The sequence below is a fragment of the Podarcis cretensis genome, assembly GCF_951804945.1.
Source record: "Podarcis cretensis genome assembly, chromosome: 6".
NCBI classification, from domain to species: Eukaryota; Metazoa; Chordata; class Lepidosauria; order Squamata; family Lacertidae; genus Podarcis; species Podarcis cretensis.
The window spans coordinates 12,807,708-12,879,796 of record NC_137175.1 but is presented as its reverse complement, the minus strand read 5'-3'; the positions used below and the strand labels follow the sequence as shown (position 1 = coordinate 12,879,796).

The window sequence follows — 72,089 nt, the reverse complement described above, 5'->3', positions numbered from 1 at the left end:
AACCATATGTCAGGAGTGCTCTGATGGTGTTTCCTGCTTGGCAGGGGGTTGGACTCGATGGTCCTTGTGGTCTCTTCCAACTCTATGATTCTATGATTCTATTCTATGGTTCTATGATTCAAGTGTGTCCTTGTTCAGTTGGAATTTCCTTCCTTGTAGCTTGGCTTGGGTTCTACCCTCCAGAGCAGGAAAAAAGCAGGCTTGCTCCATCCTCTGTGTCATAGCCCTTTAGATATTTGAAAGCAGCTATCTAAAGGAGCCAGGTGGTGCTGTGAAGGTCAGCAGTTCGAATCCCCATGACGGGATGAGCTCCCATTGCTTGGTCCCTGCTCCTGCCAACCTAGCAGTTCAAAAGCACGTCAAAGTGCAAGTATTTAAATGGGTACCGCTCTGGTGGGAGGGTAAATGGCATTTCCGTGCACTGCTCTGGTTTGCCAGAAGCGGCTAAGTCATGCTGGCCACATGACCTGGAAGCTGTATGCCGGCTCCCTCAGCCAATAATAATAATAATAATAATAATAATAATAATAATTTATTATTTATACCCCGCCCATCTGGCTGGGCCTCCCCAGCCACTCTGGGCGGCTTCCATAGAAACCAAAAATACACTAAAATATCAAACGTTAAAAATTTCCCTGGGAAAAAAAAGCGAGATGAGCGCCGCAACCCCAGAGTCAGCCACGACTGGACCTAATAGTCAGGGGTCCCTTTACCCTTTACCTTTTTATCTAAAGGGGGAAAGCCATGACTATTCAAAGTGGTATCATAGTGCTTTAAGAGTAAATGTGTACTATCTCTTAGCTTCAACTCCTCATCTCATCTATAACATGGGGATCAGAGAGTTGATTCCAGCCCCTACCAGTGGGGTTTCTTTAAACAGTTAGAAGAGAATAGTGGACTGAGAGGAACCACAAAAATTTGTATCAGCAGCAATTGGGCATTGTGGGCATTCCCTTATCCCCTGCAAGCTCTTTTTGACTGATGGCACGGACCACTCAGGTAGTATTTAGATGATGAGGAAGGGGACATGATGGTGGTTGATTCAGAATGGGCTCAAGGGAAAACTATTTCCAACAGTTCATGGAGCATTCTTAAAAAATAATTTCCTTTGTTTGAGTCCATTTTTATTCAGACTTGGATGAGGATGCCTGTAGTTAAAATAAAATGTTTTGCACCGGCAGCTGAATGTGAGAGTTTGTGTCGTCAGCAGAGATCCTAGCATGGGAACAAGCTCCTTTCAGGAGTACATAATGACAATTATGTATTTCATTTTGTTCCTCCGCTCGCTACATGGTCTTCAAAGGGTAACATTGATCCAGGGTATCATTTCCTTCTTCTTCCTGGATTTGTTTGCTTGTTTTCTGCTTTGATCTGCCTTTTTGGGGAGGGGGGGGGGGACCCAGTGGCATCAGCCAAACCTTTGTTAGGCCCAGCAGTGTGGCAAATTATGTCTTCCAGTTTGAACAAACCATGACCCAGAAGTTATAGATGGGTAAGATTTTTTAATAGTTCCCAGGATCATTATGTTGGATTGTCTTCCCTCTTCTAAGGGTAAACTGCAGCTGTAGGTACCGTGGTACATCCCATGAGAAGCAAACAAGGGAATTAAAAGGCTGAGAACAAAACAAAAACATAAAGCATGTTTTCTATTGTGGAAACATTTATTCTGCATGAAAAAATAGGGAGGGAAAAACATTCTATGAAGAAATTCATGTTTAGTTCTTCAGATACTTTTTCCTCCCTTATTCTTCTAAAGATAAATATCACAGTTCCTTCTATCTTTCCCCCCTTTATTTCTTTTTTCCTAATGGAAAAAATGAGACCTCTAGAAACAGCTCTACCCACAGAAAGGATTTCGGACTGTGCTCACAACGGCAATTTCCCCCCCTCTCCAAAGAATCCTGGGAACTTTAGTTTGCTAAGGGTGTTGGAACACGTAGCTCTGTGAGGGGTAAGCTACAGTTTCCAGGATTTTTTATTGGGGTGGGGTGGGGGGTGCTGTAATTGTGCTGTATATATATGGCATGTTGCAACCTCAGACTCATGCATCCTTCATGACCATCACATGAAGCTTGAAGGATAATCAGCTGTCCCTCCCTTGTGACAAGTAGATTGCACATACAGAAGTATGAACCTACATCCTGGCCCTGATCCAAGAGTTCTTGCATGCAGGAAATGGAGCTGAGTACACAAAAATCCTGTAAACTTTGCAGAGCAACTGTTTGGAGCAAAGCAGGGGGTGGGAATTAAGCCATCCCCACACTCTCCCACCAAGATAAAAAATAAAACAAAAAAAACGAAGGACCCCTGGACAGTTAAATCCAGTCAAAGGCAACTATGGAGTTATGGCACTCATCTCACTTTCAGGTTGAGGGAGCTGGGTTTTTGTCCACAGACAGCTTTCTGGGTCATGTGGCCAGCATGACTAGACCTCTTCTCGCACAACAGGACACCATGACGGAAACCAGAGTGCATGGAAACGCCATTTACCTTCCCACTGTAGCGGTACCTATTTATCTACTCACACGGGTATGCTTTTGAATTGCTAGGTTGGCAGGGGCTGGGACAGAGCAACGGGAGCTCACTCCGTTGCAGGGATTCGAACCTTCTGATTGGCAAGCCCAAGAGGCTCAGTGGTTTAGACCATAGCACCACTCAACATGGGTAGTGTTCATTTTACAGGTCTATGCACACTCCAAACCACCTACCACAACCTCTCCAAGTATCCCTATTTTCCAGTGACAGTCCTGAATTTACAGAAGCCATTCTGGTTTCTGATTTGATCCCAGAATGTCTCAGTTTACCTTGTTGTTGTTGTTTAGTCGTGTCCGACTCTTTGTGACCCCATGGACCAGAGCACGCCAGGCACTCCTGTCTTCCACTGCCTCCTGCAGTTTGGTCAAACTCATGCTGGTAGCTTCGAGAACACTGTCCAACCATCTCGTCCTCTGTCGTCCCCTTCTCCTTGTGCCCTCCATCTTTCCCAACATCAGGGTCTTTCCCAGGGAGTCTTCTCTTCTCATGAGATGGTCAAAGTATTGGAGCCTCAGCTTCAGGATGTCTCCTTCCAGTGAGCACTCAGGGCTGATTTCCTTCAGAATGGATAGGTTTGATCTTCTTGCAGTCCATGGGACTCTCAAGAGTCTCCTCCAGCACAGTAATTCAAAAGCATCAATTCTTCGGCAATCAGCCTTCTTTATCGTCCAGCTCTCACTTCCACACATGACTACTGGGAAAACCATAGCTTTTACTATACGGACCTTTGTTGGCAAGCAGTTTACCTTAGGACATCCCTATTTTCAGCGGATAAATGTTGGAGGGTATGGAGTTATGTGGCCCCCCCCCCAAGCCAAGGAGATAAGTAACTATACAACCTTTAGAAGACATCTGAGGGCAGCCCTGTATAGGAAAGTTTTGAAATGTTTAATTTTTTTTATGTTTTTATATATGTTGGAAGCCAACCAGAATTACTGGGAGAACCCAGCCAGATGGGTGGGGTATAAATAATAAAAATATTTTTACTATGGAATAGGACAACCCTATTTTCATCAAATAAATGTTGGAGGGTATGCTACCAGATTCCACTGGGGGAATCTTGCACACAGCAGCAGTTGGCACACAGTCTCCAATCCTACCCCAACCCCAGAAATATCCCCATTGCTGATGACTCCCACCATTGCCTGATATGTATTGCGATGTAGAGCAGGAACATCCAACATGATGACCTTCAGATTTTTTGGGGGACTAAAACTCCCATCATCCCTGACCATTGAACATGCTAGGTGGGGCTGACGTGAGTTGGAGTCCCACCTCCTGGTGAGTGTCAGATTGGTAGCCCCTGCTGCACAGAGTCATCAAGGCATCCTCTGTTGGATTTTTCAGTTCCTTGTTTGGGGGCTTTCTGGTTGCTCTAAATTTAAGCCTTCATTAGGGTGTGCACGAGTGGTTTTTCTTGCCATTGAATATGAGATTGGCTGACAGATTGCTTGTTATCTGCCATCTATTTAAGAAAGGCAAATGCATTTTAGGCTTTTAAAAAGCTGAGTTAGAGAAAGCAGTTTATGCAAAACTGAGCTATTCATAATTTATATCCTCAGTTAAGAGAACAAAACAGTGACAAGGAAGCTGCTCAGTTGCCATCCCCAAAGTCTTCATTTGCCACAGGCCTGGATCTTCTAGGCTGACTTCTTTTTCCATTCCCTTCCTCCCCACTTTCCAAAAATAAAACTTAAAAAAAAGTGTATAATTCTTGGGCTAGATATACTTATAATTGAGCATGGAGAGTTTTTGCATTTAGATTTCAGGAGGGGAAAAGAAAAACCCAGCTTCTTTTTTTACAACCCAATCCTAAAGCATTTTTAATCACAAGTAAGTCCCAACGAGTAAAATGGAACTTCCAAGGAATTGTGCCTCAATGTGACCTTGTTGGTTGCTTGATGGAAGCCAGTGGTCAAAGATGAAGGGAGCTGGGGTCCAGTGGGACTAAGTGGGACAAGAGGCAAGAAGACCAACAGTAGGTGGAGACAGAACCAATGACAGGTAAAAGGTAAAGGTAAAGGGACCCCTGACCATTAGGTCCAGTCATGACTGACTCTGGGGTTGTGGCACTCATCTCACTTTATTGGCCGAGGGAGCCGGCGTACAGGTCATGTGGCCAGCATGACTAAACGACTTCTGGTGAAACCAGAGCAGCGCACGGAAATGCCATTTACCTTCCCGCCGGAGTGGTACCTATTTATCTACTTGCACTTCGTGCTTTCAAACTGCTAGGTTGGCAGGAGCAGGGACCAAGCAATGGGAGCTCACCCTGTCTCGGGGATTCGAACCGCCGACCTTCTGATCGGCAAGTCCTAGGCTCTGTGGTTTAACCCACAGCGCCAGCCTGGTAATTCTATTTTTGTCATCATTCTCCTCCCTGCCAAGTGCTACAAAGGCAAAACAGACTAAGGAGGAGAAAGTTGACAGCCAGAGCCCTCCCCACCCCCCAAAAAAACCTGGTTGTAAGATGCCAGTGGGGGTTGGCTGAAGTCAGGCCAAGTTTGGTGGGGCAGCACCCCATTTACCCATACGGATCAGCTTTCACTTCCTGCTCGCCTAGAGTATCAGAATTCTTCCAAGTATACTTTGGTTTCTTAACATCCAAAGAAGCTTTGTAATTTTCTTACATTTTTTTCTGTGAGATAAAATCCCCCCCCCCCACCGCTTGGGCTCTCTGGAGTCCCATAAAAGAACAGGTTTTTTTTTTTCTTTTTCTTTTCAGACTGGTCTCCATTATAATGATAGATTCTTAGCTTTTTCCATGTCCTCTGGCATGATTGTTCTCACCTTTTGTTAATAAAATCCTACACTCTGATATCTAAGAGTTGAACTCAATTGTAATAGAGAAAAGGCCATGTTCTTTATGCTCATTCTCCCTTCCCCTTTGAAATCCTTACGTATTAGGGCTAAGAAGAAGAAAACTTTCTTTGGTAAATCAACTTCTGCTTTTGTCCATTGTTAGCGATGCCCAATTTCAAATGGCGGGGAGAAATTGTAATCAGTGCAATGGTGAGTTCAGGGCTCAGTCTTGATACTTCTTTAGGTTTTCAAAAATTCTGCTTTGCAGAGATATTCTACCTTAGAGTGACGCAAAAACTGCTTAGCACATTTTGTGCTAATTTTCAAGAGAGTAAAATATTAACAGCGGTTGCAGTGGTTAGAGCCAGCCTAATGTCCTGCAGATGTTTTGGACTATGGCTGCATTCGCACAGCATCTTGTTCCATTTTACTGACACTTCCCTGCTAATTTCAACATTATTTTGATATTTCACTGGAAAGAGGGCCAGATTTGATGAAGTGAAGGGCTGTGAGGGCCAACCAAAGGGCCAACCAAAGTGTTGAGCTTTTTTTTAGGATTGAGGTTGTTAGGTTTTTAGGATTTTACCCCAGGAAATAAACTGCCACAGGGGCTAGATTAAACTGACCAGATTAAACAAGGCACTCTTGTGAGCTTCCTGTAGACATCCCATTGGCCATCTTGAGAAACACATGTTGGATAATATGAGTCTTTCATCTGATCCAACAGACCTCTCCTTGTGTTCTCAATGCTAGGTTCTTAAACTGGGATATAGCTATATTATTTTTTTTTTTATGTAACCACAATAAATGCTGTTAAAAAGACATTTTTGTGTGTGAGAGAAAGTGTGCAATCATTAATATATCAAAGAGTGGGCCTTTAAGCTGTGCTGTGAACTTTGACATTTCTCTTCCCTCCCTCCAGCACTGAAATGTCATCCCTGGGACTTGGTTTTTGCCTGAAACTATACTGTGGTGAATATTTCCCTCCCTCTAAAATAGTAGAGGAAATGAAGTGAGACTCCTCCTCCACCCTATAGTCAATTTTCCTTACCCCAGTGCAGCACAATTGAAGATGCTAACATGGGAATAAAAGGCATCTTCCTATTTTTGTAACGTCCTTCGGAGGCAAGCTAGACCTGCGTACCAGCCTAGTATATCACTGCTCCCCATTCCCTAGCTTGCAACAATATACTCCTGTTATAAAAATAAAACCTTGAATTGGCCTAAATCAATCCAGCCTTATAGATTAGTTAAACAAGTCATATTCACAGTGAATGCAATTATTAACTTACTTCTTGTATGCTCAGATGTGAGTCAAACATATTTTTGAATCATTTAGACTTTGTAATTTGTCTGAGTAACTTCTTTCCAGATTCACTTTTTTAAAAAGAAATAGGAATTGTTTGTATTTCATGTAGTTCCATTAGACGATGCTAAAATCAATTGTTTTGATGATGTTAAACTTTGTTTAATCAACATTCTTGCAGAAGTTGCAATGTATGTATTTTGGGCACCTGATTTATCAAATCCTTCCTTGAAGTTTGAAATCTTGTGAAATGCAGTATTCTTTCCCTGGAGAATTGGGATAAGTTAGGGAAGATAATTATTCTTGCTTGTTTGTGCATTGCTGGTTGGCAACAACCATTTTGGGTCAGAAAGCATGGAGGGAGGGAGATGGAACAAATCAAAAAGCAGGAGATCTCAACAAATCATTTCTTCCCCTTTGTCTCTCCCTTGTTGGTTGGCGGCAGCCATTTCAGGAAGAAACCATTGAAAAACAGGGGAGATAGACAAGAAAAATCCCAGATCAGAAATGTTCCCATCAATGTAAATCATGGACTCATTATGTGAACACTTGTGTAAGGAACAATTTCCAGGAAATGGATTGTGTTTATTAAGCAGGATCTAAATCTGTGGAGTCTGTCATGAAGTTTGGGCACAATTCTTTATGTTCAGATAAGTGAATTTTTGTACTGTTAGCAGGCAGATAGTGGAACCTGTGTGTACATCATTTGGCAGCCTGGTTTCCATATTTCGAAAAGTGAAAATCTAGACACAAAAGTTGTTGAGCTTCTTTTGGCAAAAGTTGTTTTTTGGGGAGGGAAAAGTTAAAGGAAAATTGGCAAAAACTACATACACCCAGATTTCCCTGGACATTTTGCTGATTTCCGCCTGGACATTGCTTCCGACTGCAGTATTCCAGATATGTTTGGGGAATTCCAGATGTATGGCAACCCTAACATAACAGCAATTGTGGGTTGACTGCTCAGGCTACCAATTAATTCCTAGGCTCAATCCAAAGTGCTGATTTTGACTTATAAAGCCTTATACAGCTAAGGATATGAACTCCCCATGTGACCTGACCCAGACCCTGCTATCGTCACCTGAAGCCCTTCTCAATGCACAAGAGGTACAGAAGGTGCCAACAAAAGAACAGGCCTTTCTAGTGGTGGCTCCCTAGAAAGGGCCTCGGCTAGACCTGCCTTCTATTTTTATAGATGCATCTCTGTGTTAGGTTTTTTTTTTATCGTAGTTTGATTTTAGTGTTTCTAGACTTGGCTTGACTCGTAAATAAAAAGCGATTTATATGTGTTGTAATACGATAGAAAAGGGATGCAGGTGGCGCTGTGGGTTAAACCACAGAGCCTAGGACTTGCTGATAAGAAGGTCAGCGGTTCAAATCCCGGCGACGGGGTGAGCTCCCGTTGCTCGGTCCCTGCTCCTGCCAACCTAGCAGTTCGAAAGCACGTCAAAGTGCAAGTAGATAAATAGGTACCACTCTGGCAGGAAGGTAAACGCATTTCCGTCTTCTGTTCTGGTTCGCCAGAAGCAGCTTAGTCATGCTGGCCACATGACCCGGAAATTGTACGCCAGCTCCCTCGGCCAGTAAAGCGAGATGAGCGCCACAAACCCAGAGTCGGCCACGACTGGACCTAATGGTCAGGGGTCCCTTTACCTTTTAATGCAATAGAACATTGTGCCACCAGATGGTAACATGGAGCCCCCTTTTTCTCTACCTGTTTTTCCTATTTAAATTTACACTTTTAACTAAAATGCTTATTTGATGTTTCTAGATCACCGAAGAATTGATGCTTTTGAATCATAGTGCTGGAGGAGACTTGAGAGTCCCATGGATTCCAAGAAGATCAAACCGATCCATTCTGACGGAAACTAGCCCTGTGTGCTTACTGGAAGGACAGATCCTGAAGCTGAGGCTCCAATACTTTGGCCACCTCATGAGAAGAGAAGACTCCCTGGGAAAGACCCTGATGTCGGGAAAGATGGAGGGCACAAGGAGAAGGGGACGACAGAGGACGAGATGGTTGGACAGTGTTCTCAAAATGAGTTTGACCAAACTGTGGGAGGCAGTAGAAGACAGGAGGGCCTGGCGTGCTCTGGTCCACGGGGTCACGAAGAGTGGACACAACTAAATGACTAAACAACAAGAAGAACAAAATCCAGCCTCTGTTTGCATTTGTAAGTTGTTTTGAGTAATTTTCATGAGTAAAACATCATCATCATCATCATCATCATCAACTACCTCCAGAGCTTTCTAGGATTTCAGGCACCAAACATGTCCCATACATGTAAGCTCTTGGGGTGACTTCTTTTGCCGTCTCCTGTTAAAATAGCTTCCAAGTAAGCATTCAGTTTTGACTCGGGAAAGCTGTGCTAGTGCCCCGAGTCAAACCAAACCTCCTGAGCCATTTTGGCATCATCTCTGCCAGACAGACAGATGTTGCTTCTTATTAAATTTTGAAGCAAAAAAGAACATGTGTAATTTCATTATCTTCCCTGAGTAGATACCGATAATCTCATTCCCTCAAATGGAGAGTTGAAGCTGGAGGTATAAAGGGGGGGGGGGGAAATGTATGACTGAGGGCACTGCTGAAGTGAGAGATATTAATTATCCTTCCTAGGTGGATGTTTGTCAGTTTCTTTGACTCACTTAATGAGGTGATAAGGATTTGTACAGGAGCCTTTGCTGAGACATATGCAATATTTCATACGGTAGAGATGTCTGCTAAAAACAGATCAATTCTGATTAGCAAAACGGAAGGAGCTGGGAGAGGAAAGAAACCAATTTGATCCTTCTGTTCCATTCCCTCTCCCTGCATGTTCTTACTTTTCTCCCTCACCTTAACAAATATTGGTGATGGGGGAGAGAATGAGAATCTGATTTGGGGTAATGCCAAAAGGAACGGTTGCTGTTGGAATAGTGAAAAATCAAGTCTTCAGCTCAGGAAACTTGAAGTTTGACCTGTGTAGAATGAGCAGAAAGTCTCTTCAGGAGGTTGTGCTTACTGCACAGTATGAGGTGACCATAGAAAGGCAGAGGCAACGTGTTAATATTCCACACATATAAAGCATCAGAATTATAGTTCTGATGGGAAAAAATATCTAAAAGAGAGAGGACATTTCCTCAACTTACGGTGAAAATTATTGATTGGAAATGTATGTCATGGAAGAAGATAAAAGCTAGAATGGGGAAAAAAATGTTTTGATCCAGTTTCAGTATTTATTTTATTATTAATTAATAATAACTAGCCATTTTGGCAGAGTAGGTTTCGACACCCCCACGTCTTTTTCACACATAGCCTCATGCTGCTGCGGTGGTACTTTTGCTTCTTTCCATGAACAAATATGGCTGCTCCCCCTGATTCAGGGATCACATGGTAAATGGGAATACATCACCACACTAGTTAGCCAATCAGATTTGGGTATGTCACGAGTCAGCTGGAAGTAACTGAGGGAAATGAAAGGCAATTGATATGAATAAGTGACTATATTTTTTCCAAACAATGCCCGAAAAGGAAGTTCATTGTGGGCCACCCTCGCTATATTTTTAAAGTGGGATTGTTTCATTTTAAACAGTTTTGGCTTCCCCCAAAGAATCCCAGGAGCTGCAGTTTGTAGATGGTGCTGGCAGTTGTTGAGAGATCCCTATGCCCCCAAAGAGATACAATTCCCAGAGTTCCCTGGAGAGAAGATTGGGTGGTTAAGAGCCAGTGTGGTGTAGTGGTTAAGAGTGGTAGTCTCATAATCTGGGGAACCGGGTTTGCGTCTCCGCTCCTCCACATGCAGCTGCTGGGTGACATTGGGCCAGTCACACTTCTCTGAAGTCTCTCAGCCCCACTCACCTCACAGAGTGTTTGTTGTAAGGGAGGAAGGGAAAGGAGAATGTTAGCCGCTTTGAGACTCCTTCAAGGGAGTGAAAGGCAGAATATCAAATCCAAACTCTTCTTCTTCTTCTTCTTAAGCCACTGTGAGAATTGTAGCTCTGCAAGGTGAACCCTCCTGTGGTTTTCAGCAACTGATATTCAAAAGCACACTGTTTCCAGCAGTGAAGGTAGAACATTGCTATCATGACTGGTGGCTGTTGACAGTCCTATGTTCCATGCATTTATCTAATACACTTTTAATACCATCCAAGTTGGTGACCATCACTGCCTATCCCGGAAAAGAATTCCAAAGTTTAGTGAAGAAGTACGTCAAAGTGCAAGTAGATAAATAGGTACTGCTCCAGCGGGAAGGTAAATGGTGTTTCCATGTGCTGCTCTGGTTCTCTAGAAGTGGCTTAGTCATGCTGGCCACATGACCCGGAAGCTGTACACTGGCTCCTTCGGCCAATAAAGTGAGATGAGCGCCGTAACCCCAGAGTTGATCACGACTGGACCTAATGGTCCCTTTACCTTTACTTACTTTCTTTTGTCTCTCCTAGATCTTCCACTCTTCAGTAGATGTTCTAAAGCTCTAGTGTTATGAGGGAGGGAGAAACACATTTTTCTCCATAGTCTGATCATTTGGAGGGGGGAGTTTGCTACGCTCTCACTGCCCCAAATAAATTATTTCACAGTATACTCTTACTCATTCCCCTTTTCTCATTAGCCCCCATTTTTCCTGGCCATGTCTGTCCTAAGAGTTTTCTATGCATTAAACCGAACTTGCATAATTTCTGTTGCCTGTCCTAAGAATCAGACAGGAATGGAAAGCTGTGAATAGTCTCAACTTTCTTGGACTTTGGTGAAAATATCTCCACAAAATCTCCATTAGCAGGAAAGTACAGAAAAAGAATAATTCTACAGGTAGAGTTACCAGCATAAATAACTGAGTGAGATGGACCATGCATAATTCAGAGTAATTGAGTTACAGAATTAAAATATCATTTCCCCCCTGCTGTATAATGATATCATTCTCAGGAGATGTCACCTTAGCGAAAGGTGGCAAATCCCTTGGCAATTCTAGGTGAGAACAGATACATTCATTTAACAGAATGAAGGAAGAGGAGAAAAGAGGCAGGGTCAGGTGACATTTATGAAGTTGGGGGTTAAGCAAATGATGAGAGGTGGCCCTGAACAGTATGTTAACATTCAGGATATAATTTTTACTTGAGAACAAGTGAAGGTTAAACTTTGTTTAATAATGACGAATTCCAATCTGCAAAAAATGTCATTTCTACAAGTAAGCCTACATAAGAGAAAGGGATCAGACAGTTTAAAAGATTTGCAATTAGATGCTGAGTATTTTGAAACTATTTCCCCACTCAAAAGCATATCTACAGTATTTGGAAGTCTTCTTCTTCTTCTTCTTCTTTGGCAATCACTCATAGCCGAGTAAGATTGTCTTCCATAAACACAGTTTTAACAGAAAGTCTGTAAGTGACTGTGGAGGCCAATTCTGGATCCACATGCCCTTCCACAGTGAAGACATAGGTTTCCAGGCAGGAGTTGATCATGGTGAGGGTTTGCCAAACGTGCCTTCCTCTTAGTGTGTTTCTCCCTTTCGTCCTGAGTTTGAGCATCTTCAAAGTCCACAACATCTTTGGTAAAGGCTGTTCTCCAATTGGAGTGCAGGCCAGTGTTCCCCAGTTCATAGAATCATAGAATCATAGAATCATAGAGTTGGAAGAGACCACAAGGGCCATCGAGTCCAACCCCCTGCCAAGCAGGAAACACCATCAGACCACTCCTGACATATGGTTGTCAAGCCTCTGCTTAAAGACCTCCAAAGAAGGAGACTCCACCACACTCCTTGGCAGCAAATTCCACTGTCAAACAGCTCTTACTGTCAGGAAGTTCTTCCTAATGTTTAGGTGGAATCTTTTTTCTTGTAGTTTGGAACCATTGCTCCGTGTCCGCTTCTCTGGAGCAGCAGAAAACAACCTTTCTCCCTCCTCTATGTGACATCCTTTTATATATTTGAACATGGCTATCATATCACCCCTTAACCTCCTCTTCTCCAGGCTAGTTGTCGGTGTTTATACCACATTTTTTAAAAGATTTGCCTTGAGAGAGTTTTGAAACCTCTTTTGTTGACCACCAGCATTACACTTTCCATTTTTAAGTTCGGAATAGAGTAGTTGCTTTGGAAGACGATAATCAGGCAACTGAACAACATGTCCAGTCCAATGAAGTTGATGTTGAAGAATCATTGCTTCAACACTGGTGAGCTTTGCTTCTTCCAGTACACTGGCATTAGTTCGCCTGTCTTCCCAAGTGATGTGTGAAATTTTTGGAGACACCTTTAATGGAATCTTTCAGGGAGTTGAAGATGGCATTTATAAGTGGTCCACGTTTCACAAGCATACAGTAAGGTTGGTAGTACAACAGCTTTGTAAACAAGCATATCTACAGTATTTGGACTCTCTTCTTCGTCTTCTTTAATGAACTTGCCCCTGTTAAGGCTCCAGGGGCACCAGGAATGACCTCGTGTTGTGCTTCTTGCTGCTGTTTTGTGAACTGCTTTGGGACACGTTATGTGGAAAAGCAACCTACAAACTGAAATGATAAATAAGGACAGGAAGATGGGCATTATGAATGTATACCATTCACAGATGTATGATGATGCTCAGGGACCAAAAAAGGTTACATTGATACAGAGGTTTGTAGAATACCTCCAGATCAAGTCAAGTGGGATGCCACAGGGTTCCTCATCATCCTGATGGGTGGGTATTGAACCTAGATGGCACCCCAGAGGAACACAGGCCAACCTACAGAGTCTTTGCCACAAGTATGACTCTGGTGACATGGAAGGCAAAGTGTTGGAGCTTGGTGTCAGGAGCCAGGATGCCGTCTTGATAACACAGCACGCAAGTCATAATTAGCTAGAAGATTTACTGCAATACAAACATTCAGCCTCGGATGCCTATCCACATGTCTATGACTTATGAATCAGTTGACCCTTCTGGGGAGTGATTCCGGGTAGGGCAGAATATCCAGAACCTATGCCATTTCTGTTTCTGGCTTTGTTTTCTATCTAAGACCTTTCCTATATGTCTGCTCCTTGGATGAATTAACTCCTCTTCCAGTGTCAAACTGCTTTCCCTCCCACCTTCTGACATTGCTTGTGTCATCTGAGAGAGTTGGTTGCTCTCTAGCGCACTCTCTGCATTCCTGTCATTCTCACAGCGAGGGTGAGTTAATAAACTACCATTCGCAGCTGTCTGGGAAGAATGCAAGCCTCTCTCTTGTTGGCTGCTTCCCAACTCCTCTGGAGCTCTTATACCTTGGGCAGAAGTGTTCATGACACTTGGCCAATGGAAACACAGAGAGAGACTAGGTTGGTCAGGACATATCTTCTATGTGATATATTTCTGCTAGGTGACTGGCAGCTGACTGAGTGAAGAATAGGGATGGGGGAGAGACTTGATTCAGTTTGCATTTAAATGTGAACACCTAACTTACTTAAATACTATGTGAACTGAAACACAGCCATCCCTAAAAATTCACACTTCCCTGAATTTTGCAATGCAGTTCTCCAACAAAATAATTTGTACAAAAATGCAAAAACTAAGGTAAAGTCCTCATTACAAAAAATAAAAAAAAATAAAAATGCACATATCGTTGAGATTAACATACACAAATTTATTTTGTTAGGGGAAATATAAACATTGGAGAAAATATGATTTGAAAAAATATTCATTTTATTTTATTTCATAAAATTTATACAGCACTCGGTTGTAAAAGAAACTGGTTTACAAAAAGATAAAACTGGAAAAGCAAGGGAAAAGTGCAATACTTTACAACATGTGAATGACCTTGCCATGGACCAAATCGGCTGCTGCATTCTGGGCCAGGCAGAAATTTTTCCACTTGGCAAATTGGCACTGGCCATCTGGTTTTTGCCTACCTCATGTCATAGTCACAACATTGTAAGCCGGTTAGGCATTGGGTAAAGCTAGGTCTTGAATGGAACCCAACTTTTAGTGTCATTGGCCCAGTCCTGTGGAACACCCTGCCAACAGATTCAGCAGGCGACTTCCATGCCAACTTTTAGATGTCTGTTGAAAACTCTTCTATTCTGCCAGGCCTATGCAGGCAATTCAGAATACATCTTTTCACAACGATTAATGAATGTCTGTTTTTAACCCTTTTAACTTTTTATGCTTTGTTGGTTTTTTTATGACACACCAGTATACAAATAGTTTTTAATAAATAAATAAATATTTGTATTGATTTTCAAATTTTAATTGCGTGGTTTTTTTATTTTTGCTTTTTTATTCTTTATATTTTACTTCATGGCATTACAATTTGAATCCATGGAATGAATGAAATTCAAATTGCAATACAATAAAGTACAATGTATATAGAAAACGAAGCAATAAAACCACAACTGGAAACCAAACAGCATGTAGCATTGCGTATTACAATTGCTGCTGTAGGCAAAAAAATGTCATTAAGTTGTCCAGCAATTTTCAAGCAGTTCGTAGGGCGAAAAGTTTGGGTACCATTAACTTCACCATCTTAATGGTCAAACCATTAAATCCTGAATCTAAAATCACCCAAATCTGCTTCTGTCAATAGGGAGTCTCTGCCAATCTTTGCTCCTTGTTGAGCAGGAGTAATATATAGACAGTTGTTATAGTCACACAACATTTTAAGATGTACCCTTTAAAAATAAATATAATGTGTGAAACGGCTCTGTTAGGGGAAACTGAAGAGGGACCTGTTGCAATGTAATGTAAAAGTGCTGTCTAAAATGTCTAAAATATTATTTGAATGGGAGACAAAGGATGAGCAAGTAAAATCCTCAATGATACATCATAGATATTGGTCATAATATAGACATGGAAGCATGGGAATGATTGTGGAATATGGATATAAAATTTACAGCATGCTTTCTGGGAGATGATCTATAATGAATTGAAAAAGGTATTTAAGTATTTCAGAAGAAACCAGAGGCCTTTCTCCTGGGCATGGTCGGCCAATTGGTGCCAAAGAAGGACAGAACTTTTTTTATGTATGCAACAACAGCAGCAAGAATACTCATCACAAAGTATTGGAAGACACAAGATCTACCCACCCTGGAAGAATGGCAGATGAAAGTAATCGACTATATGGAATTGGCGGAAATGACTGGCAGAATCTGAGACCAGGGAGAAGAGTTGGTGGAAGAAGATTGGAAGAAATTTAAAGACTATTTACAGAAACACTGTAAAATTAATGAATGTTAAAATGATGTTGGAATGAAACGAAGCGGTTTTAGTAATAAGGTTAAATAGGAACATGTAAAAATGGATTGATATTAGATGAAAATATAATGTTATAATATGTGAAGATAAAGAACTAAGATAAAACAAAGAGGGTAAGGATTTGCTGAACCAACTATTTGAACTGGAATACAAAAAAGGGAGGTGTGAGGAAGTCATGAAAATAAGTAAATGAATTGTAAGATATAGAAAGAGGGACTTATTTTTAACTGTTTTTATTTTTTCTGTAATTTGTATTTTTTGTTTTTTGTTTTTATCATTTTTGTAACCTTTTTTATTGAAATTTTAATAAATATTATTTTTAAAAAATAAAATTTACAGCATGTTATGGTCTAAGAGAAAATTATATGAAAATGATATATCGATGGTATCCAACATCGAATAAATTGGCAAAAATGTATAAATCTAAATTAAATAAGTGTTGGAGGTGTAAAGAGAAAGAAGGTTCTTTTTATAGTATGTGGTGGTCTTGTGGTAAGTTTAAAGCTTACTAGGAAATGATATATAACGAAATGAAAAGGATGTTTAAAATAAGTCCCAGCAAAGGAAGAATGGATGCAAAAACTTATGGAATATGCAGAAATGGAGAAACTTACTGGAAGAATAAGAAATCAAGATAACAATTTTAAAAGAATGGAATTGGTTTATTGAATATTTACAGATAAATTGTAAACAGATAAAAACATTGGCAGGATTACTGTAATAACCTGCAGTTTCTTAAGAGTATATATTTAAAGAAGATAAATGGGCAACTTAAGTTAATTTGGATATGCAGAAGATATTAAAAACAAATTTAAGGAACCACAGAAAGAGGGGGAAGGAAGTCAAGTTTTGAAATGTCAAAATGATTGTAAAATTAGTGAAATGTATAAACTTGAAAAGTACAAAATAAAAATACATTTTTTAAAAAAGAAAAGAAATGGCTCTGTTAGAACAGACCCAAGGTGGTATTTGTTTGTTTGTTGTTTAAAAGACACAAACATTTCTGTATGCATTATTGGGGGGTGGGTGGGTGCTGTTTATTCAAAGAAGAAATGCCATCCACCTCATGCCACAAACCAAAACTCCCTTTGCAAATGCAAATATTTGTTGATATTAAACAATTCACAGAAACAACCTGCCACCTTTCGTCTCCATTGAAGGCTGAGGCAAATGAGATTTTCAGCTGGTTGGCGGCATTAATGGAAATGTTAGCTCCTTGTTACGTGTTGCCTAATAGCGGTGGATGTTTTCGTTTCTTTCACAGCCCTGGTACCAAATTCGAGAAATGATGATTTATGGAGCACAAAAGGAACCACGGTGTAAGCTTTTCTGATCAGAGAATTCCCTGAGCTTGCCTCGTAACTGCTATTCCACACCACCAAAGGATATTGATGGATGGTTTTATGACTCATTTGGCAAGATCTATGAAGGCAATTACTTCATAAGGTGGCATTTTATCACAGTTGCTTTCGACCTGCTGTAGCTGACTCATTGATCGGAGTTAGTCAGGGAGAGCAAACGTTATAGACTTAAAGGTGTAAAACTGCTGATATTTGTATCTAAATTTTGAGCCTCAACGTTTTTGACAATTTGCATCTGATCTTCTCCTCTATGCTTAATTACTCTTTCATTAGGTGAGGATTCGTAACATTTCCTGGCTGTTGAGTCTAATATTAATAGAGGCTTCCAAATCTCGTTTACACTTTCAACCTTTTTTAAAGCGCCTGTTTGTCCATGCGTTTGGTTTTGCACATACATAAAATGAGTGGAACTGAATTTTAAATTGATATAGCTTGATGCTCCATTTCAACAGTGTATTCAATCAGAACTCACTGAACGTGTGCATATGTGTGTGTGTGTGTGAGTGTGGTGTCCACAGCTGCAAATAAAACATTTTAAATGTGTTGTAAAGTGCAATGTACAATTGTGGCACTAGATGGCAACAGTGAGCTATGAAAAATTCAGTGTATTTTTCAAAACATTTTTTTTAAAAAAAGCATTTCGACAGCTTTTTTAAAATATGTGTGTAAATTCCATCTACACACATCATACCTTCCCACCATAAACAGTAAGGCTTATATATTTGCCATCTCTCTGTGTGTATTTGGAACATTCCTCTTGGAGGTTGCAGGGCAGGAGTTGTTTAAAAGGGGTGAACAGCTCCCTCTTCCTGCATTAGCAAGGGTAAGCACCATGCTAAAAAAAACTTCTCCTCTCTTGTAGCTGCATGACCCCAGCTTTGAACAGTGGTCAGAATTTTCTTCCAATTGTAAAATTCAGTGATTCTTCCGTCCCCATAGCATATCACAATTCCCCATACTATAGTAGACTCCTTACAACAGTGGTCATGTAAGGAAGCTACTCTCTCTTGGTAGAAAACTAAGAAGAACAATATCTGTTGGGTATATTAAACAAAATATATCACAGCACTGCACAGGGGAGGAAGGCGAGATAGGAAATTTGCATAGAAGCAGAGAATATATTTATGTTGTCAGGGTTCATAATTGCCTGGTTTGGAAAACAAATTTGTTTTCAAGCTTACAATGCTTGGGTGCATCCTATATTTTGATAAATTTTATGCCTACTGGTTTTTAAACTTTGATTTTATCGGTATTTTCATTATGAATCTTTTATGTCGTTTTACCGAAGCTGCTTAGAGGGGTTTCTTTCATTAATTAAGTGGTATATAAATCTTGGGAAAGAAATGCATAAATAAATCCTGAGTAGAACATTTTCCCAAAAGGTTTTTATCAGGGTCTGACCCTGCACCACAACTGGATAATTCTGTTCCCTATGGATATTTATTTATAGTAAATAGTAAAGGACCCCTGGATGGTTAAGTGGAGTCAAAGGCGACTATGGGGTTGTGGCGCTCATCTTGCTTTCAGGCCAAGGGAGCCAGTGTTTGTCCATAGACAGCTTTCCAGGTCATGTGGCCAGCATGACTAAACCGCTTCTGCCGCAATGGAAACCAGAGCACACGCAAATGCTGTTTACCTTCCTGCCACAGTGGTATCTATTTGTCTACTTGCACTGGCCTGCTTTCGAACTGCTAGGATGGCAGAAGCTGGGACAGAGCAATGGGAGCTCATCCCACTGTGTGGATTTGAGTGTCGACATTATTATTATTAGTCATAGTCATAGAATCATAGAATTGGAAGGGACCCTGAGGATCATCTAGTCCAACCCCCTGCAATGCAGGAATATGCAGATGTCCCATACAGGGATCGAACCTGCAACCTTGGCATTATCAGCACCACACTCTAACCAACTGAGCCATCCTGTTGTTGTTGTTGTTGTTATTATTATTATTATTATTATTATTATTATTATTATTATTATTATTATTCAGCCTAAGCTGACAGGAAGCCAAACTACAGCAAACTGCTACGGGTGTTTCCTCCAAGGTCACTGCTCAATGGCAGCCTCTTCCAATATTGCCCCATCCCTCATGGACCACCATGGCTTGTCAGTCCCCTGGCCATTCATTGACTTACAACATAGCTCATGCAGCAGGTATATAAATAAAGCAAGTGTGTGATATCCCTGTTCATCATGAAGGGATACTGCAAGTATTTGATAAAAGAACCAATTTGTCCTTTTCCCCAGTGGGTTTAGATTTGAGTTAACAAAAAGCCACAACAGAAGTAGTTGGTCATACATCAAAGAGTTTAGATCTAACGGGCCTTTGAATAGATAGTGTAAACATGTGGGAATAGAGGTTTAAAGCAGCTATGCTCTTTTGGAACAAGAGTTGCCTTTCATGAGTCTAGGCAGTGTTTAAATTTTAAATTGTTTATAAATCAATACTTTGAATGCAAGCTTCTCTGTTTGTTGATCCTCATTAGCCAGCAGATATACCCAGTGAATTTATATCTGCATGAGGACGGGTGGTTTAGATCAATGAAAATTCAGCACATTGCAAAAGAAAGTTGGGACTTAAAATACCATCTTCATGAAAATGCCTGCCGCAAATCTTCTGTGAACTCCTTTCAACTTTATCCAAGGTAGCTAACTAAAAGTTTTCTGTGGTTAGAACAAGCGAGAAGTAAGAATGGATTTCTAAAGGTTCATTTTTCTATCCAGTGAAATAAAATGTCTGAAAGCAGCTTACAATATAATCTGCCATTTTTGAAGTACATTGCAAGTATGAAGATACTACAGAGGGTGTTGTCTGACTTAGGCCCCATCTACAATATACGTTTAAAGCAGCAACAGACCACTTTGAAAACTCATGACTTCCCTGAGGAATGCTGGGTACTGTAGTTTGCTAAGCGTGTGGAAACCTGTTAGGAGACCCCTCTTCTTGTCACAGAACTACATTTCCCTGAGTGCTTTAACAGTCAATCCGTCTTCCCAGGAAACTCTAGGAATTGCAGCTCTGTGGGGAAAATAGGGGTTGCCTAACAACTTTGGGATGCAGGTGGCACTGTGGGTTAAACCACTGAGCCTAGGACTTGCCGATCAGAAGGTCAGCGGTTCGACTCCCCGTGATGGGGTGAGCCCCTGTTGCTCAATCCCTGCTCCTGCCAACCTAGCAGTTCAAAAGCAAGTCAAAGTACAAGTAGATAAATAGGTACCGCTCCAGCGGGAAAGTAAACGGTGTTTCTGTGTGCTGCTCTGGTTCACCAGAAGCAGCTTAGTCATGCTGGCCACATGACCCAGAAGCTGTGCGCCGGCTCTCTCAGCCAATAAAGCGATATGAGCGCCGCAACCCCAGAGTCGGTCACGACTGGACCTAACGGTCAGGGGTCCCTTTACCTTACCTAACAACTTTCAGTGCCTTTTTCATGCTACAGTTCCCAGGCTTCTTTTGGTTGTGGAGGAGGAGCCATGACTGTTTAAAGCAGTAGGATATTGCTTGAAGGATATAGTTCAGACAGGGCCAAAGTCATATTCATAAGGCTGGCCGTAGACATTTGGCAGCCTGAGGTGAAGGGAAACATGGTGCCCTGTTTCAGTTCTTGTACAAAAGCCAACTGGACCAGCAGCTGAATCTTATTGAATCTCTGTGTTTAGAGATCTCATCTTCCACTGCACCTGACATCAAGTTAGCAAATCACACAAAGGACTCTCTTCCAAGAGACAGGCTGTGGTGGCATAGTTATGGGGCTGCTGCTGCTGCTAACACAAATAATCTGGTACCTTAGGTGGTTGCCTAATTTTGCCTAATAGTGGAACAAACTCTCCTTTTAGGCCAACTGAAGTCAGAGGACTTTTGCTAGCCCAATACCACCTAGAGCATCGTGGCATCTTAAAGTCAAGCAGATTTATTGTGGCACAAGTGTCTTTAGATTAGAGCTGACTGTATCAGATCCATGAAGTGATATCTGCCTTTGGCATGTAGATGTACCTTACACACAGGTATAGAGAGGAGAAATGTAAATCATGGGGCCAAACTGCCATAGAGTGCAAGTCCTGTCTATTCTGGCCTTGCCAACCTGGTGCTCTCCAGATATTTTGGACCACAACACCCATCAGCTCCAACAAGCACAGCCAAAACATCTGGAGGGTACCAGACTATTGAGGAATGGCCTAGCTACACCTCTATGTAAATGCTGTAACAGGAAAAGCAAAGTGACCTGTGCTGGTCCCAGGGGTAAGCTGTGAAACACGGTCCAGGACTGGTCCATAATCCAAAGGTTCCATTGGGAGTCAGTCTGACAGCGCCAAGGCAGGAAACCAGGCAAGGACAGGTACAGGATCTAGCATACAGCAATGTTGCTCCCACAACCCGGGGTAGGGTCCGACAGCCTTTTATCTTTGTCAGGGTAGTGGCTGGTCCTGATCCCCCTGTTTTGCCCAAAGGCGAGCACTCCTCCTGCGAGTACTCAGGTCTCTCCTCCTGTCAGACCTTAGTTTCTGGTTACTAGACTCAGTGGCCGCCTCAGCCTCCCCTGACCAAACTGGTAGTGGGGCAGCTGTAAGTGATGGCCCAGCTGAAGGCAACGAGGTAATCCCCGCATCTGGAGCCAGGGCAGGCTCAGGCCCCTGACTCGGCCCAGCTGGTGTTTGTTGCAGGGGAACCTGTGCAGACTGGGAGTCTTCAGGATCAGGCACCAGACTTGGTTCAGATGATGCCTGAGGCAAAGGATCCGGTGCAGACTGAGTTTCCTCTGGTTCCGAGTCCGAGCCTGAGTCCCAGGCCATCACATGACCCTTCTTGATAGCACTGTTTGATGATAACATATTTGTTGATTTGGCTATGTTAATAAACACCTGTCGTGGAACAGGACAATGGTTTCCTTCCAGTCTCACTCCAGCCCTCTTTGGTTAGAATCATAGAAAGGTGGTGTGGGAAGGGACCCCGATGGTCATCTAGTCCAACCCCCAGCAATGCAGGAATCTCAGCTGAAGCATCCATGACAGATGGCCATCCAACCTCTGCTTTAAAACCTTCAAGGAAGGAGAGCCCAACACCTCCCAAGGGAGTTCATTCCACTGTTGAACGGACAGTAGCACTGAATTCAAAAGGACATAAGGAGAACCCTGTTGGAGTAAATGGACCATCATCCTGTTCTCACCATAGTCCCCAACCATGTGCCCATGGGAAGCCCTCAAGCAGAACCAGCAACTGGTATTCAGAGGAATACTACCTCAACAGTGGTAGTTGCTATCAATAACCTGTAGTGATCAGAGTGCTGGATTGGGACCTGGGAAACCCCACTCAACTATGTAACTCACTAGGTGACCTTGGAAGAGTCCATGCTTCTCAGTCAAACCTATTTCACAGGGTTGTTGTGGGGGTTAAATGAGGAGGGGGGAGATCAATGTGTGATGCCTTGAGCTATACCTGAAGGAACGTCTCCACCCCCATCATTCAACCCAGACACTAAGGTCCATTGCCGAGGGCCTTCTGGTGGTTCCCTCACTACGAGAAGCAAAGTTACAGGGAACCAGGCAGAGGACCTTCTTGGTAGTGGCACCCAACCTGTGTAATGCCCTCCCATCGGATGTCAAAGAAATAAGCAACTATCTGACGTTTAGAAGACATCTGAAGGCAGCCATGTTTAGGGAAGTTTTTAATGACTGATGTTCTAATGTGTTTTTAATCTTTTGTTGGAAGCCACCCAGAGTGGGTGGGGTATATTATTATTATTATTATTATTATTATTATTATTATTAAATAAAAGCATCTCTCTGGAATGTGCTGGATTCACCAATGCATGTACCATTCAACATTACACCAGTAGCTTATGGAAACAGAACCCTGGGATATATGGAACTAGCTTCTGGTCAAGCAGGGCTCTTTTGAGTGTCAACTAGGAGAAAATACCTTTTATGTTCTTAAGCAGCAGAGCAGAGGGATGTTTTGTGCCCATTGTCCCGAGAGAACAAGCCCTTTAATTTCCCCATTTATTCGCTTTTATTTCTTTTTGTGCCACCTTTAACAATACTCTCTCCTTTCTGTTTAATGCACTCTGTGGAGGGCTATTTGAATATTGCTTGATTTTCTTGAAATGCATCATACCTGCCTAGCTCTAGAGACGATTAGTCACAGAGAAGGGAAGGAGAAACAGATTACATGCCTGAGTGTAGGGTGGGGAACTTGCTATGCAGAGAGGAAGAAGGGGTGGGGAACATCATATCTGAGCCCTTTTAAATTACAAACTTTAATTTCAGGGAGCAAATTCAGTGTGAGATATTTTTAAAGTGAAATGCATAATTACACACAATGCCTGAACTGACGGGGGGGGGGGGGTTGAGAATTTGGCTAATGTCATCACAAATTGTTCTTTCCCTTTATATTGCCAATGAGGAGAGTTTTCTGTGCTGGAGTCTTGTGAGCTAAGGGCAGAGTCAGCGAGAAATAGCTATCTCTATAACCCTGTTCATGTACTCAGAAGACTGCAAGCAGGCATAAAGGTGAATATGGGGAGTGAGCACACTGCTCCTGCCCACAGGGTCTCCATTCCTGACCCATAGAAGGGGGATCTCTAATGGGTCTGGCTGAATGCACTTCAAAGTCTCTTTGAGGTCAATAACTCCACCTTACTGGGTCCTGGAGGAGGCTGCTGAGTGCATTCATAGAATAATAGAAGCATAGATTTGTAAAGTTGGAAGGGACCCCACTGGGCATCGAGTCCAACCCCCGGCAATCTAGGAATCTCAGCTAAAGCATCCATGACAGATGGCCAGCCAATCTCTCCTTAAAAACCTCCAAGGAAGGAGAGTCCACCACCTCCCAAGGAAGACCGTTCCACTGTTGAACAGCTCTTACTGTCAGAAAGAACTAGAAACCAAGATTTGTGCTGGGATGTCAGAGCTAAGGGGTTAAGTCAGGAACCAGAACAGAGGAGCAAAGTTTACAGGAAAACCAAGAACAAAAAGCCAGGATGTTCATCCTTGCTTAGGCAAAGGCCTAGTCAAAACTGCAAAATTCTTCAAAACTGCAGTTCTGATAGGTTTACCAAATGGGGCAAAAGGTCCCTAGATCCATTGGTGGTGTCTTCTGATAGTTATTCCCCCCTCTTCTCCAAACAAAAATCTATATCCGTCCCCCTTCTGTGCCCAATGAAGCTATGGGACATTAGTGTGCACACTGGTAACAAATAAGGCAAATGAGTTACACCATATATATATATATATATATATATATATATATATATATATATGGCTGTGTATGAGTTACACTTTGTGTTTAAGCGATCACAGGAGAATGAATACTTCACAGGCATCAAATCCTGGGTTAACAGTGGGGAACACCAGTGTACAAACAGACCAGATGTGGAACTGTCCAAAAGCTGAAAAATATAATCTTTTTTTAAAAAGAAAATCCTAGTGCAGGAGTAGACTGTGATCTACTCCCGGTATAAAAAAAAATCTGGCAGTGATCTACCCATTATCATTGGAGGGAGGAGGAGTGTGCATGGGGGGAATGGATTTTCCAGAGTTGTTGAGCTTTCTAGGGGGAGGATTGCCCAGAGTTTTTTTAGCTTTGCCTCCGTAACTTTTTGTACATGATAAGGATCCCGCAATCTACCAGGATCAGCTGGCGATCTACTGTTAGATCACGATCTACTGGTTGGACATCCCTGGGGGATCTGCACACAGGAAAAAACCAAACAGGCTTTAAATAAGTCAGAAATTAAATTGATATAACAAAAGGGGGGGGGAACCACTATGGAAAATCACAAAGACATGTTTTTTTTGCTCTCCAGCACCATCTGGTGTTGCATGTTTATAACACAATGCACTGTTTTTTGACTGAGTCCCTAGAATGGCATGTAGGCTTGTGAGCTTATTTTCACAGCTGCAAGATAGAGTATACGGTTTGTGTGCATAAAATTCTGCACGTGCCAGTCTAGGTGCATCATTGCACCGGCTGTCTAGCAGGAACAAGAACTGCATTTTCTTTAATTGCTGTTCAGTGATGATGCCTTCAAAAAGTCCCTGTTGATTGGTGACAGGCACAAAGCACAGACTGCACCTTCTGCAGATGGTGCCGGTAATAGAAGATATCCTCCAAAGGCTTTTCAGTTTACCTCTTTAGGTACCAATGTGACAACGAAACGACCATTTTCCTACTACTTGTCCTAAGTTATTGTTGGGCTGATTCATGAATTTATCTCGCAGGCATCATTTATATTACCAGTTCTTTTTGCAGTAGGCTTTGGAAGTGCTGAAGCAGTCCTGCGAACATTTTTAGTTAGTACTTCATATTACAGCTGCAAAGCATGTCATTGCAAACCCTGGGTGGGGTGAGGGGAATCAGAACGAGGATGTAGTAAATAATGACCTGCCTCTGTAGTGAAACATTAACAAAATGGACTCAGCACATGAAAATCCACTGAGTAAATCAGCACCCATTGACTTTTAAATTTCACCAAATGTTTATATAAATCATCCCGGTCACTTTTCAGTAAATCTGTTTATTTCACCGAAGCCCGGCAAATTACTCGACTTTTATTCAAATTATTCACACCACTTTGCTCGGTGAGGCTCCGTGGCCCTCCAGACTTGATCATGTTTGAAATAAAAACCTTTGCAATTTGTAAACTGTCAGGCTTAATATGGGATCTTGGCATTAATAGGTTTTTATTGACTTCTAGCATCAGCAGAAGAAAAGGCTGATAGAGTGCCGTGAAGGAAATGAAGATACAATACTCATTTTGCTTATGTCTCCAGAGTCATATAAATTTGGTTGTTGAATCTGAAATACTCCAGCTTTATTGGCTTGCTATTTCCTCCATGTACAGTGAAAAGAAGAAAAGATGGTGAGTGATTTTTACTGAAGCTATTAAACCAGCAGGTTCTGGGCAATTTTTGAGTGTGTAGATGGATTAAAGGTTTGGCGTCCAATTATATGTCTATATAGATATATAGCGATTGATATATATACAGATATAAATTAAATCTGCAAGAATACACAATACACACCCCACCCTCCATCACTGTACTTCTGCCAGTTTAGACTTCCTCTGTTTCTACCTACAGCTCCACTTGCCCAGGTGTTTTCTCCCCCTCCCCCTCTAGACAAGTGTTTCCCAAACCTGGGTCTCCAGCTGTTTTTGGACCACAACTCCCATCATCCCTAGCTAGCAGGACCAGTGGTCAGGGATGATGGGAATTGTAGTCCAAAAAACAGCTGGCAACCCAAGTTTGGGAAATGCTGTTCTAAATGATGGTTGACTGAGAAGAATGAACCAACAGAGTATTCAAGGAACATATTGGGAGCCTGGGAAAAGGAGTCTTCTGTTGAGGTCCACTGAGAGCCAGTGTGGTGCAGTGGTCAAGAGCGGTAGACTCGTAATCTGGTGAACTGGGCTCGCGTCTCCGCCCCTCCACATGCAGCTGCTGGACGACCTTGGGCCAGTCATACTTCTTTGAAGTCTCTCAGCCCCACTCACCTCACAGTTTGTTGTGGAGGAGGAAGGGAAAGGAGAATGTTAGCTGCTTTGAGACTCCTTCAGGTAGCAATAAAGTGTGATATCAAATCCAAACTCTTCTTCTTCTACCTTTGCAAACCATTTTTGAAAAACCTTTGCTAAGTAAACAAAAAGAAAACACACACACACACACTTAAGAGCAGGTGGCTCATAAAGGAAAAGGGGGTTGAGGCCCACCAATAGCCTCACAACACCCAATCCCTGGCTTAACCATAGCTGTCCCTGTTCCATGCCTGTCTGCCTGCTTGGAGTCTACACTGCTGCTACCTGGCCCCATACCATAGAGTGAGTGAGGGGGCTGGGAATCAGCTTTCCCCAAGCAATTTCCAATAGAAAAACAATGCCCAGGCAGGGTGACGAGTCCCACTTGACTTCCAAATAGCCTTTCCCCCTTGAGATTGGAAACACCTAGCCCAGCCTTTCTCAAACTTGGGTCCCCAGATGTTGTTGAACTACAACTCCCATCACCCCTAGCTAGCAAGGCCAGAGCTCAGGGATGATGGGAGTTGTAGTCCAACAACATCTGGGGACCCACAGGTTGAGAACCGCTGACCTAGCCAATCAGAGCATGCTGATGTGCTGTGATTTCCATAGGGTGGTTTGTTCCAGACCACACACACAGAAACACAGCCTTCTCTGTTCTCCATCCAGACTACCAAGAAGCACGATCAGAGCTCAAGGACATATTCAGCTAGGCAAAAACACCCAAGGAGGCAGCAAAACAGGCCCAGTAAGGAGTGTGGTCTTGGGGCCATGTGCCGCCTCTGAAGCCAATGTTCCCCAGCCCTATCATAAAAGGTTGGCAAGAAATAGTAACAATAACTGATCTAGCCCCAGAGAGAAGATTCCATATAAAAGGCTGCTTGGTTGGATGGTGTAGTCATGTTGTTTACAGCGATCAATGATATTTTTCAGCGAGAGTAAGGGCTTCCCATTAAAGAAATTTTCCACCTGCACCTACAAAGGAGCTGTTTTGTAGTTCACATCATTTTGCAGCAATCAATGAGTGTTTCAGCAAGAGTCAGGGGTTTAAACATTAAAGCACTCTGCTGCATGGGTCTATAAGGCAGCTGACTTAGGGCACTCTGGGCTGTAAATTGCTGACCAGGCATGGCCAGAACCAGTGCTTTGTTTCTAGAAAAAGAGGTGTAGGAACTCCCAGCTTTTTGGGACGGGCAAACCTAAGTTGAGCTTTTTTTAGGGAGTGCCACATCCACAGGTGCACCATCGCCCTTCAACGCCACGGCAATCACAGCACTGTGCAGATCGCAAAGTTATGAGTGCTGTTCCGGCAGCAATGCTACAAAGGTGATGGAATGCATCAAAGAAGTGCCAGAACTCAGTTCCGTCGAGTTGCGGCTGAAAACCCCCCAACCCTGGACAGAACCTAGTTTTACACTCTCAGTAAGAGAAGTACTTTGTTCAGGTCACAATATAGCTGAGCATCGTGAGCTGGTGAAAATCACATGCCAAACTAGGTAATTATGAGCTTTAGTGACATGACTATATTTGATCTTTCCAAATGGCTTTTGAAAATGTGGCAGAATCATGGCACTTATCCACAGTTTTAGGGTTGATTCCCTGACTTCTTCTTCATCTTCTTCTTTGGCAATCACTCATAGCCAAGTAAGAATGTCACTCAGAGGGTGACCTCCAAACCATCCTAAATATCTTCACACAAGCTTACAGAAAGGCTCCCTGACACTGTAACAGCTGCAAATTCAATGTTGTTGTTGTTGTTGTTGTTGTTGTTGTTGTTGTTGTTGTTGTGTTGTTGTTTTGTTTTGTTTTGTTTTGTTTTGTTTTTGCTTGTGTGGATTATGGATTGCAAATATTTGGTTTGGCTCACTTTGTGCAGTGTACTGACCTGCTCTGATGTCCCCAAACTTGCTTTTGGATCCGAATGCAGTCAGATTGTATCTTTTTCCATTCCAAAATGTATACACAAAAAATGCATATTTTACATTAACAATACATGCAAAATGCATATTTTAGTGGGGTAGGGGATACATTGAGAAGCAATGCAAGGCAGTGGAATATGTATTCGGCAGAAAGTGCATGTACAAAATGCATACAAAATGTGTTCAACTTACATGTGAATGTTTTGGATGTTCATCTTAGACATCCACCAGCACAAAATGCTTGTGATTGAACGCTAGTTTAACTGGCATGGAACAGACTTAGGCTGGTATGCCCACCCCCTAGTGTGAATGAACCAGCACATATTAATCACAACGGACAGCAGAGCATTCAAATGCAATGTTTCACTTGCCCATAATTATGTCCATTTCATTTATGCTTCTCAGCCTTCAGCAACAAATTGTCAAGGGTACAGTGATAATGTGTGTGCGTGCATGAGTGCGCTTCTGAGCTAGCATCAGATATGACCCAACACACAACTTCTTCAAATGGCAACTTGGAACTACTAAGAAAAATCTATTAGGGTGCAATCCTATACACATAAAGCTGGGTGAGAGACACTGATTGAACTCAATGGGCCTTACTTCTGACTAGACATGTGCAGCTTTCCACTGCCAGAAAATTTAAATGTTCATTGATTTAATCAAACAAGAAACTTTCCTACAATTAGCCACATTGAATTGTAAAAGTAAAAGGTAATGGAACCATGGATGGTTATGTCCAGTCAAAGGCGACTATGGGGTGTAGCGCTCATCTCGCTTTCAGGCTGAGGGAGCTGGCGTTCATCCACAGACAGCTTTCCAGTCATGTGGCCAGCATGACTAAACTGCTTATGGCACGACGGAACACAATGATGGAAACCAGAGCACATGGAAACACCGTTTACCTTCCTGCCGCAGCAATATCTATTCATTTACTTGCACTGGTGTGCTTTCAAATTGCTAGGTAGGCAGGAGCTGGGACAGAGCGACGGGAGCTCACTCCATTGTGTGGATTCGAACTGCCAACCTTCTGATTGGCAAGACCAAGAGGCTCAGTGGTTTAGACCACAGCGCCACCCACATCCACTGATGGTAAGCATTGAAGAGCACCATAGTGCTCTCATATATACCTAATCATTTCAATTGAGTCATGCAGGATATATTCTCACTGGACTGCACCATTTCAGTACAAGAAAGTTGCTGAAACAAACACGCACGCACACATCAGTGTCATATTTCAAAATCACATGTTAAACAAGCTGCTGCAACTCTGAAGAACTTCAGAAAATGCACATACACACACTTCGCTGACAAGCTGGTTTTCCTCAAGTTCTAACAATAATCGTAATAATAATTTCCCATATTTATGAGACTTCCACTCCTGATCTCCAGTCCTGGTGAAAAGGAAACATATGTTACATAATTCATTAAACCCCAAAGGCTTTTTACATATATTACCATGCAAAAAAAAAAAAAAGTGTTAACACTCAGGGCAAACGATTTTCAAGATAATTAAGAAAATGAATTGTGGCAACGTTACTGCAAGACTTGAATTACAAAAATACTTTCTAGTGATATTTCCTCATGTTGGTGTAGGGTGTTTTTCTCTTTCCTGTTTGACTCAGAATTTGTAATAAAGAGCAATGCGATAAAGGAAGCGCTATCAGAACATTAAAACTTTTCCATTTCAATCAAAGCTGTTCCTGGTTACCAAATTATTTAGAGGATACGCTTATTTTATAGCCCATCATAAAACCTTTGCAAATAAATACCATATATGTCTAGATAAAAGAGGTGCAAGAAAATTGTGAATGATAAGTGTGGAACCCCCAGCCCATATCTCATTAACTTTTTTGGCTTGTAATCGTTTCATGTATGTTAAGGTATGAAGTCCATCAGCCAGGTAATATATGAAAATGGGTGCATATTTCATCTTAAAAGTGACTAATTCAATGTATGGGGGGACAGGATCCAGAAAGTGCTACAATGAAGATTTGGAAAGAACCAGGGATGGAATATCTGTAGCTGATAAACAGCTTCCATGATCAGCCAGTTTTATATAGCTATTGTGGACTTTTCTGGCAGGACTGCAATGCCTCAAAAATTTAAAGCTTATGCCCTTGGAAACACACCTGGCTTCCTAGCAGTACATGCGAAAAGGATCTAGGGGTCTTGGTCGACCACAAGCATAACCGGAGTGAACAGTGTGATGCAGCCACTAATAATCAATTTTCATGAGGAATTTTTTTTAAGGGAAACTGATGTGGACATGTGGAGAGCTGAATTTAAGACTGAAAATAATGTGAAACCAAGAGAACATGAAATGGACAGATTCACTCATCCCTATACCCTGTGTATTAATACATGCACAGTAGCTGACACTTTTCAAAGAAATCTTTTCTGGCAAAGAAACATGGTTTGTCTTAGTCAAGCTAGAACAGCTAGCTCAGGATAGTTTCTCCAGGGAGTGGTGACATAATAAATCAATCCCCTTAGGGTTTGGGGTTTTTGTCATCATCATTATTATTTAATCAGTGCTCATTAAGCAAATCTCATTTGGTCTTGCTGACCTTGGCAGCATTACAGAGTCTTGTTTTCACATGGCTGAAATGGTGCTCTTAAAAAAACAGAATTAAATCTCCTCTGTATTAGTAACCAAGAAAATGATTCCATCCAAATTGTGTGCATTCTTCCCACTCTTCATTCCTTACCTGCTTTTATATCTCTTTTTGATATATTCTCCTTTTGATAGAGTTAAAACTTGGTAGATTAGGCTGCTGTGGACATAGTGTATCTTGATTTCAGTAAGGCATTTGACAAAGTCCCCCATAATATTCTTGCAGAGAAGCTGTAAAATGTGGATTGAATGAGATAACTTTTATGTGGATTTGTAGCTGGTTGACTGACCGAACCCAAAAAGTACTCATTAATGGTTCCTCCTCATCCTGGAAAAAAGTGACAAGTGGGGTGCCACAGGGTTCTGTCCTGGGCCTGTTGTTGTTCAACGTCTTTATAAATGACTTGGACAAAAGAATTGTAGGGATGCTCATCAGATTTGTAGATGTCACCAAACTGGGAGAGGTAGCTAATGCCACATAAAAAAGAATCAGGATTCAAAATGACCTTAACAGGTTAGAGATCTGGGCTCCAACTAAAAAATGAATTGCAATAGGGAAAATGTAAGATTCTGCATTTAGGCAGGAAGAGCCAGCTGCACAAATATAAGATGGTGGACACCTAGCTTGCCAGAAGAGAATATTGCAGGGTTTATTGAAACTCTCTTAGTTCTCTTCTTAGTTCCTTGGGAATTTATCCTGTGATTTCCTCTTGCCAGCTGAAGGCATAACACCTCCAATTCATGGGACAAATTAGGCCTCCCCATTTGACCTGTGAGGTCATTTCAGTCTAGTCCGATCCACCTTCCCTACACCTAACATCATAAAATAATGATATCCTAACAACAGCAACAGCAACAACCAAGATAATAATAATAATAATAATAATAATAATAATAATAATAATAATAATAATATTTATTTATATCCCGCCCTCCCCAGCCGAAGCCGGGCTCAGGGTGGCTAACAACAATCAAATAATCCAACATTCTAAAAACATGTCATTATAAAAATTAATTAAAATCAAATTGATGGCAACCGTTAAGCAAAATTCTGTGCAGATTGCCAGAGGAGGGAGTCAGGCTGCGCCCTGGCCAAAAGCCTAGTGGAACAGCTCTGTCTTGCAGGCCCTGCAGAAAGATGTCAGGTTCCGCAGGGCCCTAGTCTCTTGTGACAGAGCGTTCCACCAGATCGGGGCCACAGCTGAGAAAGCCCTGGCTCTGGTTGAGGCTAGCCTAACCTCCCTGTGGCCTGGGACTGCTCCCTGTATTGAGTATGGGTGTATTTGGTTTCGCATACAGCTACTGGAACTTTGTGTCAACTGTCCTGAAACTCTGGTAAATTTCCTCAAAGTTCCCATGGTAAAACTGTACATTTATAAAGTTTGGTAAAACCAGTCTTACCTGATAAGTCTTCATCTTAAGCGGGTGTAGTTTATTTGCTGAGTTCTGCTTATTGTATTTTCTTCACAGGGTTATGTTCATATTTTATTTTGTAGCTGTTTCATTTGTTTTACTTCATGTGCTGCATATCTGATGCTGTTGGAAGAGACAGCGAACAAATGATTTTGATAAATAAGTAGCAACTGTGGGTTTCTTGCTCTCTAAATATTTGTGCACCAACATGGTCACAACAACCTGTACTGATTTATTAAGGAGGAATGGTCTGGACTCTTGAGTTCTAAAGAAGTAAGGACCTCTGGCATGGTAGACTAATTCTTTCCATATGCTTTGAACTGTTTCAGCAAATGTGCCTGCCCCCCCCAGACGTTGTCGCATTGCGAGTAAGATCTGAGAGATGCCAGAGTGTGATCTTTTTTGTCAGCCACTTAGCTTTGGGGCCTTCATTTTATTCCAGTGTAACTTTGCTGATGTTACCTGCGTGTCTGAACTCGAGAACGGGCTTTTGCCACTTTAAACGGAAAGAAAGAATGCAAGAGACTATCAGAAAACTTACCGAATGTTTTATTCTCTCTGTAGTAGTCCCAACAGAATCAAAACAAGATCAGACAAATATATCCTTGTACTTTTAAGTGTTTCAAGGTTTGAGTTAGTCAGAGTCTGACGATCGCTGATGGTTGCAAAACTGGAAAGCTATGTTTTCCATGGACCCTCACTCCATTCCAGGCACTGTGACATTATCTGTCAGGGGCCAAAGTTATGGAGGGAAGCAAAAGAAGGAATCATGACCACCAGCTCGAATGGCAGTTGCTGGGAATTTCAGGTGAGGAGAGTGATGTTATTAGACCCTCCAAGTGTCCCTATTTTCCAGGGACCATCGCGGTTCCTGATTTGATCCCAGAATGTCCCGCTTTCCCTTAGGATGTCACTATTTTCATCAGAGAAATGTTGGCGGGTACAGTAGGACGTCCCTATTTTCATCAGAGGATATGGAGTTATGCGGAGCCAAGGAGATAAGTAACTACAGGGGTACCTCGGGTTACATACACTTCAGGTTACATACGCTTCAGGTTACAGACTCTGCTAACCCAGAAATATTACCTCGGGTTAAGAACTTTGCTTCAGGATGAGAACAGAAATCGTGCAGTGGTGGCACAGTGGCAGCGGGAGGCCCCATTAGCTAAAGTGATGCTTCAGGTTAAGAACAGTTTCAGGTTAAGAACGGACCTCCAGAATGAATTAAGTTCTTAACCCAAGGTACCACTGTATACAACTTTTAGAAGACATCTGAAGGCATCTCTGCATAGGGAAGGTTGTCTTTTTAACAAAAAAATGTTTAGTGGCTTATTATGTTTTTATATGTGTTGGAAGCCACCTATAGTCAGATGTAAAGGTAAAGGGACCCCTGACCATTAGGTCCAGTCATGGATGACTCTGGGGTTGCGGCACTCATCTCGCTTTATTGACCAAGGGAACTGGCATACAGCTTCCGGGACATGTGGCCAGCATGACTAAGCCACTTCTGGTGAACCAGAGCAGCACACAGAAGCGCCATTTATCTTCCCGCTGAAGCGGTCCCTATTTATCTACTTGCACTGTGACGTGCGTTTGAACTGCTAGGTTGGCAGGAGCAGGGACCGAGCAACGGGAGCTCACCCTGTCGCCGGGATTCGAACCGCCGACCTTCTGATCGGCAAGCTCTAGGCTCTGTGGTTTAACCCACAGTGCCACCCGCGTCCTGTATAGTCAAATGGGTGTAGTATAAATAATAAAATTATTATTATCGACTAGGACGTCCCTATTTTCATTGGAGAAACGTTGAAGAGTATGTAGTTGTGCTCAGGTTCTGCTTGCAAACACCCCATAGGCATGTATGAGGACAGAGTGTTGGAATAGATGGACCTCTGGTCTGATCTAACCGGCTTCTTTTTATGCTCTTAGGTTTTTAGCTGCTGGGATCCCTCTCATTTACCACACTTAGATGGAAGAGCTGTATTTTCCTTTGCACTTGGACATTCTTAGGTAAGGATACTTAGAGAATTGTGGTACCTGCTAGGGATGGATATTTCCATTACTTGGGAGCTTCACTGCATTCCATTATAAGTCCATTCCCTCCCATTTTCTGCAGATCACTTTTTAAAGCCACCCAGACACCCACCCACATAATATTTAAATTGTATGCATGTTTATACACTGTTCCCTTTTTTAAAAAAAGTCTTTTGTATTTCCAAGGTCTGGGAGCTGTGAATTAGGTCAGTTAGCTTCAAAATATGTTCTGAATGAAATCCTCCTCCATCCCATTCCCGGCTTCTTATGGCTATAAACTACACCATTTCAGATGCAAGGCAATCACATTCACCTTTGCAGCTATTTCTTCTTTCATTTTAGCCATGAGACGATAGTGCTCAAATAGAACAAATAGAACCCCTGGATTGTGGTTGTGGTTTTTTTTCCATGCAACACAATTGTTTCAATGGTAATTTCCTGCTGCCCCCTCTAATTAGCTTTCGGTGGTAATTCATTCCACACAATGTGAATTTCTCCTTTTGCAAACTTTTCCTCCTAGCCAATGATGGCAGCAATTCTGAGCAGGTGGGTGTTTTGTGCATCCTGTACATTTGAACTCATGCCTAAGTCTATGTGAATTGTACCAAACATTTGAAGAGTTATTCATCGGGAACAATGTTCAGCACGTGCACAACTCTTTTATTCCTTCCCCTCACCACCCCCGTGCAAATTCTTCACAGAATCATCCTGAGTTTTGCTGATATATCTGTCATTTTTAAGTAGTGGCTATGTACTCTGGCTTAACAGCATTTACAAACATGCTTTGTGTTGCTCAAAGGATATGCTTACTGTATACCTAACTGGTATTTATACCATTTAAAATAGCAGCCCATTTCACAATGCAAGTCTCATCATTCCAGCATCTCAGTTTTAAAGATGTGTAGGAAATCAGCCCTGAGTGCTCACTGGAAGGACAGATCGTGAAGCTGAGGCTCCAATACTTTGGCCACCTCATGAGAAGAGAAGACTCCCTGGAAAAGACCCTGATGTTGGGAAAGATGGAGGGCACAAGGAGAAGGGGCCGACAGAGGACAAGATGGTTGGACAGTGTTCTCGAAGCTACCAGCATGAGTTTGACCAAACTGTGGGAGGCAGTGGAAGACAGGAGGGGCTGGCGTGCTCTGGTCCACAGGGTCACGAAGAGTCGGGCATGACTAAACGACTAAACAACAAACCATAATATGGAATGTCGGAAAGGCTTAAAAGTGCCAGGGCCCTATTACAGGAATAATTCTCCTCCTGCGAACTTCAGTGTTTCATCTACTCCAAAAGGGTTTCCTTCTCCCTGTTCTTTTGAGTTTATGAACTGAAATGTCTCCCTCCATGATTAGGAACATTGGAAGCTGCTTTGTATCGAAACAGATCTGTGTTGTTCGCAGCAAGTCTCCGGAATTTCAGGTAAGAATTTCGCCCAGCTCTACCTGGAAGTCATGAGAATTGCAGCTAGGACCTTCAGCCATGAAGGGCACAATTAGGGCAGTGCAAGCGGTGTGGTCACACTGGGCATGCAGCCAAGAAAGGTGCCTTCTCAAAGCCTGACAAGTGCTTGCCCAGTTTCAGGAAGGAGGCGTGAAGGCTCTGGCAGGCTCCTAGAGTCCTCCTACTTCCCAAAGCAAAGCAAACACTTACTGGGATTTGGGAAGGAGGAAGGAGGGTTCTAGGACCCTGCCAGAGCCTCAAGCCTTGAGGGCTGCAAATATGGCATCAAAATAACCTTGCAGAGTGGCATATTAGCAAGGTCTGCCCCTGGTACCACAGCTATGACCCTTCCCCTTATAATTTGAGTCCCTGCTATTAGTTTTAAGGAACAGAGTTATAAATTGTACCATGGTTGTTCTTTCACAATACAGTGGTACATTGGTTTATGAACTTAATCCATTCCGGATGTCCGTTCTTAAACCAAAGCATTCTTAAACCAAGGCGTGCTTTCCCATAGCAGCAGGGGGTTTAATTTACAAATGGAACACACTCAACAGGAAGCAGAACATGTTCTGCTTCCAAGGCAAAGTTCACAAACCAAAACACCTACTTCCAGGTTTGCAGCGTTCTTAATCCAAGTTGTTCATAAACTAAGCTGTTCTTAAACCAAAGTACCACTGTATTGTTTTTTTGATCGTGTCTGTGAACGACTCTGAGTAAAAAAATATTTATAGAAAGTGGTGTGTATGGTTTTAATCAGCAGATCACAGACCTCCTTGTCACCTTTGACTAGAGATTGGATTTGGGGATTTAGGCATACTAAGCATGTGAGCTCTTTCTCAATCTCTGACATCAGCACCGCAAAACCAAGAAAACAACTCATCCTGCTATCTTGTGCCAGTTCTAAATTTCCCTTCCCAAACCCCTTTCAATAGAAAGCTGGCTGGAAGGTTAACAGTTTGATTTCATGAATCAATTGGATTCTTCAAGTACTGAAGATTGCCTCATTCACATATCATGCATGCTAGATTGCACCAATTAAAATGGGATGAAATTGCATTCATCCGTAGGATCGTTGCATGCTTTGGGATACCTGTACATTCCAGTAGCACACTTCACCCTAAGGCAAAGTGCTCTGACGAGGGAAAGTCTGTTCATGTGCCCTTTGGCATATGGAGAAGTGTGTTGGGTTTGCTTTGCATGTTTTGAAATGTGCTGCATGATATAAACAACTTCCAGAACCTGGAGTGTGCACATGGTGCTGATTCTTTCTAGACTGTGACTGTGCATACATCTCCAAATGGATGGTCAGCCTGATGTGGTTTGACAGCACCAGTCACCTGTCTGGACCAGGAGGGGATGGAATCTAGGTCATCTGTTCTCCCTTTCTGCCTCAACATGCATTTTCAAAGCTGGCAGTCATCTGTTGGGCACATGAAGGAACAGAGATGCTCTAGATGGTTAGTTGCGTTGTTTTATCTTAAGTTTTTATTTAGGGCATCACTTTATTGATTCTGTTTACATCAATTATATGCTACATTTCCAAAGCAGTTAGTGAAGCAACACACACACACACAAACAAATACAAATCCAACCCTTTGAAGTGGATGTTGTTGGACCTAAATTCCACCATCCACAGTCAGCATAGCTGGTGTTCAGGGATGAAGAGAGTAAATTTTGGAAGAATGTTGTTGTTGTTGTTTAGTCGTTTAGTCATGTGCGACTCTTCGTGACCCCATGGACCAGAGCACGCCAGGCACTCCTGTCTTCCACTGCCTTCCGCAGTTTGGTCAGACTCATGTTTGTAGCTTCAAGAACACTGTCCAACCATCTCGTCCTCTGTCGTCCCCTTCTCCTTGTGCCCTCCATCTTTCCCAACATCAGGGTCTTCTCCAGGGAGTCTTCTCTTCTCATGAGGTGGCCAAAGTATTGGAGCCTCAGCTTCACGATCTGTCCTTCCAGTGAGCACTCAGGGCTGATTTCCTTCAGAATGGATAGGTTTGATCTTCTTGCAGTCCATGGGATTCTCAAGAGTCTCCTCCAGCACCATAATTCAAAAGCATCAATTCTTCAGCGATCAGCCTTCTTTATGGTCCAGCTCTCACTTCCATACATCACTACTGGGAAAACCATAGCTTTAACTAGATGGACCTTTGTTGGCAAGGTGATGTCTCTGCTTTTTAAGATGCTGTCTAGGTTTGTCATTGCTTTTCTCCCAAGAAGCAGGCGTCTTTTAATTTCATGACTGCTGTCACCATCTGCAGTGATCATGGAGCCCACGAAAGTAAAATCTCTCACTACCTCCATTTCTTCCCCTTCTATTTGCCAAGAGGTGATGGGCCCAATGGCCATGATCTTCGGTTTTTTGATGTTGAGCTTTAAACCATATTTTGCGCTCTCTTCTTTCACCCTCATTAAAAGGTTCTTTAATTCCTCATAAACTCCCTATTTAGACATTCAGAGATATTAGATGTTAAATGGAATCGCTTGCAGAATTAAAATATGAACAGTGGATGGAAAATAAAATATAATAGTAATAGAAGAATTATAGAATAGATAAAAGTAAAATGCTGCATAGAAGACCATGGAAGAAGGATGGGAAGTCAACTTTTAAATTATGCATTAAATTATGTATTTAATTTGATGTTAATTTGCTTAAAAAGAAAGGAAATTCAATAAAAATTAATTGGCAAAAAAAGGGGTCTAGCAACAACTGACAGGCTTAAAATTCTCCAACCCTGCTTTAATGCCACTTAAATCATAAAACTAAAGCAACTATCAATAGCATAAATAAGATCATTCAACTCTTAAAAGCTTGATGGAAGAGCAATTTTCTTTCTACTTTGCTGCTGGCAATCTTCCAAGTGATAGCATCCCTACTGAAAAGACCCACCTCCTTGAAGCTTCCAATGGAATATCCACGCATGATGGGATCTGGATTGGGGCTTCAGTAAATCTCAAGAACTGAGGGAGGAGGTGGATACAAGGTGACTACTTATTCACCACCCAGAATGGAGGGGGTGGCAAACACAGCACAAATTTGCATACAAAAGTTGCATGTGCTTATATGTGTGAGCGTAGAAATGCAAATTTAGAAATAATTAGTATAATTTAAATAGAAATGTGATGCCTCTCACTGTAATGAGGGAGAATGTGTGCCAGCAGAGCCACACCAGGCTATTTTTGCACCCTCGGCAAGGCTAAATACTTGCACTCCCCTCCTCAAAATAAAAAAAAATGCTAACTTCAATTTTCAAAAACAGGTATCTGGTAGAAAACATGAACAGCCCCACACCTGGAACTGCTAGATTTGTTTTAAATTGCAAGAATAAGTAATACAATATTTGATTATCTTTCTCAGATTCAGAAGGAAAGCTGCAAGCACCCAAACCATTTTGAATAATCTCACAAATTGCCATTTTAAAATTTAAGTCCCTTAAAAGTTTCACAGCAAAACCTCACTTTGCGTGTCTTTTCCTTTGCAAGTTTTGTCCACAATTCCCTCAGGCTGAGGGCTGACGCTAGGGCATGTTCCGCGGCTATAGTTGCCAAACCAACTATGTCTTTCGTGACATTGCAAGTTTTTATATGTTTGAGCTTTCAGAAACTGTGTTTATTTTATGAAATAAAAGTAAAATATTATCAGGAATGTATAAGTTATAACTAATACCAATCTGTTGAAAACTGTGCCCTTCCGAGGTCTGTGGCCTAGGTGGCTGACAAGTTGGTGTAACAGCAATTTTGTGGGTGCCTGGGCACTCACGGTCTTGCATAGATGCTGTGCCTGCCTACCCCTGGTCTCTATCATAACACAAAATCATAACACCAGCCCTGTGTGCCAGCTCAATCTACTGCCCAGGTGCTAACTGTTGCTGGACAATCTTAAGGTCCCCAATCTCTCTGGTTATTGTTTATTTTTATTTATTGAATTTATATACCACCCTATACCTGGGGGTCTCAGGGCAGTTCACAGAATAAAATCAAGATATAAAACCACAGAATACATAAAAACAACAACAACCCAATAGTCCCGCCCCCATAGCTGTTAACTTACAGATTTGAAAATAAGGGACCAGCAGCCAAAATAAGGGATCAGCAGCCAAAATAAGGGACCAACAATTACTTTGATAAAATACATATTTTGTTGCGTGCAAATGGCTTTAGATACCTATTAGGTCCTATAAATTACCATATAGCATATATTCAACACACAAAAACAGCAACAATTTGTTGTTGACACAGCACAGCTGGACATAGAAAGGGCCCCATTACCTTCAGTAGCTTATTTAAGGGACATCATCAATAAAGGACAGCAGTGGGACATGGCCCTGGGATAAGGGACTGTCCCGCCAAATAAGGGACGCTTGACAGCTATGTCCCCCAAAAAAAAGCATTTTACAAGGGCATAGGATGTAAATAAGAACAACCAAAGGCCTAGTTAAAAAAAGGAACGTTTTTGCCTGGTGCCTAAAGGTGTATAATGAAGGCACCAGGCGAACTTCTCTGGGGAGAGCATTCCACAGATGGGGCAGAGAAGTCCCCGTTTTCGTGTTACCACCCTCCAGACCTCACGATGAGGTGGCACATGAAGGAGGGCCTCAGATGATGATCTCAGGGTCTGGGTAGGTTCATATGGAAAGAGGTGGTCCTTGCGGTATTGCGGTCCTGAGCCATTTATTTTTCTTTAGCCTTCAAACAGACCTAGAGTGAGTTGCCATTCAAACGGAGGAATCCTTCAAACAGAGGGCTGTCCTCTGGAAAGTAAGGCACATGTCTATCCTAGGAAGAGAGGAGGTGATCTCTATAGAAGGTCTGGGGAACCTGTGGATCTCCAGACGTTGTTGGACTTCAACTCCTATCATCCTTGACCATTAGCCATGTTGGTTGGGTCTCAATGAAGCTGGCAAGCAACAACGTCTGGATGGCCACAGGTTCCCCACCCCTGGTCTATGCCATAATGCTAAATCTCTTTCTCTTTCCTTCCTCTTCCTGGCCAGCCCTTAGCTGTGAATATATAGTGCCAGCAGAACACCAATTGGCCTCAACCATAATATCCAATACAGCATGCAATATGTAAATACAATTGCCATACTGCTCTTTGAGGCTGCGATCACCGTTCTCTCACGCTCAAGGATGGATTAATATTACTCGTTCTTTATTTTATTTAGTGTTTGTTACAGCTGGAAATGGAGCACAACAAGGTTTTTCATAGTAAGTGCAGTCACAGTGTTAATGAAAGCTTTTATGGCAATGTAACAATGAATTCCAACATTACCAACAAGTTTAAAAGGGTCAAGTGTCCAACTTCAGATCTTTCCATCATTCACAAAGTTGCAAGATGTATACCCCATTCAGATACCTTATTTCCATTTCAACTGAATAACATATTGTTGACAGGAATGAGACGACTCAAGCATCTAAATAATCATAATGGAAAACAATTCTACTCAGCCTTGACTCTGATCCATTTTGCAATTGATTGGCTTCAGTTACTCATGATCTCTTTAAAACAAAATAAAAAAATTCCTTCCAGTAGCACCTTGTTGTTGTTGTTGTTTAGTCGTTTAGTCGTGTCCGACTCTTCGTGACCCCATGGGCCAGAGAACGCCAGGCACTCCTGTCCTCCACTGCCCCCCGCAGCTTGGTCAGACTCATGCTGGTAACCTCGAAAACACTATCCAACCATCTCGTCCTCTGTCGCCCCCTTCTCCTTGTGCTCTCCATCTTTCCCAACATCAGGGTCTTCTCCAGGGAGTCTTCTCTTCTCATGAGGTGGCCAAAGTACTGGAGCCTCAGCTTCACAATCTGTCTTTCCAGTGAGCACTCAGGGCTGATTTCCTTCAGAATGGAGAGGTTTGATCTTCTTGCAGTCCATGGGACTCTCAAGAGTCTCCTCCAGCACCATAATTCAAAAGCATCAATTCTTCGGCGATCAGCCTTCTTTATGGTCCAGCTCTCACTTCCATACATCACTACTGGGAAAACCATAGCTTTAACTATATGGACCTTTGTTGGCAAGGTGATGTCTCTACTTCTCAAGATGCTGTCTAGGCCTGTCATTGCCCTTCTCCCAAGAAGCAGGCGTCTTTTAATTTCGTGGCTGCTGTCACCATCTGCAGTGATCATGGAGCCCAAGAAAGTAAAATCTCTCACTGCCTCCATTTCTTCCCCTTCTATTTGCCAGGAGGTGATGGGACCAGTAGCCATGATCTTCGTTTTTTTGATGTTGAGCTTCAGACCATATTTTGCACTCTCCTCTTTCACCCTCAATAAAAGGTTCTTTAATTCCTCCTCACTTTCTGCCATCAAGGTTGTGTCATCTGCATATCTGAGGTTGTTGATATTTCTTCCGGCAATCTTAATTCCGGCTAGGGATTCATCCAGCCCAGCCTTTCGCATGATGAATTCTGCATATAAGTTAAATAAGCAGGGAGACAAAATGCAGCCTTGTCGTACTCCTTTCCCAATTTTGAACCAATCAGTTGTTCCATATCCAGTTCTAACTGTAGCTTCTTGTTCCACATAGAGATTTCTCAGGAGACAGATGAGGTGATCAGGCACTCCCATTTCTTTAAGAACTTGCCATAGTTTGCCATGGTCGACACAGTCAAAGGCTTTTGCATAGTCAATGAAGCAGAAGTAAATGTCTTTCTGGAACTCTCTAGCTTTCTCCATAATCCAGCGCATGTTTGCAATTTGGTCTCTGGTTCCTCTGCCTCTTCTAAATCCAGCTTGCACTTCTGGGAGTTCTCGGTCCACATACTGCTTGAGCCTTCCTTGTAGAATTTTAAGCATAACCTTGCTAGCGTGAGAAATTAGTGCAATTGTGCGATAGTTGGAGCATTCTTTGGCACTGCCCTTCTTTGGGATTGGGATGTAGACTGATCTTCTCCAATCTTCTGGCCACTGCTGAGTTTTCCAAACTTGCTGGCATATTGAGTGTAGCACCTTAACAGCATCATCTTTTAAAATTTTAAATAGTTCAGCTGGAATACCATCACTTCCACTGGCCTTGTTATTTGCAGTGCTTTCTAAGGCCCATTTGACTTCACTCTCCAGGATGTCTGGCTCAAGGTCAGCAACCACACTACCTGGGGTATATGAGACATCCGTTTCTTTCTGGTATAATTCCTCTGTGTATTCTTGCCACCTCTTCTTGATGTCTTCTGCTTCTTTTGCTTGCCTTCTCTCCCCCGCTATTTGTAAGGCCTCATTGGACAGCCACTTTGCTTTCTTGCATTTCCTTTTCATTGGGATGGTTTTCGTTGCTGCCTCCTGTATAATGTTACGAGCCTCCATCCATAGTTCTTCAGGCACTCTGTCCACCAAATCTAAATCCTTAAACCTGTTCCTCACTTCCACTGTGTATTCATAAGGGATTTGACTTAGATTGTATCTTACCGGCCCAGTGGTTTTTCCTACTTTCTTCAGTTTAAGCTTGAATTTTGCTATAAGAAGCTGATGATCTGAGCCACAGTCAGCTCCAGGTCTTGTTTTTGCTGACTGTATAGAGCTTCTCCATCTTTGGCTGCAGAGAATATAATCAATCTGATTTCGATGCTGCCCATCTGGTGATGTTCATGTGTAGAGTCGTCTCTTGTGTTGTTGGAAAAGCGTGTTTGTTTTGACTCTCCACTATGACCTGTTCATCTTGGGTGCCCTGCTCGGCATAGTTCATAGCTTCTCTGAGTTCTTCAAGCCCCTTCGCCACGGCAAGGCAGTGATCCATGAAGGGGAGTAGCACCTTAAAGACCAACTAAGTCAGTTCTTGGTATGAGCTTTTGTGTGCATGCACACTTCTTCAGATACACTGAAACAGAAGTCACCAGACCCTTCTATGTAGTGAGAAGGTGGGGAGGGGTATTACTCAGAAGGGTGGTGGGATTGGGTGATTGGCAGATAGCTGTGATGAGCCTGTTGACGACTCTTAACGACTGCAATAGGTCTTACAGGAAAAAGCAAGGGGTCGTTAAGCACTCTCCTGCTTGTGATGTCCTGCGACTGGTATTCAGTTGCATGGCACCTCCCTGAATCCTGGGAGCTGTAGTTTGTTGTGGGTGCTGGGAATTGTAGCTTTGTGAGGGGGCTCCTGACAGCTGTCAGCACCCTTAACAAATTACAGTTCTCAGGATTCTTGGCAGGGGGAGGCGGGAATGTGCTTTAATTCTACAGGGTGTAATTTAACAAAGCACTAAAGAGATAGTTCCCTCGGTGCAAGCATTTCTGCTTGTCAGAAGAAACCACCTCCCCTCTCTTTCCCTTGCACAGATTTGGGGAAGGAGGGGAAAGTTCCATTGTGCCAGCGAGCATCCATGTGCTAGCTTCCCCTAGTGGAATGGGGTAGTTGAATCTGACCAATCATGTGTAGGCCACCTTAGTTAAGTCACCAGAACTCAGTTCCGGCACCTTTCAGGTGGGCAACACTGCCATTATAATAGAACAAAGGGGCGTTCATCTGGTGAGTTCTGGCACCTCTTTATCTCGAAAAATAACGCTGCCTGACTCTATTGGAAAGGTCAGGGGTGGAGCAGACAGGGAAAACAGATGCACCCTCTACAAACTGTTTTGCCCTCACACATTTGGCTTAATGCCTGAACAGAACTCATGTGAGTGATGCTATTCTGTGTGAATGCTGTCTGGTTTGTGTGGTGCACTAAGACTGTGAGCATAAAAGAAGGATAAAGAATATGAATATAAACATTCCTTTCGTTCAACGTTTCACTGAATTGCAAACCTCAGGTTAAGATTTACAGTGTTATGCCATCAAACAAGTTTTTGCATCGTAAATACAACTAGACTGATTTTAAGGAGATGTTCCTTCCGCAGGAAGCCTTTTAAATCTACACTTTCCACGATGCAATCCCCTGGGCATATATGAGAACTTTGATATAAATGGTTTTCTCGGCTAGATTTCCTATGTTAGTTGTACTCTTTATTTCCAGAATTGGGGACCTACCTCTCCCTGGTGCTTGATGCTTGTGTTTGTGTGGAGGTTGGAGGTTGGGGGTCCCTTATTTCTATTGGCATGTAAAGGGGATGACTTCTCTGAAGTTAGACAGATGACCTCTCTCTCATGTGTTGAAAGCATACAGTTGGGGATTGTGGGGGCATGCTGGTAAGCTTTCCCTTCCCACAAAGATGTGCAATGGCCTGCCGCCCTAGCTGTGAGTTTGGCCGCCATGTGAAGGGGCCATGAAGTTGTAGTTCAACAACTCCCATCAGCCCCTGCCAGTGTGGCAAATGATCGGGGATGATGGATGCTTTAGTCCAGCCACACCATAATAATAATAATAATAATAATAATAATTTATACCCCGCCCATCTGGCTGGGCTTCCCCACAAAATATTTTTCTTCCAACAAAATATTAAAATACAGTAATGCATCAATCATTAAAAGCTTCCCTAAACAGGGCTGCCTTTCGAAGATGTCTTCTAAAAGTCTGGTAGTAGTTGTTCTCTTTGACATCTGGTGGGAGGGCGTTCCACAGGGCAGTTGCCACTACTGAGAAGGCCCTCTGCCTTGTTCCCTGTAACTTGGCTTCTCGCAGTAAGGGAACCGCCAGAAGGCCCTCAGAGCTGGACCTCAGTGTCTGGGTAGAACGATGAGGGTGGAGATGCTCCTTCAGATATACTGGACCGAGGCCATTTAGGGCTTTAAAGGTCAGCACCAACACTTTGAATTGTGCTCGGAAATGTACTGCATCATATTGGCAGATGTGGCCAGTGGTGATCTCAGGTGGTGCTTCCCCAATGCTGCACATCACTGCTGATTACTGAGAATGAAAGGCAGTGAGGAGCTTGGTGACATCTGAGTGCAATGGCAGGAGTGTTGGATTGGCACTGTGCTGGCACTGATTCCCCACGGCATCTCCCTCTCAGTAACTGAGAACAAAATGGTGCTGGGAAGCCAAGCAATGCCATTCTGCCCGCACCCCTGTGACAACCACTGTTGTATATTGCCTACTGGGGCTTCACAAGTACTGGCGTATGACCTTCAGACTCTTTCAGGGAAAGGAGATCCTGAATGGAGCACATCTGTGTACATACGTGTGTGTGTGTGTGTGTGTGTGTGTGTGTGTACATACTAGGGAATCTGCCTCATCTGTGCTTTCCAACCCACCTACCCCTTTGGCAATCGCTCTTTCCCATACCATACCTTTCCACCTCGCCCACCCCCTTGCCTATCCTCTCGCAGCTCACCACTCCCTTCACGGGTCATCCCAAGCCCCTCCACTCACAGCTTGCCCCAACCTCCACCTCCTTTGAAAGATACATTTCATGTGCAAGGTAAGCGCTTCACCCAGCAGCTTGCTAAACTTCTGGGTCAAGGGCCTCCCCCATTAAAGCTCATTGCAGGCACATTTGGTGGAAGGGGGAGGCGCAAAGTACACCCCCCACACACATACACACACTTCATTAAACAGCTCACCTGGGCCAGCCCGCCATTCTCTGTGCTGCAGCATGCATGGGAAGCCACACAAACTACTTGGTGACATTTTACTTTTTGTATATAGGAAGATGCATACCGAGCCCCATCACATTGTCCCCAAATTCATGGTTGGCTGGGGTGTACTCACCCATTCATGGTGGGTGTACTGTTGAGGGGGAAGAATGTTGTCATGGGGAATGGGTCAAATGAGTGCAGTCCTACAGCTCCTCCCAAATGCTTCCAATGTGTGAAGCAGGTTAGGTGAATCCCCACTATTCGCATCATCCCTGAAAAATGTTTCCTGTGGATTCAGTGGCTAGAATTGGGGTATCTTTTTCAAAGCTGGTAAAAAGAAAAAAAGAAAAAAATCTCTTGTCCCTTCTGGAAACGTTTTTACTTAAAACCCACAAATTCAGTGAACATTAAGCAAAATTATTTTCACAGATTACTATCTTCAGTGGAACCAAATCCATTATCTTTGGGAGACAAGTTGCTTTATGACATGTTTTAACACTCACATTTGTTGCATAATGTCTCAGCACTTTGTAAGTGGGCTTTATACAATGCTTCTTGAATTATACAGCTGAGCTTTTTATATATAAAAAAACCTTCCTCACTCTGGGCAATGATCTCAAGTAGTTGTTTTAGATAGATACCTAATTCTAAAAAAGTGTTTTTGCTAGCTTTTCAGGATTATGAATGGTGCTAGAATTTTTCTTAAGAGATCTGAGTAATAAGTACTCCTTTGCACCCTGAGATCTCAAAATTTTGGAGATCTATTTCAGAGGCATATTAACACTTTGAACCAGACAAGGGGTGTGGAACCTGCGACCCTCCAGATATTGCTAGACTCCACCACCCACCACCCCTGACTCTTGGCCATGCTGGTTGGGGCTGGGGGGAGTTGGAATTGAGTAACATCTAGAGAGCAACAAACTGTGTGGAGCAACAACCCTGTAGGAAGGTGAAGGGCTGGGCTTCAGTCATTAACAATTTTTGCAGGGGGTAGGATCAAAGAAACATAAATTGCCACTAGACATTCATATGGAAGTTTGAAAGGATTTGGGAGGAGGGTTTAGCAATCTAAACTGAAAATCAGGTTTGGGAACAATCTAGGTACAGCCCTGGCTTCAGACTTTTTCAGCTAGGATCAGGGACGTCTTACCCACAGAGGCTAGTGGCGCGGGGTGCCAGGGCACCAGGTTCTGGAGGGCGCCAGGGAAGAGGTGGAGGCTGGGCGTGGCACCTCCCAGCATCAGCTTGCTGCCCTCCCCCAGCCTCCACCTCTTCCCTGCCATAGGAGCTGCCCTCCAGCCGCTGCCTGCCTCCTCCAACCCCACTGGCAGCGCCGTCCTCCCTAAAAAAACTCTGGGAAATGGGGGGGGGGTGTGCCGGAGGGAGCTTTGCACCAAGACGGCCCTGGCTCGGATATAGGAAGAGGAACGTAAGGCTGTACTGTGATGACATTGGGCCCCAGAGAGATTGTCTAGAATCCCAAAGTCTACCTCTTCTCTTCCAAGTGCTGGAGAGGGTGTGGTAGTAAAAGATCTTTTTTGCCCATGTTGTGGGGATACTCAGTAATACCTTTTGGGCATGGGTGATTAAAGAGATATCCTCCACTACTGGTCAGATACTGGCTCTTGACTCTGGGATGGCATTATAATCCTTTGACTTGCTGGATGGCTCCTTACGTTTCTGTACTGGAGGGATGCTTACTGGGTGGGCAGCTGTTGCAGATCCTCATGTTGGGTTGCCATCCTAGGGCAGTAAAAGAAAATAGAATGTACACGGCCTGGTGGTCATTGTGGGAATTCCCCTTGGCTGCCTGGGCAGTTGGCTCGAGTTCCAGTATAGAACAATGTTATTACTGGAGTGGGTGCTGGTGGCACTGTGATCTAAACCACTGAGCCTCTTAGGCTTGCCAATTGGAAGGTCAGTGGTTCGAATCCCCAAAACGGAGTGAGCTCCCATTGCTCTGTCCCAGCTCCTGCCAACCTAGCAGTTCAAAAGCACGTCAAAGTGCAAATAGATAAATAGGTACCGCTTGGTGGGAAGCTAAATGGCATTTCAGTGCGCTCTGTTTTCCATCACGGTGTTTGTTGTGCCAGAAGTGGTTTAGTCACGCTGGCCTCGTGACCTGGAAAGCTGCCTGTGAACAAACACTGGCTCCCTTGGCCTGAAAGCGAGATGAGCGACACTACCCCATAGTCCCCTTTGACTGGACTTAACTGTCCAGGGGTCCTTTACTTTTATCTTTTACCTTACTGCTGGTGGCTGCCAGCATATGGAACATAGCTCTTTCTGAAAGCTTTGCACAACATCAGAAAGTGGCCAGAGTTGAATTTTAGCATGAGAAATGTGAGGCAACAAAGTTTTGCTTTCTCGGTTTTGTTACCAAAATGACAGGGTCTCATCCACCACCACCAAGCATGGCTCGTTCTGCTGTGGCATATGCGTTGAGCTTACCTTTTGGTCCACGATTGTTTGTTTTTACGTGCTCAGATGTTTGCATGTTAAAATTTCCATTTCAATTATTATTATTATTATTATTATTATTATTATTATTATTATTATTATTATTATTTTGGCAGAGGGACACAGAATCATTTGAAGATCCACAACCAGATATTCTAATGAGCAAATGCCGCTTTCCTGGGGCAAAGGAGGCAGTTCAGATTGTGGGCCATGGTGCTGAATAGTTAACCCAAGTTATGTTCCCAACCAGAATCAGCTCTCCAGAGGCAATGGAGACAGAGCTTTGGCACAAGTATCAGTTCAGCTGCAACCAACCATTTTCCTTATACTGCTACTCAATAACAGCAGCAACCAAAGGTTAGTTGGGAGCTGCTCAGCTCCAGAGGCTTTTCTTCACCCACTTGCAAGCTGCATGATATATATTTGATAAACTCAAGTCATTAGCATGTTAGCAAATATATTTCTCAGCACTCTTCACACAAAGATACCTTTAAAAAGAAATGCTGGGTTGACCCTGCTTTGGGCTATTCCTTTGCCTTATGTAAACTTTGTTTTTGGGCTATTTCTTTGCTTTATGTAAACTTTGTTTATAAACCCTGGCTTATAAACTTTTCTTTCCCCTGCTCTGTAGCTCATCCACCTTGCTTGTCTGCTCATAATTTGGTTTCAAGCAGTGCTTTTTCCTCTAAAAAAATGTTTAGAGGTACAGTCATACGTTGTGTTGTGTCCGATCCATGTTGCGTCTTTTCACGTTAAGTCCCACGATAACCCGGAAGTACCAGACTGGGTTGCTTCTGGGTTTTGCTGCTCGTGCATGTGCAGAAGCGCTAAATCACACTTCACGCATGTACAGAAGGGCCAAATTGTGCTCGCACCTGCACAGATATAGCGCTTCAAGTTGCGGGCATTTCACATTACAGACGGGCCTCCAGAACAGATCACTGAAATACTGCCCTTCAGTGAGGCCAAGCTTAGATTCACAAAACATTTAGAGGTATGCGTACCTCTGAAAAATCCCCCCCCCAAAAAAGCACCAATTTCAAATATATATAAAATTCATCCCTGCTTATCCCTTCCATCTTCTCCACTGTTGATCTTCTCTCTCCTGTTAAGAATATAAAGAAAAGATTGGCTGGTGCTTCAAAACCATCTACCACACATCCTGTTTCTCATGGTGGCCAAACAGACGTCTATGGGAATCCTGCAGACAGGACCAGCATGCCATCACCCTCTCTCCACTTCTGATTCCCAGCAGTGATTCCCAGAGACACACTTCCTACACCAGTGGAGGAAGAACACACCCATCATGGCTGGTACCCACTGATACCCTTTGCCCTCCGTTAGTCTGCTGAATCCAGTTTCGAAGTCAGTGGCCAACACAACATATTGTGGGATATAATTCCACTATGTTTAACTATGTGCTCTTTGAATAACCTCTCTCCCCCCCTCCCCCCACCCTGAACTTCCAATATTCTGGGTGGAATTCAGCAACTTTGTTGCATTGCCATGTGAAATAAATTTGGTTGTTTGCATGACCACTTGATGTCATCACATTGCCGACATGATCAGAAGAAGAGTTTGGATTTGATATCCCACTTTATCACTACCCTAAGGAGTCTCAAGGCAGCTAACAATCTCCTTCCCTTTCCTCCCCCACAACAAACACTGTGAGGTGAGTGGGGCTGAGAGACTTCAGAGAAGTGTGACTAGCCCAAGGTCACCCAGCAGCTGCATGTGGAGGAGCGGAGACGCGAACCCAGTTCCCCAGATTACAAGTCTATCGCTCTTAACCACTACACCACACTGGCTCTCGGTAACTGGATGTGGCAGGTGTAAGAAAAAGCAGCTACTTGAGGGCCACCAGTGACCCATTCCTGGCTCAATGGCCATGTTCCATCAGATCCTGCCATTGGTCGTTTCCCTGTTTTGTGTATTGCAATGGGAATTTGCTCAAGGGTGCATAGAGGATACCTGGTAGTAGTACATATGGAACTCATTCCTACAAAATGTAGTGCTAAGCCTACCAATAACTATTAGCCATGATGGTAATGTTCTGTCAGGGACAATATTATTCTGAATGCCAGTTGCTGAGAATCGCAAGTAGGATGAGTGCAGGATTCCCAAAGGCATCTGGTTGGCCACCATGAAAACAGGATGCTGAACTATACGGCCCAGTGGCCTGATCCATAGCTGATTGTGTCTAGTTCTTTTATTGCCTTCTTCTTTCTCTGAAGAGATAACCTAGAAAAAGAAAAAAAGAAAAGAAAAAAGAATGGCAGCTTAAAACCAACAGATGTGCCTTTTTATTATTATTTTCTCTGAAAAGAAAATAAATGAAAGAGTGGATAGCTCATGCATGGCTGCTGTAAAAGTCCATATGCTCCTCAGCAAGAGTAAATTAATCTTGTACATGAGAGGCCCTCTTTCAGCCATCTATTGCTTTCTAAATTAAAAACACCCCCCCAAAATAAAACCCTGCCAAGTGAGGTTTATTGAGGTTTGTCCTCGAGCTATTTACACAGCAAAATTAATTTTGTTGATCAGGTTTCCTCCTTTGGTTGACTCTGTGATCTAATTCCTCCCATGTATGAAAAACCAGATTAATAGGAACCCAAGATGGTTTAATATATTTTGACAGCAAACACTTATCTTTAATCTTCTCCAGTTTGCTGACAGTCATATCACCTTATGTATTCCATGTATTCCCCCCTCCCCCTCCCAGCCTCAGTAATAGGGGCTTCTGTGCTAACAAGTTGCACAATGCCTCTGCGTGTTTGCATTGACTCGAATACATTTGATTTCCTCACTGACTGATAAGTGCATCAGACAGCAGTGCACAGCAGTGGGCTGGGAAAGATGCTTTTGTTCATCCCTGTTCATCTGCATGACAAGAGGGAGCATGAACACTCCCAGAGCTCTTGGGACAATCATGCAGATAACGCAGGAGCCTGCACTATCTTCAAAAGATGCAGCCGTCCCTCAAGCCAAGGAAGGAAGCGCCACAGTGATTACTTGCATGAGTGGAGTTTAACAGCCTTCATATTAGAAGAGTAAATACTTCCTAAGGATCCCTTATTGGCAATGCATGGACAAGTCTGTCATTTTCAGATTCTCGCAGTTCCTTATTTTGCTAATCTTACATTCAATTAGCCACATTTTCCACATCAGTTTAAAGCCCTTATGACTACCCCCCCAGTATTTTAGCGCACATTCCTTGTAATGGCTTACACACTATTCTAGGTATCTCTCCCCCCGTCCCCCAATGCAACACAGTTTAATTTTCCCTAACATGCATTTTAATGCACACAGTCTCCTAAATACACATTTTTGGGTGGCTGCACAATTAAATCACAATATTCAGAAGAATTGGAAGGATATCTCTGTTTCGGTATGCATATTTGGTTCAGTAAATGCAATTTGGGAAGATTTGCATTAAAAGGTGAACTGAACTAAATGACCCTCCTATTCCAATTTGCAGCACGGCACACATATTGATCACGAATTGGGGATGGCCATTCATCATAGCAGTAGGAGTCACATGTTTGAGCTGAGAAGTACTGATGGGTCACTGTCTGATGTAGACTGATGCAATTGGGATGGAGGCCACAGTGCAAGCCTAACTTCATTCTATCTTCAAAGGGGGGAGAAATGATGTGCTTCATAGCAAAATAAGTTTTCTCAGCTGTCAACGTGTCTCCTCCCCTCCATGCTTAAGGTGAACTACCTGTGTCTCATTTTTCTTAAAGTACCTTTGCAATTGATTTTCCCAGAATGTACTTACTTAATTTGCAATGAAACCTTGCATACTTGCCACGTATACGGGTCCTTAATTCTTACTAAGAATATCTCCAGGGCTCTCTCCAGGTCTGAGGTGATCTTTGATAAAGTCCCATCTAGTGATGTACTTCAGGAGGTCTTGGTAAGCTTACCTAGAGGCAAGAACCTGAACCAGTGCTGAGTTTTAATTGTCCACAGTTTATTTTTCCAGGGCCCTGCGGGAAATTAAAATGGCAGCACCAAAAACAAGATGCTTTATAAAAGTATGTTTGTGGTGGGGAGAGATCAGATTTCAATGGTGAGCTCTGACAGTTTCCCCTTCGTTTAGCTTACTAATACCAGACCTTAAATACCCCTAACTACTGAACTCTGAAATGGCAACCTTCATTGAATGTGCAACCCTAGTCATTGGGTGTGAGTGTGTGTGATCTATTTATCTGTTATATGTTCTTATATCCCATCCATCAAGGCCAGCCCAAGACATTTTGGCTCCTGAGGCCAAACCACAAATGCCTCCCTCCACCTGAAAAGAAGGACAAGAGGGGAATCAAGTCAACCTTGCTTAACAGGAGCCCAGGAGACCCCAGAGGGCAAACCTTACCATTTCCTCCCCAGAGGTGGGAGGAAACCATCAGTGCCTCCTATTCTCCAAGAGGCCATTCTGAAGGTGGGAGGGGGAGGCTGCAAAGGAGACGGCAGATCTGACCTCCAAGGAACACACCACAGCCATCACTGCCATCGTGGGTAATGGAGGCTGGATGTGTTGCTTCTGTGGATCTTGCTGCCTGAGGCAGTCGCCTCACCTTGCCTCATGGGCTGGCCAGCACTGCTGCCCACCCTCCTGCAGTAGCCCAGTGAAATGACGGCATACTTTGGCTGGCTCAGGGAAAACCAAAGGTGGTAAAAGAGCCACATCCAGTGCCTTGCCAGACTCGTACCAGCAAAGTGGAAGTGAGGGTAGAGGAATGATCTTCTGCTCCTCTGTCTCCCCCCCCCCCCACCTGTTCTTTTCCTCCTGCTATAAACTGAGAAAGTAAAATACAGTGGTACCTCGGGTTAAGAACTTAATTCATTCTGGAGGTCCGTTCTTAACCTGTTGTTGTTGTTGTTGTTGTTGTTGTTTAGTCATTTAGTCGTGTCCAACTCTTCGTGACCCCATGGACCAGAGCTCGTCAGGCACTCCTGTCTTCCACTGCCTCCCGCAATTTGGTCAGACTCATGTTTGTAGCTTCGAAAACACTGTCCAACCATCTCACCCTCTGTCTTCCCCTTCTCCTTGTGCCCTCCATCTTTCCCAACATCAGGGTCTTTCCCAGGGAGTCTTCTCTTCTCATGAGGTGGCCAAAGTATTGCAGCCTCAGCTTCACGATCTGTCCTTCCAATGAGCACTCAGGGCTGATTTCCTTCAGAATGGATGTGTTTGATCTTCTTGCTGTCCATGGGACTCTCAAGAGTCTCCTCCAGCACCATAATTCAAAAGCATCAATTCTTCGGAAATCAGCCTTCTTTATGGTCCAGCTCTCACTTCCATACATCACTACTGGGAAAACCATAGCTTTTACTATACAGACCTTAGTTGGCAAGGTGATGTCTCTACTTTTTAAGATGCTGTCTAGGTTTGCCATCGCCTTTCTCCCAAGGAGTAGGCGTCTTTTAATTTCGTGACTGCTGTCACCATCTGCAGTGATCATGGAGCCCACGAAAGTAAAATCTCTCACTGCCTCCATTTCTTCCCCTTCTATTTGCCATGAGGTGATGGGACCAGTGGCCATGATCTTCGTTTTTTTGATGAAACTGTTCTTAACCTGAGGTACCACTTTAGCTAATGGGGCCCCCCGCTGTTGCAGCGCTGCGGCCACATGATTTCTGTTCTCATCCTGAAGCAAAGTTCTTAACCCGAGGTACTACTTCCGGGTTAGCGGAGTCTGTAACCTGAAGCGTCTGTAACCCGAGGTACCACTGTACAAGGGAGATATTTGTGACAGCTCTTGAGCTGGTCTAAAACTTTCCCTGGTTTGTAGAGGGTGTTTTCAGGTGGCCGAGAAGGCCTTTTCCTTTACATCCAAGTCCCTTTACATTCAAGTCAGCCCCTGACGTACACCCAATTTACCCTTTGGGTCTTAGTGATGTTTATAGGTCCATGGACATATAAGTAGCCAAGAAAGACAGCAGGGAGTGGGCATGTGACATCAGATGTCCCTCCCTGAGATTCTGAGATCCACCTGCTTGACCTCGGGGGGGGGGGGGGAATCCAGAGCAACATGTGGTTTCTGAAATAACCTCCTGGGACCCTTAGGATTGCAGCCTAATTTTTTCTTTCATTGCTAGTTCTGGACGGCCAGCTTTGAGAATCAACTCCATTCTTGCATCCAGGAGAGCATAATGAGAAATCAATTATGCTTGCAGGAAAACTGTGAGGCTTGACAAGCCTCAGGGTCTTTGATTGTCAGCTGATGTATTTTTTTTACAGACATGTCATCTGAATGGCTAAAATGCGGCAGCACACACTCGACTACTCATCGAGGAAGATGGAGATGATGTCTTTTGATTTTTCAGCAAGGCGTCACTGAAATATGATTTACTAGGCTGTCAGCCTCGTTATTTCTGGCACATTTCCAAACATGCCACAAAGGTCAGAATTAATTTATATAATAATGAGGTCACATCAAGCTATATATTGGAACATTTAGACAAAGCTGCCTCCAAACCCTTTTGGTCATGCCGTCAATTTTAACTGCATATTACAGTGTATTAGCAAGTTCAGAACGTCAATACATTTTCGTGGAAATGGGGATTTACTCTGCCGATCTGCCGGCTTGGAATAATTTCCCTCTCAGTAGGATACCGGGACTGGCTTTCATTCTAAAACAAGTAGGGAAATTGAAGGCTATTTTGTTGCCTTGTCCTCCTCCTTACCTTCTAGAATGAAGGGGGGGGGAACCATACACACAACTCTGATTAAATATTTTCCCAACCATTTCTCCCCAGAGGTCTCATTTACTACTAAGGAAATTTTAAGATTGCCTTTGAACTGCAGGAAATGGTGACACAAGCAAGATTTTAATGATTACCTGGTTACATTTAACATCCATAAAAATTCTCTTGTTTTGGAAGTTCAATATAATTGAAAATATATTGTTTTTAAATTATGCATGCACTCAGGAATTGGAGCAGAATCAAAACTCAAATCTCTCTCTCTCTACACACACAGCTTGCTCAGAAAATAAGACTCTTCTGCAGCCTAGTTATCAAGCAAAATCTTTAAACAATTCATCTCTGTGTTGCACATGTACATCCACGCACAGAGAGGAAGAGAGATTTCAGGATAGCCAGCTCGCAGCTGCTGCAAAATACATCTGAATCCTTAGTGCAGAGAGGCCATTTCATTGATTATAGCTCTTTTCTTCTGAGAAGCTAAAAAATAAGTTAAGTCATGTTCTTACATGGCAACTTCTCCCCTTTTCTTTCTACCATACCTTTTGTGGGCACAAGTGATTCTATGCAGGAGGATGAAGTGTGTCCTAATACACATACATACACAAAAACAATTGGTATAGTTACTAAGTTTTGTGTACTTATACACAGTGCTTTTTTTCTAAAAAAAAAAAGAAAGAAAGTTTAGGGGTACTCTCATTTTGACTCAAGAAAATCACCATTTTATAGTAAATAGACAAAAGTACAAAGATTCACAAAAATGTTTAGGGGTATGCGTACCCCTGCGTACCCCCAGAAAAATGCACTGATTGTATAAGTAGGGGGGTGTTATGTACTGAGTTGAATAGGATCCAAAATGCAGCAGTCTGATTGGTCCTAGAACAATAGGATTCAGAATGCAGCAGTCTGATTGATCCTAGATCAATAGGATTCAGAATGCAGCAGTCTGATTGGTCCTAGAACAATGCAGCAGTATGATTGGTCCACAGGAGCCACCCAATCCAGCTCCAGGTGGAAGTGAATCCACAACTTGATTGGCCTACAGGAGAATCCCGGAATTAGCCAATCACGTGCAGCCCATTGTGTAAATAATGTATATAAAGCAGATATTGTGGGGGAACTTCCATTCCTCCTCCCCACTATGAACTAAATAAAGATCATGAAATCCACTCTCGACTCCGAGTATATTTCAGGGGGGAAACAGATAAGGACTCAGCTTAAATGCTTACAGTCCAAAATGCATGCCACAAGTAAACAAAAAGCAGTGGGAAACGTGAGGAGTGGACAGAGACAATGCAGCAAGAACAGAAAGGGATCGGAATGACATTTCTATATGCTATGCCAGAAGTAAGCGAAATATGCCCCTCCCAATGTTATTGGACTACAATTCCATCATCCCTACCCTTTGCTGGGGGTGATGGGATTTGGTGTCAAAAAATGTCTGGAAAGCCATAATCAGCCACCCTGTATCCATATTGCCTCTCTGCACATTACTTTCAACAACAACAACAATTTTATTATTTGTACCCCACTCATCTGACTGGGTTGGCCCAGCCACTGGGCAGCATGCATCATATTTAAAAACATCACACAGCATTAAACATTTACAAAAAAAAAACCCTTCCCTATACAGAGTTGCCTTCAGATGTCTTCTAAAAGTTATATAGTTATTTAGCTCCTTGACATCTACCAAGAAGGTCCTATGCCTGGTTGCACTTCTCGTAATGAGGGAACCACTAGAAGGCCCTTGGAGCTGGACCTCAGTGTCCAGGCTGAATAAGAGGGGTGGAGACCCTCCTTCAGGTATGACAATAGAGCCCTCTCCTCATTCCCCAAATCCCCCTAACTTTCTGCACTCTGCTGGTGTCCCTAGTTTGCATACACTCTTAAGAACTTTAGAAGGGCTCCGCAGGATCAGGTTGTGCACCAATCTAACCTTTTACCCAGTGGCAGACCGACATTTGAGGGGCCCTGATGCTTGAACTCCCATGAGGGCCCCTTCAGAACCAGCAACAAGGTCTGGGTGACCACCATTATCTTTTTCAGTGGAATGTCAGATCACGGCACCTTGACAACTTATGTGCTCTCAGACTTTGGGATTGTTGAAATATATGTATCAAAAAATCAATCTATGTGGCTTAAATCAATGTGACTCAAATTAGGTCTGCTAGACCCAATTTTTCTTTAAGCAATGTGGGCTAAAGTTGCTTCTGGGGCCCTTCTGGGATTAGGGGCCCTTAAGCTTAAGCTTTGTAAGTTTCATGGCAGATTGCATGTACCTGTTCCAACCATGGAAAGCCCACAGGCAGGACCTGAGTATGATAGCACTTCACCCAACTTTTGATCCCCAGCAAATGGTATTCAGCCCCTTCATGGATCACTGCCTTGCCGTGGCGAAGGGGCTTGAAGAACTCAGAGAAGCTATGAACTATGCCGAGCAGGGCACCCAAGATGAACAGGTCATAGTGGAGAGTTTTGACCAAACGTGATCCACCTGGAGGAGGAACCGGCAAGCCACTCCAGTATCCCTGCCAAGAAAACTCCATGGACAAAGACAACAGGCATATAAAAGTTATGACGCTGGAAGATGAGCCCCTCAGGTCGGAAGGCGTCCAACATGCTACTGGGGAAGAGCGGAGGGCAAGTACAAGTAGATCCAGAGCTGATGAAGCGGCTGGGCCAAAGCCGAAAGGACGCTCAGTTGCGGATATGCCTGGAAGCGAAAGGAAAGTCCAATGCTGTAAAGAAAAATATTGCATAGGAACCTGGAATGTAAGAACCATGAACATGGGTAAGTTGGAGGTGGTCAAAAATGAGATGGCAAGAATAAATATTGACATCCTGGGCATCAGTGAACTAAAATGGACGGGAATGGGTGAATTCAGTTCGGATGACCATCATATCTACTACTGTGGGCAAGAAACCCGTAAAAGAAATGGAGTGGCCCTCATAGTCAACAAAAGAGTGGCAAAAGCTGTACTGGGATGCAATCTCAAAAATGATAGAATGATCTTGATACGAATCCAAGGCAGACCTTTTAACATCACAGTAATCCAAGTTTATGCACCAACTACTGGTGCTGAAGAAACTGAAATTGACCAATTCTATGAAGACTTACAACACCTTATAGAAGTGACACCAAAGAAGGATGTTCTTCTCATTATAGGGGATTGGAATGCTAAAGTAGGGAGTCAAGAGATAAAAGGAACAACTGGCAAGTTTGGCCTTGGAGATCAAAACGACGCAGGGCAAAGGCTAATAGAGTTCTGTCAAGAGAACAAGCTGGTCATCACAAACACGCTTTTCCAACAACACAAGAGACGACTCTACACATGGACATCACCAGATGGGCAGCATCGAAATCAGATTGATTATATTCTCTGCAGCCAAAGATGGAGAAGCTCTATACAGTCAGCAAAAACAAGACCTGGAGCTGACTGTGGCTCAGATCATCAGCTTCTTATAGCAAAATTCAAGCTTAAACTGAAGAAAGTAGGAAAAACCACTGGGCCGGTAAGATACAATCTAAGTCAAATCCCTTATGAATACACAGTGGAAGTGAGGAACAGGTTTAAGGATTTAGATTTGGTGGACAGAGTGCCTGAAGAACTATGGATGGAGGCTCGTAACATTATACAGGAGGCAGCAACGAAAACCATCCCAATGAAAAGGAAATGCAAGAAAGCAGAGTGGCTGTCCAATGAGGCCTTACAAATAGCGGGGGAGAGAAGGCAAGCAAAATGCAAGGGAGATCGTGAAACATACAGGAAATTGAATGCAGATTTCCAAAGAATAGCAAGGAGAGACAAGAAGACCTTCTTAAACAAGCAATGCAAAGAAATAGAGGAAAGCAATAGAATGGGAAGAACCAGAGATCTGTTCAAGAAAATTGGAGATATGAAAGGAACATTTCGTACAAAGATTTCCATAATAAAGGACAAAAGTGGAAAGGACCTAACAGAAGCAGAAGACATCAAGAAGAGGTGGCAAGAATACACAGAGGAATTATACCAGAAAGAAACGGATGTCTCATATACCCCAGGTAGTGTGGTTGCTGACCTTGAGCCAGACATCCTGGAGAGTGAAGTCAAATGGGCCTTAGAAAGCACTGCAGATAACAAGGCCAGTGGAAGTGATGGTATTCCAGCTGAACTATTTAAAATTTTAAAAGATGATGCTGTTAAGGTGCTACACTCAATATGCCAGCAAGTTTGGAAAACTCAGCAGTGGCCAGAAGATTGGAGAAGATCAGTCTACATCCCAATCCCAAAGAAGGGCAGTGCCAAAGAATGCTCCAACTATCGCACAATTGCACTAATTTCTCACGCTAGCAAGGTTATGCTTAAAATTCTACAAGGAAGGCTCAAGCAGTATGTGGACCGAGAACTCCCAGAAGTGCAAGCTGGATTTAGAAGAGGCAGAGGAACCAGAGACCAAATTGCAAACATGTGCTGGATTATGGAGAAAGCTAGAGAGTTCCAGAAAGACATTTACTTCTGCTTCATTGACTATGCAAAAGCCTTTGACTGTGTCGACCATGGCAAACTATGGCAAGTTCTTAAAGAAATGGGAGTGCCTGTTCACCTCATCTGTCTCCTGAGAAATCTCTATGTGGAACAAGAAGCTACAGTTAGAACTGGATATGGAACAACTGACTGGTTCAAAATTGGGAAAGGGGTACGACAAGGCTGCATTTTGTCTCCCTGCTTATTTAACTTATATGCAGAATTCATCATGCGAAAGGCTGGGCTGGATGAATCCCTAGCCGGAATTAAGATTGCCGGAAGAAATATCAACAACCTCAGATATGCAGATGACACAACCTTGATGGCAGAAAGTGAGGAGGAATTAAAGAACCTTTTATTGAGGGTGAAGGAGGAGAGTGCAAAATATGGTCTGAAGCTCAACATCAAAAAAACGAAGATCATGGCTACTGGTCCCATCACCTCCTGGCAAATAGAAGGGGAAGAAATGGAGGCAGTGAGAGATTTTACTTTCTTGGGCTCCATGATCACTGCAGATGGTGACAGCAGCCACGAAATTAAAAGACGCCTGCTTCTTGGGAGAAGGGCAATGACAGGCCTAGGCAGCATCTTGAGAAGTAGAGACATCACCTTGCCAACAAAGGTCCGTATAGTTAAAGCTATGGTTTTCCCAGTAGTGATGTATGGAAGTGAGAGCTGGACCATAAAGAAGGCTGATCGCCGAAGAATTGATGCTTTTGAATTATGGTGCTGGAGGAGACTCTTGAGAGTCCCATGGACTGCAAGAAGATCAAACCTCTCCATTCTGAAGGAAATCAGCCCTGAGTGCTCACTGGAAGGACAGATTGTGAAGCTGAGGCTCCAGTACTTTGGCCACCTCATGAGAAGAGAAGACTCTCTGGAGAAGACCCTGATGTTGGGAAAGATGGAGGGCACAAGGAGAAGGGGGCGACAGAGGACGAGATGATTGGATAGTGTTTTCGAGGTTACCAGCATGAGTCTGACCAAGCTGCGGGGGGCAGTGGAGGACAGGAGTGCCTGGCGTTCTCTGGTCCATGGGGTCACGAAGAGTCGGACACGACTAAACGACTAAACAACAACAACAACAACAAATGGTATTCAGAGCCACACTGTCTCCAGCCACAGAGGTAGAACATAAGCATGGTGGCTTAAAGCCACTGACTTCTGTCTCTACACATCTCTATGAGTCCTGGGTTCACAGGTCCCTATGATCCACTACTTTTCAACCATTTCTCAATCAATTACAGCTGGTCCTGCATTCATTGCATGCCTTTCTTCCTTCATGAGAATACCTTATCTAAGAAGAGTGTTGCCTACCCTTCCATTGCTCCCTCTGTTTTATCCTCGGTTCTCTTCATGTGTTCCCAGCTGCTGTCCCCCTGGAAAGCAGTATACCTAGAAATCATCCTGTAAGTTTGGGCCAACCATAGTGTCCTTACCCCTTCGCTTTCCTTCCACATGAGAAACCACATCCTTTTAATGAAATTGTATTTGCGTGCCTCTTTGAAAATGGGCACAGCATGGCAATATGAATTAGGGGGGAATTCGAGAATCCATATTATCTTACATTTATAAGTCATTTAAGTACAGCTGTTGTGCATTGATCTTGTAAACAGACCCAGATGAGAACCAAGCAAAGAAACCAACATCGTTCTATAATGCAAAAACACAAAATTAAAAGATGGAACAGCTTTCAGATTGGAGTAGTTTTTGCGAGATTTCGGAAGATTGCACAATGCCAACAAAAAGTATAAAATTACAGTCATTGCAAAAGATTGATGAAAAATTCAGACTCAGATGTAGAACAAGGGTGGCTGGGCATTAATATTTTAGAATGTTATTCTGAAATCCCTGCAGTTGCTGAAATATGGATGTTTATCTGTTTGGGGTGCCAGTTATCCAGACACACAGATCTTCCAGCTGTGAGCCCCAGCAATGCATTGTTAAACTGGGTATGTTTCCTATATGATTTGCCCATCTATGAAGAGAAATCTGCAAACTGAAAGCAGATCCCACCCACAAACAGGAGGATAGAACTAATGATGGGCAAATCCTCCCTCCAGCCTCAAATTAAATTTGAATTTTAATTTGGTTTGCCGAGTTGTCTTCTAAAAAATAAAACAGAACTGGGAAATAATTTACAGAGCAAACCAACGCACCTGTGTGCTGGGCTAGGCAGCAATGGTGGTTTGGGCAGGAATGGCCCAGCCTTTCTGGCCTTCAATGGCATCCCCATGTGTGCAGAGTGACGGCAGCATCTGTTGACAGAGACTCCTCACTTCTGCACGCTAAATGTGCATGAAGGCTAAAGTGCCACTGGCAAGATCTCCATCAGCAGCAGCCAGTGGAAATCCCCCAAAAGGACTTTCAGAATCAGGGTGGGCTGGGCAGACCGAAGATCCATTGAATCCTAAGTGAGCCTTGCCACATGACAACACTGGGCCCAATTTCATACCCTCCCGACATTTCTCCTGTGAAAATAGGGACATCCTATTCCATACTACTATTACTACTACTAATGTTATTATCTATATCCTGCACATCTGACTGAGTTGCCCCCGCCGCCCGGGGGATCTTCCAACTTATATAAAAACATAACTAAACACTAAATATTAAAAAAATTCTCCTATACAAGGCTGCCTTCGGATGTCTTCTAATGCATGTATAGTTATTTGTCTCCTTGGCTCACATAACTCCAACTTTTTTTGTTGTTGTTTAGTCATTTAGTCGTGTCCGACTCTTCGTGGCCCCATGGACCAGAGCACGCCAGGCACTCCTGTCTTTCACTGCCTCCCGCAGTTTGGTCAAACTCATGTTGGTAGCTTCGAGAACACTGTCCAATCATCTTGTCCTCTGCCGTCCCCTTTGCTTTGTGCCCTCCATCTTTCTCAACATCAGGGTCTTTTACAGGGAGTCTTCTCTTCCCATGAGGTGGCCAAAGTATTGCAGCCTCAGCTTCACGATCTGTCCTTCCAGTGAGCACTCAGGGCTGATTTCCTTCAGAATGGAGAGGTTTGATCTTCTTGCAGTCCATGGCAATCTCAAGATTCTCCTCCAGCACCATAATTCAAAAGCATCAATTCTTCGGCGATCAGCCTTCTTTATGGTCCAGCTCTCTTCCATACATCACTACTGGGAAAACCATAGCTTTAACTATACGGACCTTTATCCGATTAATAATTAATTAAACAACAACAACAACAACAACAACAACAATAATAATAATAATAATAATAATTTATTTGTACCCCGCCCAGCCACTCTGGGTAATGAAACACATAGTAATGAAAATATTGACTTCTTACCATACCCTCCAACATTTCTTTAATGAAAATAGGGATGTCCTAAAGAAAAGTGGGACGTTCCAGGATCAAATCAGATTCTGTAAATCGGGGGGCCACTAGGTGGCGCATCGGAAGATGGCTGACAATAACATCTCTCCGACCCACACGAGGTAATTTGGAGGCTATGATGGGGGTAATTAGCCTCCTTAACCCCCCCCCCCCCAGGATTATGGGGGGGACGGCCCTTGCCTGCTGTGACCTATACCACCCCCGAATTTCTGGGGGTTGGGGGCACTAGGCACAAAGCCCTCCTGTGGGATTATCGGCACTCCTCGACGCCGTCCCCGATTCGCGCCGCTGGTTGCAATGATCTTTAAAAGAAATAATTTGGACATGATTAATTGCACATACATCAAGGAAAAAGGGGAGTAAATACTGCTGACAGAAGAGATCTCTGATAACAAGACAACAATAAAATACGAGAAGAACGTCAAGATACGGTAATGACTGAGGGGGGAGGGGGGGGAAAAACCTGCCTCTACCTTTTTATGTGATTTAACAAGAATCCCCCTCCCCTAATGAGTCAGAAATTAAGGACTTAAGCTGTGGATTTAAGGCTGTGTGGAGATAAACTTTCGATCCAAAGCAATGTTTCAAGATGAAGCTGGAAAGCTAAGAGTTTTGGAGTGACGCAGTCAGGAAAAAATGCCGTTCGCCATTTTGTGAGGCATTGTGGGAGCTCTTGGATCTGGGAGGAGAAAGAGAGAAATAGAGTTGTTTACATATCGTGAATCAACTCCTCGGTGGGACTTAAGAGCGACAAATGCCAAAATTTACGATGGATAAAGTGATGTTATCTACGAAGGAGATATATGGAAACCATCTGGACTTAGTGGAGGAACGGGAAATCCACACAGGATTATTACACTTGCTATCGGCTTAAGGAGACTAACAGAAGAGATCGTAAAGGAAAAAGAGAAATTATACGAACAAGATATGATGTGGCAACACCAAGATAAGACTGGATAGAATTATGAACTTTGTCTGGACTGATTGGGACTGATTTGGACATTAACGCAGTAATAAGAAGATGATCTGAATTCCCCTTTGGATCTTGAAGTACGGGTTCTCCCAACAAAATTTAAAAATTTGGTTTTGTAATTCGGAATTTATATGATGTGATTTAATTTGATGTGATTGGCCAGTTAATAAAAATTATTTAAAAAAAAACAAACAAACAAAAAAACACCACAAATCAGATTCTGTAAATCTAGGACTACCGCTGGAAAATAGGGATACTTGGAGGGTCTGTAATTTGGGCCCGATTGCAGCACCAGCTCTGGGCCGACACAGCGATCTGTCTGAGCCTCCCACCTTCCATCCCACAGACAACTGCAGTGCAGTGATGGCCCCACTGCTCTGTCAATCAACACCCACCTTGGAATGGGGAGGCCTGAAGATCCATCCCTTAGTTGATTCAACCCCCAGTTTGGCTCCTGTTGCTTTGAGGAAATGTTTCAGTGTGCTATTATTTTTAAAGACTTCGATCCACTGGAAGTCTGTGATACCTACACCCTGTTGAAATAAATCTGGCAAGTTTCCTGCAACACACTTAGAAGTTAGCTACTACTTTTAAAGGCTTAGTTTTGACCAACTGTGCAATTTTATGGAAGTCTGCTCAGAAATGAATGAGTTTGAACCAAAACTTGTTAGTGATCTCTTATAGTGACTAATAAATAATACCTGTTGTGATGATTCGTAAGGAAATGATTACAGGGTTTTTCATGGAAAATGTGTGATTGCCATTTTTAAAAATATAATTCAATGATAAAGATATTGCTGATGTCGTGCAGCAATCTGAGTACTGTATTCTTATAATCTTTCTAGTTCCTCGAACCTCCTAAAGTCATGCTCCTTTACCAACCCTGAGAAGAGAAGAAAAAGTCCTGCAAAAGGGCACAAAGGTTCTGTTTTAATATTTTATATGGACAAACATAAAAAATTAAAAGCAACACAAGAATGATTCAGGGCTCCTAAACGCCATTCCAGCACCAACATCTGCCAAGCCTCACAAACATCACACAGAAACCCCCATTCTATTCAGAAAAATACCATCACCCTTTCTGCTAAATTAATCTGCACTGTTTGATTGGATGATGGCTTGCAGAATGTCGCATGTCCATAAGAGCCTGGGTGGCAAAAATGCTCATGTTTTGTTTATAGGTAGGTCACTTTTAATAGAACTCAATATGCATTATTTATGTTTGCTTTTATTTTATTTTATTTATTTTTAAAAATCAAATATTTATGCATAAGGATGCATAAAGAATTTTTTTTTGGGGGGGGGATCTATCATGCAATACATCACAAACATAGTGAAAAACGTTGAAATGGAACCAGAAGCTAAGATGGAGCTTGTCATGTATGAAAGTGTTAATCTACAAGAGACTGAAAATTTAAGTGTGACATCTCTGCTTTCACCACCATGCCATTGCAGACTGTGGATCACAGCTTGGACCAAAATGGTCACAACTTTATCGATTATAGATTTAAATTGGCTTTGACATAAGTACGTCCCCTGTATCAGCCACCCCAACCGTTGACTGATATCTCCATCAAGGTTGAATCTGATTATAATAATAATAATAATTTATCATTTATACCCTGCCCATCTGGCAGCCACTCTGCCACTCTGGGCGGCTTCCAACACAATATTAAAATACAGTAATGCCTCAAACATTAAAAGCTTCCCTAAACAGGGCTGCCTTCAGGTGTCGTCTAAGGCTACCTCACTGACACAAATCTAATGGATGGTCCCATCAGGTCGCCATTTTGGGATTCCTGTTCTCCTGTCAGACCCCTGTCTGGGGCTTTGGACAGAACCCAACCTGTGCACCCCTTTACCAGGGTACCCTGAATTTGATCCTCCACCACAGTTTAGTCTAAGGATCCAACCCAATGCCTCTTCCCCCCAAACTTGTGACAAGAGGACAAACTTCTAGACAGGACCCATTTGTCTGCAGGCAAATTCCTTCCTTACCCCAAATATGACACCATAGCAAGTCATACATGTGTGTTGCCCACTTACCACTGGACAGGTCCATAACATACAGGGTGGGTGGGTTTCACTGCACTGCCTGCAAGCAGCACAGCCATCTTGTATGCCCCACTGGAGGACCCAACAGAAGTCTGCCCTTGTCAGGTCTATCACAGGGGCATCACCCCCCCCCCATAGCAGAACCTCAATTGGCCCGTTCAAATGCAAACATTTTTTTGCAGTCAATCCCACCAGCTCTCACAGTCAGCTGAAGCTGCCCGTGATGCCTGCCAGCTATCCAGTGGCCACAACTGCTGCCACTGTTTTTTGGGAATACAGCGAGCAGTCTTTAGAGACGCTTGTCTGCAGAGGCAAATATGTGAGTTTCACAAAGCGGATCTGAAATGTTCCTGCCCATTACATGCACTTCATTTTCTAGGATTATGCATTATGTTCCCCAGTCAAAAGCACAAACTTAAAACCATGGAGAGACATGGTCTGAATAGAGACATTAGATTCTTATCTCATTATACATGATATAGCTGTTGTTGTTTAGTCGTGTCCGACTCTTCGTGACCCCATGGACCAGACCACGCCAGGCACTCCTGTCCTCCACTGCCTCCCACAGTTTGGTCCAACTCATGCTGGTAGCTTCGAGAACACTCTCCAACCATCTCATCCTCTTTCGTCCCCTTCTCCTTGTGCCCTCAATCTTTCCGAACATCAGGGTCTTTTCCAGGGAGTCTTCTCTTCTCATGAGGTGGCCAAAGTATTGGAGCCTCAGCTTCAGGATCTGTCCTTCCAGTGAGCTCTCAGGGCTGATTTCCTTAAGAATGGATAGGTTTGATTTTCTTGCAGTCCATAGGACTCTCAAGAGTCTCCTCCAGCACCATAATTCAAGAAGAAGAAGAAGAGTTTGGATTTGATATCCCGCCTTTCACTCCCCTTCAGGAGTCTCAAAGCGGCTAACAATCTCCTTTCCCTTCCTTCCCCACAACAAACACTCTGTGAGGTGAGTGGGGCTGAGAGACTTCAAGGAAGTGTGACTGGCCCAAGGTCACCCAACAGCTGCATGTGGAGGAGCGGAGACGCGAACCCGGTTCCCCAGATTACGTGACTACCGCTCTTATCAGCCTTCTTTATGGTCCAGCTCTCACTTCCATGCACCACTACTGGGAAAACCATAGCTTTAACTATACGGACCTTTTTCGGCAAGGTGATGTCTCTGCTTTTTAAGATGCTGTCTATATGATATAGCTATTTTTAGCCATCTCACCCCTTGCTTTTTCCTGTAAGACCAATTGCAGTCGTTAACAGTCATCAACAGGTTTATCACACCTATCAGCCAATCACCCATTCCTACCACCCTTCTGAGTAATACCCCTCCCCACCCTCTCACTATATATAAGGGTCTGGTGACTTCTGTCTCAGTATAACTGAAGAAGTGTGCATGCACACGAAAGCTCATACCAATAACAAACTTAGTTGGTCTCTAAGGTGCTACTGGAAGGATTTTATATATATATATATATTGTTTCGACTACGGCAGACCAACACGGCTACCTACCTGTAATCAAAAGCACAGACAGCAGTATAAATAATTGCAGATCTGAATCATTATGGGCAAGCCCATCTTGCTTAATTGCATAACAGCTTGCTGAGGGTTTTTTTTTTTTTGCATTTTTTTTTTTGGGGGGGGCATTTTTTAAAAAACCAAAACTACAAATATAACAACAGCAGCTGGAAACAGTGTTGGGGTGCTTATTTGCTACAGTGAAGTTTTTACTTTAGGTGAGAAAAATCACAGGTCTTCCTGCAATCAGCAGTGACTGCATGCACTGTTTCTGCATTCTTCTGTTTCCTTCTATTGATGCAGGGCCAATTTAAGCATCACACTGTGTATTGTATGTACTGGGTGGGGATTACACACCCGGTTCTTCAAAGTGGGCATGGTCAAATCTTTCAATTTCAGTTTCTCTCAGTTTCAAGTCTCCATTTTTCCACATCAGTTTGCAAATCCTTCTTCCTCATGAAAATCCATCAGCATTTGAGTGCAAATTTCTCTTAATACACACACACATGTATGCAATTTAGTCAGACATAAGCATGTTTGAAAAGCAATTTGCCTAATGTAACAAATGTCCATGTGATGTGTTTTCAAATATATGGTTTTTTATGTATTCTGATGAATGCAGATATCCTGATGTATACATTTTTCTCACACGTTATGTGACTGGAGAACTATATCGCAAAATTCAGAGAAATGTTTGGGTTGTATATTTGTTCAGAGAGGGCAAATTAGTTTGCCTTCAAAGCCTGATATGGTTTGGATCCTGGCTCACTGAAGGACCCCTATATGAGTCTCCCAAGGCTTTGAGATCTTTTGGGGAGAACTCTCTCTTGGTTCCACCACCTTCTCTCTTCCCTCTTGGTTCCACATCTTGGTTCTCATCTTCTCTCTTGGTTCCACCACCTTCACAGACACATTTGGGAAGGACACAAGAAAGGGCCTTGTCAATGGCTGCTGCCAGGCTGTGAACTCCATTCCCTATTGACTTTCTGTTCACCAGCTTTCTTTGCTCAGACAGGCCTACTAACTGGATGCTGTGGCAGGGATTTCTGAGGGTGGGTGTTACATTGTGCTTGTTTGTTTTTCTTTGAAATGGTTTTATGTGGTTTTAGTGCTATTTTTAATAGGGTTGCTTATTTTTTAATATATATATATAAATATTTATATTTATATTTATTGTATCTTTAGTTGCATCTCTTTTAATTTATACTGTGAGCAAGAATAAATAATTAAATTAAATTAAATTAAATTAAATTAAATTAAATTAAATTAAATTAAAAGATGGGAAGTAAGAAGCCACTCTCCCTGTGTGCTGGAAGTGTTAGCCCCTCCTCATTTCTTGTCCCTGAATCTCAGCTTCCAACAAAAAATAAATATACATTAAAATATCACACATTAAAAACTTCCCTGAACAGGGCTGCCTTCAGATGTCTTCTAAATGTCAGGTAGTTGTTGTTCTCTTTGACATCTGATGGGAGGGCGTTCCACAGGACGGGCACCACTACTGAGAAGGCCCTCTGCCTGGTTCCCTGTAGCTTTGCTTCTCACAGTGAGGGAACCGCCAGAAGGCCCTCGGCACTGGATGTCAGTGTCCAGGCAGAACGATGGGGGTGAAGACACTCCTTCAGGTATTGTCAGGGAACTGCCACTGGAAGGACAGGTGGTGGAAGGGCTCCAGGAGGATAGAAGAGATTCAGCAGCAGAAGAGGGAACCAGTAGGGGGGGAGCAGGAGCTTCCAGGGACAGGAAGTCGGAGGGGAGGCTCTGGGACACTTCCAGTGAGAACAGTGAGGAGGTATCAAGGCCCCCTTTAGCGAGCCCCACCCCTCGCTGGAAGCTGTCACGCAGGGAATCTAGGAGACGCGTTTCCGTCAAGCAGCTTTTATGCTGGAAACGTTTCCGCAAGCGCCCACTGTCGGATTCTACCAGTGACTGACGGAGCCATGTCCAAGGGCTCCGCTCAAGGCAGAGCTTTGCTACGTTAAGCAAACTCCGAGGGACTAACCCTTTTACGCACAAGTAGCTCATTGTCCCATCACAGCAATCCGACAGTCCCTGAAAGCGCTTGTGCAAGGAGAGGCATCATGAGCAACCCAACCGGAGCCGGAGAAGGGGAAGCAGCTGCAGCCGTTCCAAACCTGGAAGAAAGGTACAGGATGTTGGAGATGCAGTTAGCCCTGCAAACGGCTAGGCTTGAGGAGAGGAGGGCTCACGATGCAGAGAAGGGAAAAGCCACCCAAGTCTCAAGGAAGGTGCCGGGACTGGTGCAGAAATTTGGGGGTGATCCCAGGAACTATCAAGCCTTTAGGACAGAAATGCAATATGCCCTTAATCTGCAGTTTGATGATTTTCCTGATGAGGAATCGAGGGTGGGGTATGTGATTGGCCATCTAGAAAAAGGGGCGAGAGACTGGGTGAGGCCCCTGATGGCAGCCAATAACGAGGTCCTAAAGGACACAAGGAAGTTTTTTCGCGCCATGGATCTGATGTTCTCCAGTGAGATTGAGCAGGGAGTGGCGCGCAGACAGTTAATGGCGTGTAAGCAAGGGAACCGATCTGTCCGTGAGTACTGGACTGAGTTCACCATGTTGATCCATAAATTAAATTGGGATTTGTCTGCGGAACCGATACAAATGCTGTTCGAAGAAGGATTATCTTCGGCAGTAAAAGATGAACTTTCCCGGGCGCCCAGGGCAGAGTCTATGGACCATTTGACTAAATCCGCGCTGGCCATAGGAGCACGCCAGGAGGCCAGAGCCCTGGAGAAGCGGGAAGGGAAAGAGGAGCGTTGGAGGGATTTCCGCATTCCAGAGATTCCAGAGCAGCCTTCCCAGCCAGCAGAGCCGATGGAAATCGGAACAGCGCGCGCGCGCGCAGTTTCAAACCCCAGCGAAGGGCGGAAGAAGGAGGGGAAAGGCGCCAAGAAATGTGTTCTCTGCCAACAGCCAGGTCACTTTGCCAGGGTTTGTCCGCAAAGAAAGGAATGGCAAGGAATGGCGGGAGCTGTTGGGGAGGAGGCGGAGGGAGCTAAGGAGTCAGTAAAAGCCAACGCCTGGCTGGAACCATCAGGGCACAGCAGCCAGGCCAAGGATCAGTGAATGTGCCCACGCCGGAACCGCCAAGACCAGCGCTAGTAATAGAGGTGTTGTTAGAGCTGGCAAACGGACACCCTCTAAAGGTTAAGGCGCTATTAGACTCAGGCAGCTCCTGCAACTTTATGAGTAAGGAGTTTGCAGCCGCACACCAGATACAAACCATCCCTTTAAAAAATCCCCTGCAGGTGACCACGATTGATGGGAGGGCGCTGTTGGGAGGAGAAGTTAACCAGCAGACTGTCCCCATGACAATGAGGGTGGCAAGACACACGGAACTGATAGCGTTTAATATAGCCACTTTGGGAGGAGCGCCCATCATTTTGGGGATGAGCTGGCTAGCGCTGCATGATCCGCTTGTGGGATGGCATCAGAGAGTGGTTTCCTTTGGGTCAGCACATTGTATGGGACACTGCACGGAAAAGGGGGGCCAAGTAGGTACCCAGGCCACGTTAGCAAAGATAGAAGCAACGGATCAAGGTAGGGTACCACGACAATATGCAGATTTGGCCAACGTCTTCAGCGAAAGGGAAGCAAATAAACTACCCCCGCACAGACCCTTTGACTGCCAAATCAACTTACTCCCAGGAGCACAATTGCCAGTGGGCAAGGTGTATGCAATGTCAGACAGGGAGATGCAGGAGTTAAGGCAGTTTATTGACAAAAACCTCAAGCGTGGGTTCATCAGAGAGTCACGAGCGGTGGGGGGTAGCCCAGTGTTCTTTGTGGACAAAAAAAATTCAGATAAACCAAGATTGGTTGTGGACTTCCGGGCCCTAAATGCAGTGTCCGAACCCGTGACTTTCCCTATGCCCAGAATTGATGACATTCTGACCCGGGTGAGAAAAGGGAAAATTTTTACCAAGCTGGACCTGAGGGGGGCGTAT

At 43.3% G+C, this 72,089-nt stretch overlaps 2 long non-coding RNA genes across 3 annotated transcripts; one reads left to right on the top strand and one right to left on the bottom strand.

Moving 5' to 3' along the window:
* Nucleotides 1-29,822: 29,822 nt before the first annotated feature.
* On the bottom strand, nucleotides 29,823-48,345 carry LOC307218068. Its single transcript, XR_013839735.1, has 4 exons — nucleotides 48,113-48,345; nucleotides 33,170-33,354; nucleotides 32,617-32,751; nucleotides 29,823-29,992 (listed from the first exon to the last, which is right to left on the bottom strand). It is a non-coding gene; the product is annotated as an uncharacterized lncRNA (long non-coding RNA).
* A 22-nt stretch (nucleotides 48,346-48,367) lies between these two features.
* LOC307218124 lies at nucleotides 48,368-55,859 on the top strand. Of its 2 annotated transcripts, none has more exons than XR_013839797.1 (3): nucleotides 48,368-48,460; nucleotides 49,238-49,360; nucleotides 55,251-55,859. It is a non-coding gene; the product is annotated as an uncharacterized lncRNA (long non-coding RNA). The 2 variants fall into 2 exon arrangements; XR_013839798.1 differs by lacking the exon at nucleotides 55,251-55,859 and adding an exon at nucleotides 50,117-50,586.
* The last annotated feature ends 16,230 nt before the right edge of the window (nucleotides 55,860-72,089 follow it).